Here is a 72,089-nt window from a genome sequence, read left to right as displayed (position 1 = left end):
TGTATTCTCCGCTCCAACGAGTGGAGGTGGAGCGTCGAGTCCAGGCGCGTTTGTGAATACGGGCGTTACTATTTTAGTGGGACGCAGGCTATTATAAGGTGATCATATAATCAACACAGAAGGCATGATTTAAAACTCTTCTTAAAATATTTGCACTATGTTCGTATTTATTGCATGTGTAGGTAATATCAGCATCTACATATTTGACGGACAGGAGATATCTTCATAAACATTCAGTCTCAATTATCATACTCACATAAACGTAAGGAAAAATCCATGAGTGTTCACTGCAGTAAGTTTAATACCATGAGCGCCTTCTGAAGCGTGGCTTCTATTCTTACCCTCACATAACAGGGCATACCTAAAACCAGTTTGCTGAGCAAATAAAGATCTTTTCATAAGAACACGCCAGATTTATTATCAGAAATTTAGCATTATCATAAGATATTCATGTGATATTATATATTTATATACTAGTATACGAGGTGTTTCCCAAATGCGTTGATTATTTTTTAATTCAACAACAATTAAAGATAGGCCAGTGTGGTCTATGCATGCAGACAATGTTGGTATGATGGAACGGAATAAGAGGGCATGATTTACCAAAACAAAAATTGTCAACAATTTCTTGGCATGTTGTTGGCCCCATGGTTTTGCGAAATAGAAAGGCCTCCATCAATAATGTATGTAAAGCTTATTATAACATGTTTTATTCATCAATTTGCTTCGCTGTCTGTAAACTAAAAAATACTCTCACTATAGCAAGCTATCATGGTTTAGTGTTACTGAGCATTGCTAAAGTGGCATCCCTTCGCGTTGGATTCTCAAGGGGGCCACGATAAACACCTTAATAAACAAGGACGTGCACGGCTTCTGTATCCAACTGCAGCTGTGTCTTGGTTTTGAGAGTTCACGTATGTAGATTTCGACTGTGTGTTTTTTTTAGTTTGAAATCACGAACCAAAATGCTAGCGCTCAAATAAAGAATGCCACACGTTTGATATCTACAGACTGCAACTTTGTGAATTAATGACATGGCTTAGAGGAAATTGTAAAAAACTGCTTGACATAAGTTAGGTAATTAATCGTCAATATGCTGTATTCTGGAGCACAAACTTCACCATCTTTGGAGCAAAACAAACTTGTAGGCACCACACTGAAATATGTTGAACCGATTCTCACTGAGTAACTTCATATACCAAGTGCACTTACTTTATAATATCTTTGCCTGGAAGTGTAATAGAGATTATGAACCAAGCTGTATATATAGCTATAAAACAGGCAAGGCAATAATGTACGCATATAGGCTGAGCATTTACGTCATTTTGACGTCAAGGCGGGCGAGGATGTTAAAGACGTAAGCATTGGATGGAGGGTGAAGCGATGAAGACAGCTACAACTCAGAATAGACAGAAGAAAAACTGAAAGCAGGAAGCAAAATAAAAAGCAGGAAACTCCCAATTTCACACCTAATGCTAGAATCGCATACTTTATGAAAATCACGCCGCCACTTTTAGGGATATATGGGCAAATATTGGATAATTTGTTTTTCATTTCATGCCGACCTTTGAGAATGCCAGCAATAATTGGAAATTGAATAGCAGTTTAGTGCAGAAGAGCCTTTTCGAAATATTTTTATGATATCGATGCCACCCGGCCGTGGTGCCAGGATCTAGCGTAGGAAATATCGGCGCGCGCAAAACCCGGTCTTTTCAGAGTTATGTTGTAAAATATACCGTAAAATATTGTTTATGAGTATGGTCACGTAGATATCTCTATAATAGCGAGAGGCGTCATTTTATCAGTGGCCAGGGACAGCTTTACCATTATGTCAATGAAACATTCCGATCGTTAACCCGACTATAAAGATACGGCAGAAGTAGTTTTGCAGGACAGTCGTTCGAATAATCTAAAAGCAGATCTCGCCGGATTAGAACCACGTATACAGCCATATGACGCGTTATTTAACGGATGTCGCTTAGCAAATATGAGTAAAATGTTCTATTCTAAAATGATGGCTTAGAATCACAACTCTTTTAAAAGCATTCCCTAACGCGCGGCATGTATGAGGCCATATTCCAAAGAAAAGAAGGACCCGTGAAATTTGATTACAAGCGAGCATTAATGTCTTTCTTTTTTCTACTTTTGGTTAATGTTCTATGCCTTCAGTGAACCTGAAATCAGTTTGTTGCGTAAGGATACTGTAAGTTCGGAAAGAAGGAGTCCAAAATACCTTTATTGTGCCAGCAATAAATTCATTAGGTACATTAGTACTGACTAGTTAAAAGGGCACGAGGCTCGGTTTAAGGATACGAGGGCACAACGTGCAATAAACTTTTGCCTACGTTGTTCCCTGTCCAATTTTGCGGATTTAAGGCAAATTAGGGGAGCGAAAATAAATTCAGTTGACTTCAAGAAACAGCTATGAGCGTAGTGAAAAGCGCAAAAATACAATAGAAGAAACTCACAAGCTAAGCCGTTCATACACCTTTTTCTTTATTCGTCCTGGTTTTTATGCCATTCAATATTCTAAAGAATCATCACCTTTCAACGATTCATTTAGCACTTAAGAGCCAAATAAACTAATCGCGGTTTAACAATAGAGTCGAACGATAAGTTAGTTGGTCACACATCTCTTGGAAGAAGGCAGCAGAGCAGGTAACACCAACACAAAGCACAAGCAGCGTAGTCCTTGTGTGCGTGTGTGTGCCTCTTGTGCTTTGTGTTGGTGTTACCTGCTCTGCTGCCTTCTTCCAAGAGAGTAATCGCGGTTGTTTCTAGTAAACGAGATTTGACACGGCTGCGACATATTTTTTTTTAATTGTTTTCAAGGGCATAAGCATTAAAGCTACTACAGCGGCCCAAATCTTTACACAGGAGCTGACTTGCCAAAAAGTTCAAGTATAAGGCCTGGCTTAATCGACTTTCCGACACTTTCTGCCTCAGCAGCTCAGGAACGGCGGCCGTTACGCACGCCAATTAAAGATTTGGCCACCTGAACGTGTGCTTTCAATTTAAGATATCACCAATTTTAACTTCGTTCCCAAGTGACGACAACCTTTTACTGCTTTGTTTTCACTCTTGTCGGTTGCAAGCGGCAGACATGGACTTAATTCTCGCTTTCGCAACCACTTCAAACTAGACCTTACTTTCTGAACAGCATGTAGGCTGAGTCGCAGTTTTAATTCCGCTTGTGTATTTTGCTAAGCATCATACTATTGTTTCATTCAGAAAGCCACTAGCACACGGATTTCATTCAAAATAAAGCCGGGATTATATGCAATTACTCAAGCAGCCACGATGGAATTAACCACAATTGACTTTGAAGTTGGGGATAACTGCGCTTTGCCCGAAAGAGCGAAGAATGTCTTAAAAGGCGTGTAAGCATACTTAGGCTCAAGAAGTTCTCAAACAATCGAGTAGCCATGACATGTTTCATAAAAGCCAAAGGAGAGCTTTGATTGAACCTTAACTCTCCTAAAGCATTGTTTTCGTCCTAGAAAAGGTATAGAGTCTATTAAAGACTAACATGAGTAAGCTTTGTTGGTCTGTCTTACTAGGTGATAGACAGCTACTGCGATGATGATCAACATCGATTGTATCAAGGATCCAATGTATATTATTTGAAGAGCACTTCCAGTTCGTGTTTTGTTCTGTCATGTTCTCGCATTTACTCATGTTTCAATGTGATCCTGTCAAACAACATTCTTCATAGCATTGTGTCAATCAAGGCGGCTATTATTAGCGTTGAAGGCGTTTTGGACCTACTGTTACAACATGATCCTAATAAGTCATGTCGCTTAGACATCGCTTGCATTTTTCGCACGTCAGTTGCTCCCTCTTCAGTTCGCCTTCCCTGGAAAATACCCAAGTTCTCCCTTTATTAAACAGTGGCGACAAGGAATATGCGTAAAATTATCAGTCTCATAGTTCCTCATGCAAGAAAAATTTGTAAGACAATTTTTATATGCCCATTATTCAGCTCAGTTTATTTTATTTCAAGTGGAAGTGGAATATGGGGAAAAAGGCGTGTATTCTGACAAGGGCTCGTCTCTCAGTGAAGGTCGCAACCGACAACATATTCAGATGCATAGAAAGATAATTCTTCCCATCAACAATACAGCCGGTGAATATATATAATATAAATATATAAAAAACATATCAACACACAACGCCAATTGCAGATTAATACCACTTTGCGGTGAAACAAACAAATGATAGAATATGTGACAGCACAAAGATGAGAAAAAAAAACAAAATCAACTCCTAGGAGTACGACACTATTCTTTTAAAATTACAAAGCAGTCCAATAATTAAATACGTGTCCGCAATCTTGAACCCAAATAATCAGCGCAAAATTAACCAACCGAGGCAGACGGGAAGAAAGCCATATCTTTATTATGCCACAAGTTCTCGCAGAAATGTCTCGCCTTTGACATCGCTCTGAGCACTAGGCTTGCAATCGCTTTCGGCTCGCCTAAAGAATGATTGTTTAAAGTTTATGCATTCCATTATAAAGGCCTATTGCCGAAATTCTTCCGATGATTGCCTAATTCCCGCGATACAATATCAAACAAGAAATCTTCACAGGATAAATATGGCGACTTATTTTACCCGCACGCCCAAATTTGTTATTTGTTTTTGTTATTACGGTTTGTATCCTGCACTCCCCTCTGTAATGTCTCCGGCCTTGAGGGTAAAAAGAAATGTACAGTTCCTTTTCACGTGTAGTCGAGCTCTTGTCACTGCCTGTTGATGTTCGTTCTCTTCCCCTTATTGTTCTTTTTAGCGGCTGTTCATTAGTTTTGCCGCTTTTGCTTGCCTTTAAAGAACCATCTAATTTACCTCTAAGGTCAGAGGAAATAATGTGGTCGGAAACATTGTTTACTTCATTTTATTCATGGTATTCTTTATTATGTGGCATCAAAATCGTATGTAGAGCTTGCGCCTATAAAGGCGCACATTCATTTGCTTTGAATTGCATTGGTCCTCAGCATAAAAGTACAAATCGACCTCGAGATGGCATGGAATGTTGCCCTTTTAAACGTCGTGGCACTAAAGGAACTTTATGCTTCAGAGGACTCGCATGTGATAACAGCAGTTTAAAAGCATTTTTTCGCGTGTTTCAACTCGCTGAAAGATACGAAATAAAGAAATATCACGTATTTAAAATATTATAAGGCAAATCATTATTTTTATGATCTGCTGTGCAATACAGGCAAACAAGCATGTCGGAAGCTGTTTTCCCGCAATTTTCTACGTAGCATGCCGGATAGTGCAGGTGCACTGAGCCTGAATGTACCTGAAGATAAAACATGGACCTTGCGGTAATAGGAACATAACACGACTATTCAGTAATTAGGGTAACAACAGATTGTTGCAAGAACTAGAATATATCACCGAACTGAACATAATGTAATATTGTCATTTGCATCTCATGGTTTCCAGGGCACCAGAGGTCCAAGTACAAACTGTAATAATAGAAAATGATTTGGTAAGCGGCGAACTTTAAATTTGTAATCACTGCTAACTGGAAAGTCTTCTACGTAGAAAAAAAAAAGAATGGGCAACATGAGACATTTGTGTGATGAACACTTTATCTTGAGAAAGGATTATTTTCATAGCGTGTAAATATTGACTATCACGTTTGTGGTGCAGCCCTTTTACTACAGCAAACGGTTTGCAAGGTCGACAGAGGACAAACGTCAAAACGTTTCACAGGAAGTTTCCCCGCCGTATTGTTTAGTGGTTAAGGCACTCGCCTGTTAATAATGATCAATTGGGTCGGATTTCATCCACGGCAGTCGCTTTTCATGGAGACAAAAAAGCGACTGATCACTGTAATTTGCCATTGCCTGGTAAAACATCCCCGTGGTTTCGAAATTGACGTCGCTCATAGTCTAAGTGTGTTTGCAACTTAGCCCATAAACAACTTTTGAAAAGTAATAGGAATATGCTTCCTGATAAACAGGATACACCTATATGGCTTTGAGAGCTGTGTTTTATTTTATTTCGTAGCATTAGTTATCTGACACGTGGCGTGTGTAGAGTGTCCATTACTCCTGTGCACCTTATGTCGAGCATGCTAGTAACTATTGCATCGGTTATACTATATAAATCAATACTGAACTGTACTAATCATAAAAGTTGATTATTTATCATATTTAATTATCTAATGGCGATTAAAATCTGTACTTTACGCTATGCATCAAGTCATATAAGGTAGGTAGCTTATGCCAAGCACGATCGCGCTACCCTAATTGTAGATCTTTTGGAAAACCATAACTTAGTTTATTATGAATAACAATTAAATTTAGCCTACAACCTCAAGCTCGTAGTCATTGAAATGGCCTCTCTGAGTGGAATAAGAAAATCAAAGCTAAATAAGATAGATTCATTGAACATTCGAGTTATCTCTTGTCTCCTTGGCTAAAAACATGAAGCAGAGGCAAAAGAGGGACAATTAGTGCTTGCTTGTTCATTGCTCCAAGAAGACGTAAAAGATTCAAGTAATATTTAAAGCTTTGTTACCAAGCAGTCTACCGAAAAGTGAGAACAAATCAGGTAACAAAATCTAAGCTGAATATGGTCACTTATAAGTTATATATTAGAGAATGATTTTTAAACAAATTTGAGAAGAGAGGGTAGCAGTGCGCGTGCGGCTGCGTTTGTTCAGTCCCAGTTGAAGCGCTACTTCAAAAACAGGCTTGGCTAATAAAGTACATTCACAGAGCGTTTAAAAGCGTCCAAAGATGTCTCCGAAATAGTTAGCCAAAGGTTTAGCCTCACTCAACCTCAGTAACCAAATCAAAAACTTCTCAGGTAAGGCTGGTAAAGCATCGCTGGACATGGTTGTTGCTTCATCATAATGACTGACGTTTAGTCTTGCATCGTCAATGCTACATTTGGCGAGACAGGTCATCACGTTCTTCCGAGGTTTCGGCGGCTTGTTTCGCTTGAGCGTCTCGGTCTTTGTGCAGAAGCATCTCGGCCAGCTACGTCGACTGGATAATCGGATCCGGCCTGTCGTCTCGGAACCTCTGATACGCAGAAAGTTCACTACGCGTCTCACCTTAATCATCCTTAAGTACGTCTGCCGTTAAATTGTAGTGATAGGTTGCGATTCATTAACACCGAATTGGAGGCAGTGGAGGCTGTCTATAGACAGAGCGAGTGTCATGGCTCCAGTGTAAGTGCGGTTGAATGACGACTTGGTTTCACGTAACCAGGCAGCGGTGCCTGCGTGAAGTGATGCCAGGTGCCTTCTCCTCGGTTCAAGGAAAAACACGCGCTCACTACGAAGAAGCTTTGCAGGATAACAGTCAAAGCTTTTGCTTTAAAATAGCAGTGAATTATACTGTCACGTACTTTAGGCTCTCTCAGGAGAGCGCAAGAACAAGGTAGTGAACTAGGGAAGAGGCAGGAGTTCGTGGGCTTTGAGGAAAATCATGTTGCCACTCAGTAATTTTATTGATTCTACAGCTTTTATTTCCAACAAACCAAGCGCGACTTCTCGCGTACCTCGCTATGCGATTATTTCCGCTCGCTGATGCATTATTCATCATCATCATCATCATCATCATCATCACCAGCCTGATTATACCCACTGCAGGGCGAAGGCCTCTCCCATATTTCTCCACTTAACCCGGTTCTGTGCTAGTTGCATCCACTTGACCCCTGCGAACTTCTTAATCTCATCCGCCCACCTAACTTTCTGCCGCCCCCTGCTACGCTTTCCTTCCCTTGGAATCCAGTTTGTTACCCTCAGCGACCATCGGTTATCCTCTCTTCGCACTACATGTCCTGCCCATGTCCATTTCTTCTTCTTAATTTCTACTAGAATGTCGGTAACTTGAGTTATTTCTCTGACCCACTCTGCACGCTTTCTATCTCTTAATGTTACCCCTACCATTTTTCGTTCCATAGCCCTCTGGGTTGTCCTCAACTTAAGTAGAACTCTCTTGGTTAGCCTCCACGTTTCAGTCCCATAGGTGAGTACAGGCAAGATGCAACTGTTGTATACTTTCCTCTTGAGCGATACCGGTAAGCTGCTAGTCATAATCTGCGAGTGCTTGCCAAATGTGCTCCATCCCAATCGTATTCTTCTTGTTATTTCCTTTTCGTGGTCCGGATCTGCGGTTACTACCTGTCCTAAGTAGGCATATTCGCCTACTACTTCCAGTATTTCGCTACCTAATGTAAACTGCTGTTCCTTCCCGAGGCTGTTGAACATTACCTTAGTCTTCTGCATATTGATTTTCAAGCCTACCTTTCTACTTTTCCTGTCTAGGTCATCAATCATTATTTGCAGTTCATCCCCCGAGTTGCTTAGCAAGGCAATGTCATCAGCAAATCGCAGATTACTGAGGTATTCTCCGTCTACCCTTATCCCTAACTGCTCCCATTCCAAGCCTTTGAATACTTCCTCTAAACAAGCTGTGAATAGTACTGGGGAGATTGTGTCTCCTTGCCTAACACCTTTCTTTATGGGAATTTTGTTACTTTCTTTATGCAGAACTATGGTAGCTGTGCAGCCACTATATATATCTTCTAGCACTTTCACGTACGGCTCGTCTACCCCCTGATTTCGCAATGCCTGCATCACCGCCGAGGTCTCAACTGAGTCAAATGCTTTTTCGTAATCAATTAATGCTATGTATAAGGGTTGGTTATATTCCGAGCATTTTTCTATCACCTGATTGATGGTATGGATATGATCGATAGTAGAGTACCGTTTCCGAAACCCTGCTTGATCCTTTGCTTGATTGCAGTCTAAGGTTGTCCTGATTCTATTAGCGATTACCTTAGTAAATACCTTATACGTAACAGATAGTAAGCTGATTGGTCTGTAATTTTTAAGGTCCTTAGAGTCCCCTTTCTTGTGAATGAGGATAATGTTTGCATTCTTCCATGGTTCCGGTACCGTCGATGCATTATTGGCTGTGGCGAATTCTCCCGTCTCTGTCCACAACCGAGTGCCGAATTTTGATTTATCTACTGTCTAAACATGCGTCCGTTTTCAATTTGTCCCGTGACCAGCCGCCAGCGAATTCAACTTCTCGTATTCATCATTCGACTGATATCGGGTGAACGACTGATACGCGCTCACCCGATAAAAAAGGAGCCTTACCGAGTGCCATAAACAGAACGTTAGCTAATAAACGAACAAATTAACGACATGCTTAAACGCGGCGACATCCCGGATTCTTCAAGTACTTGAGCGGCTCCTGTTACCATGGTAAAAAAGAAAGGCAATACATGGCGATTCGGTGTTGATTATTGTTGACCTTATGCTGTGACAAAAAAGACGTGCATCCTTTTCCACGTATAGACGATACCATATACTGTTATCACGCAGCTTCATACCTTTCGGTTGGTTTGAGACCAGACTACCGGTAGATACCAATGCACCGGATAGACCAAGAAAAGAGAATTTGTGACACCCGAAGGTTCTTATGAGTTTAACGTAGTGCCATTGTGGCTATGGAACGCGACTGCCGCATTTGAACGTTTCATAGAAACCATTCTGCGTGGACTAAAGTGGCAAATCAGTTCAGCATTGATGTAATATTCGACGAGACATTTCACGAGTATAACAACCACCTCACCAGCGTTCTTGATTTTATTGAAAAAGCCATCCTCGTACTCAACGAATGCCGTTGACCACTTGGTAGACAAGAATTGGGTTCAGCCGGATCCCCAGAAGATCGAGACTGTAACCAGCTTGATAGCACCGAAATCGGTGAAAAAGCTTCGGGGCTTTTTAGGACTGTGTTCCTAATTTCGCCGTTTTATCTCCATGTTGGTGGACATCGCCTATAACCCTTACTTACCTTTTGCACGAGGATACACAATTCGACTAGGCCGCTGACTTTTACTCTGCCTTCCGCCATCTGAAATTTCTTCTGATATAGGGCTCTGCGCTCTGCCACTTCTGCCTTTCTGCTCCCATCGAAGTTCACACCGACGCTAGTGGTGTCGGCGTTGGCCCAGTGCTCATATAGCGATACGGTGACAATGTGTAATAGCTTTTGCCAGTCGTTCGCTAAGCTAGTTGGAACGCTATTACAGAGTGTCTAAACAAGAGTGTCTTGTAGTATTTGTATTTTCTGTGCAAATATTTTATTCCTATCTCTATCTAGATTATTTTGCTATCGTTACTTATCATCATTCGCTGTGTTTGTAAACCTCCCTGATTCCTGCGGTCGTCTCGCGCGAGGGGCTTTGCGCTCGAAGATTTCAACTTCACTGTGCTGTACAAGGGCGGCCGTCAGAACGCCGACGCTTACTGCCATCGCGTTTACTGCTCCCGACCACTGGTTGCGATGATGAGAGCTTTGAAGTCTACCTCGCTCCTATATCACCAGTTTCCTGACCTTCACCACATTCGAAACAAACAGTCCAACGCCATGACTTTGGGGACGCTCTTCGAAGGTGCTCGTAATTCACCAGATGGCCATTTCTGTATTGAGGGTGGTATATTTTACAAGCGGAATTTCAACCCCGGAGGTGTGCATTTTCTTCTCGTCGTTCCCAAAAACTTCCTAATTCCTTTCCTTGCAACGATGCACGATGACTCCATTTCTGGCCGCTTGGATTTGTGTCCGGACCCTTCATCGCGCACAGGAAAAATTGTATTGGCGAAAAATGCATCAAGCCATTCAATGCTATGTAGCCAGTTGTGGGCAGTGCCTGCTTTACAAGCTACCTACATCACGCCTGTCAGAGCCGCTGAACCAGTCTCAACTCCGACCGTTCTTTTCGAGCAAGTTGGCGTCAACCTCTTGGGCGCTTTCCTCCACTGTCTTGCAACATTAACCGATTGGTCATTGTGTGCGTCAACCATCTTACCCGATACTCAAAGAAAACTGCATTACTGTCAGCCACAGCTTTCGAGGTGTCCAAACATCTTCTGTGGTTTCTCGTTTTCGACATGGTTCGCCTCGTATTCTAATCAGTGATCGTGGACGAGTTTGCTGCTGATGTTATTGAAGAACTTCTTCGCCTCTGTGCGTCTTATTTCCGTCATTCAAAGCCATACCATCCCGAAGCGAACTGCCTCGTTGAACGCACCAACCGTACTCTCACCACTATGCTGGTAATGCTTGTCAATTGCCGCCAGCAAAACTGGCATGACAACCCCCCTTTCATCACGTACTCTAATACAGCGCAAATGAGGCACCTGGATAGTGTCCGTTCTATCTCATCTACGGTCACGTTCTCCGCAGCTGTCTACGTACCCTCCTAACATTCACCCTACGCGACGACCCTTCATCCATAATCTAAGCAGCGCGAACAAAGAAGACAAGAAGAAGAAGAAGAAGGCTGTTTAAATTAATAATTAATGTGTACCAACTCGCCCAACAAAGTATCATGACGACCCTTCTATCGCCGCGACTCTCGAAGCGGTGAAGGCGGCGAAGAGGCTCGCCGCCATGCTCGCCTCCGCCTTACTGACACACAGGTTCTCTCCAAGGAGCTCTAGCATAACCGACGCCCGCGTGTCTGCTATGCATATGGCGATTTTGTGTGGCTGTGAACGCCACCGCGAAATTGTGGGTTATCCCAGAAACTCATGTGCCACTATATCGTTCCTTTGCTATCTTGGAGAGTCTGAGTGACTTAACATGTCTCATATCGCGCTCCGCTCAAAGCGGTCGATGCTCACGGAAGACGTAAGTGGTTCATGTCGATGGCCTCAAAACTTTTAATACCATGCAGCCTGTTTCAACTCGCGCTGGTGGCTTCGTCCGCGAGGGAGGAGTGTCATCTTCTAATGATCGGAAGCGAAGAGGAGAAGAAAAAGTGGCAATAAAAGGGAAGAAGCGGAAGCTGTTCAGCCTTTGAGTGTCGGTTACTGCAACTGAAAATAAACGCCTCGTTACGTACTCCGTTCGCAACCAATTATAATGAAATATACGGTCCAAACTTTGGTGATGACATTTCCTTTATAACTCTGACGCAACGGCGCTCTTGACGGTTTCCGCTCATTAAGAATTCAGGTGTTTCCGAAGACGGGGCGCAATCTATCTCTATACCACCATAAATAGAAAAGACCAAATGCTTTGTGCTTCTAATTGACTCATTTAATCATTTCTTGGAAACCATACGAAAGTAAACAAGGCAATATACGAGGCAGATAATAGAACATATATAAAGGTCAAATTTTCCGTCCTCATTTGTCCACAATTGACATCTGTCATTCCATGAACCTTTCATAACGAACCACTTTAGAATAAGTCTCTCCTAAGTGTGAACGCGGTGGCATGTTTTGATTCAATAAAACCCTAAATTCTTCAATATGTAGGTGCACTAAGAGTAATCTGAAGTTTCTTTTACGATATATGTGTGTTGAGACTCAAATATCCAAATGTGCTGGGCACCAAAAGAGACAAAAAATTACGTTAGTTTCATACATCAAAAGTGCGTACACATGGTACTGTAAACGAATATGCACAGGTTTCTACAACATATGACGTAGTGCTGAATACTTCACTCGCGTTTTATTTCTTTCATTCACGAACTTACTACATTTCAAATGCAATTGGGAAGTCATCTTAACAGTACGTATGTATACGTCCAATGCTTTTAAACTTGAATGATTTAATAACGAACATCGCTCTTGTTGCCGAATGTAATCAGAATTACTCTGAACCGTACCGTGGTTTTGCCCCGCCACTGTGGTTCATTGGCTAAGATGCCCGACTGCTGCGCCGGAGTACCTGGATTCGATTCCGGCCACCGGCGGCCGGGTTTTGATAGAGGCGAAACGAAGAAGCATCCGTGAGCTGTGCGATGCCAGTTGACCTTTTATAATTGCACGCAAAATATACAATATTTTCGCAAAGGCCGTCAGCCGTCTTTGACTGACGTATATTTTATTTTAAAGATTTCAAAATTTCGATATGCGGGAGCCAGTCGGGTCAGCACCCGACTGGCTCCCGCATATTGAAATTTTGAAATCTTTAAAATAAAATATACGTCAGTCAAAGACGGCTGACGGCCTTTGCGAAAATATTGTATATTTTGCGTGCAATTATAAAAGGTCAACTGGCATCGCACAGCTCACGGATGCTTCTTCGCTGGGTCAACAAGTTTCATGAGTTCACAATATCTAACGTAACTTTTCTTAAAGTATTCTCTAACCGGTTGTGCGTTAATATCTGCATGACGCCCTGGCACCCTGCTTCTCCATATACTGTGTAGGCCCAACGAAATTACAAGTTTATATGGAATGTCGTCTTCGTTTTTAATCGGGAGATACCTGATTTCGTGAGGGTCAAGCAGAAAATCTTTTCTAAGAGTTCTTTGGAGGACGTTTCAGAAGAAAACTGCATCGATGAAGTCCAAGAAAAAAGGATCTATATGGTTTCATTTTTTTATATAAAAAAACAGCGGACTCCTAATGGGACAAAAATTCCTTTTTCTTGCGACGACGGCTTAATCGACATATCCCTGCTGTGTGGGCGAAACAATAAAGTTTTGGCTGCAGGAGTAACGCCCTTCTTTAACACTTTTAATGACGTCTTGAATAGGGCCCGCACTGTACATGATCCTATACAATGATGGATTGAACAGTCAGTCACATATATTTCTGTTGAGTTTCTTCAGTATCACATGACTAAACTAATCCGATGAAAACTCTGTAAAAAGAAAATCCCGATCTTCAAAAAAGGTGACCGCACAAATCCTTCCAACTACCGCCCTATTTCTTTAACTAGCATCCCTTCCAAATTACTTGAACATGTTATATCATCCAGCTTAATGAGCCACCTTGATTCCATAAACTTCTTTTATCCCCATCAACACGGATTTCGAAAACACTACTCCTGCGAAACTCAACTGGCTGAATTCACTCATGACATCCTGCACTTTATGGACGAAAACTTTCAAATTGACGCCATATTTTTAGATTTCTCCAAGGCCTTCGACCGTGTTCCGCACTCATACTTGCTCGCAAAACTTTCCTCTCTAGGTATCCCTGACAACATAATAACCTGGATCAATCAATTTCTTCTTGGACGCAGACAATTCACATCAAGCAATGGCTACCGCTCATCCCTTTCTGACGTTACATCAGGTGTCCCCCAGGGCGCCGGCTTATCCCCGCTACTCTTCCTCATTTACATCAATGATCTCCCAGCTAATATAGATAATAAACTAAGACTATTTGCGGACGACTGTGTCATCTACAGTCCCATTCGTCACCTCACCGATAGTCACCTACTACAAAAAGACATTGATGCAATAGCCACATGGTGTGACACTTGGCTCATGCCTTTGAACCTGGACAAATGCCAACTCTTGTCGTTCTCTCGCAAACGAACAGTAATTCAGCATTCATACACCATCAACGCTACCCTGGTTGCCGAAACATCATCCTACAAGTACCTTGGATTGCATCTTTCATCTTCGTTATCTTGGATCAATCACGTCCAAACAATATGCTCTGATGCCTCACGTGTTCTAGGTTACTTACGGCGAAACCTCAAATCAGCATCCCCGGAAGTGAAAAAACTGGCTTATCAAACTTTCGTCCGTCCCAAACTAGAATTTGCATCATCAATCTGGCACCCATCTCAAGCCTACCTCACCGCCGAACTCGAAGCCATCCAAAATCGTGCAACCCGCTTCATCACTTCTGAATACTCCAAAGAAATCAGCATTACTGCACTTAAACGCTCTATCTCCCTGCCCACTCTAAAGTCGCGCCGCATCATCTCCCGTCTTTGCCTACTGCACAGCTTCTTTTACCACCCTGCTTCCAGACACCCTTTGCTGCAACCACCGCTCAGAACATCCAATCGCCTAAGCCACAGCCTCCCCATAGCAGGTATCAGGAGCGGCACTTCAGCTATGAACAGTTCTTTTTTCCCCAACGCGATTACTCTCTGGAATGCCCTACCTAACGACATAGTTACATGCGACGATCGCAAATCATTTCGCACAAAACTCGCTAGTCATTTCCAAGATGTGTAAGCATTTCATCTGTGTTACCATCAATCATTCATTGGCTTTCAACTTTACTTGCCGCCGCACGTGCATTTGTTGCTTTTCTGCATGATCCCACGGATACCTTGATGCATTATATTTATTTTACTTTTCCTGCCTTTTACAATTTGTAGTGTTTGTGTTAACTGTGCCTGCATTCATCAAGATTGTATTTACCCCAACTGTAGCCCCTCCTTATGTAATGCCCTCGGGCCCTTAAGGACGAAATAAATGAAATGAAATGAAATGGAAAAGCTTGAACAAGTTCTTTCAAACATCTGGGAATAGATTCTTGAACACAATGGGATGAAAAAACGAAATCGGGCAGAACTCAGCCCAGTCTCAACTGAATAGGAGCACTTAAAAAGGGGTCCTTGGTATCCCTAAAGAAAATAAAACGGTTAACTACATCACAAATACATTACATAAACTAAGGCCTCCAGCTCATACCCTCCGGAACAGGTTGGTTCGACTGGTCCTTTCTAAAGAGGAACGCCACTCCATAGTCTCAACTAGTCGCTTCTAATCATTTTACCAGCTATTGAACACTTCATGTATAATTCTCATCCTGTAAAAGCTTTATATTTAATTTCCACAATTCTCAGTTAAAAAGTTTCGACTTTTGCTTGACTACGTAATCTGAAGGCTATTGTGCAATGATCACAGAACAAAACTGGTGTTATGTTGTAATCCACACATATTGCTAGAACTTCTATGGAAACGTAAGCCCTGAAAGTGTGTGTAAACACTTTCACGTTTGTTATTGACGTCCTCAACGTCTTCTAGGTCAAATTATTTCTAACTACAGTGGCACAGCGTCCATGAATGGCGTGTTTGTGTGCACGTTATAGATTCCCAGGTTGTGGAAATTACTTCGCAGCTCTCCACTACGGCACCGCTTTCCCCCTTTTGAGTTCACTCCCACCTTTCTCCCTTCCCTTACGGCGCGGGTCAGGTGTCCGCGGAACATTTGTGACAGATACTGTGCCTTTCACTTTCTTGTGAACCAATTATTACTTTGGGTTTGTCGAAGCAAACCTTCTATTTCATATTTTATTCCCTGTTCTTTCCTGGTGTTAACACATTGTGAAGCCGCTAGCGCGCCCTATCTTTGAGGATTCATAATTTCTTCATTACTAACTGAAATTGCAATAGAATCAAGACATCTACAGATTTACAACAACCGAAGGGAAAGGCATGAGTTTATAGCTGCTCGACAACAGACCTTACCCATGTTATTAAATCACATATGAAAATTAAAATAACGGTGCTGGTGGTTCGTGACTTAGATGGTTTGGAGAATCTCAAGTTATCGACTAGTGCTTTTAGCGCACTGCCCTGAAGCAAAGCCGCTTCCAACAAGAGGTGTCAAATCTACGATATTGTAGAGAAATTAAAAAAAAAAAAAGGAACTCAAGAAATGTTACGAATACGTTGCCCTTAAGTCCAGGCCAGCAGTTAATCTTCGCGGCCGCAGCCCTGCAATCAATAAATGAAGCAGGTCTGCCATTGTCGGTATCTGATATTGTGGAGTCTGCTGCCTCATCGTTTCAACAGTGCTGTGCTTCGAACACGCTATCTTCGCTCGAAAAGAAGCTTAGTCAAACGGTCTGTAAGTGCTCTTCGTTGATCTTTTCGGAACACTATTGTCAATTACGGTACCGTTTCTTGCACCATTATAAGCGCTTCGGTGTTTCTTCCCGTGGCCATTTTACAAAGTCCGCACGATTGGTGAATGCCTTTCTTTCCAGAGCACCCCAACCTCCTTCGCTGATCTTTTCGGAACACTATTGTCAATTACGGTACCGTTTCTTGCACCATCATAAGCGCTTCGGTGTTTCTTCCCGTGGCCATTTTACAAAGTCCGCACGATTGGTGAATGCCTTTCTTTCCAGAGCACCCCAACATCGGCAGACGTCCACTGACGGCCGCTTCTTTCCTCCATTGACTGTGGAATGGCAACTGAGGGAAAAAAGGGCACGTCTTAAGATATTTTATTGAAGTGTATTTCTATAAGCTACTTGATAAATGCCTGTACTAATGTCATAGGTTATTTATCCTCGATGTGGTCCGAAATATCAAATAAAGAATGCTTAAATGAGCATGAAATCTACTGATTCTAGTAATAGGTAGGGTGGGAAAGCATTCGCATTCTTAATATGTGATTTTGAATATTGTTACCAGAAGGCAGTTAATGAAAGAGAAATATTGTTGAAGAAATTAAGAGGGAACTGCATGCCCTCCCGGCGCTCACATCAAGCGGAAAAGCGCTCATCTTAGCTTTCTTCTCGTCGGCTGAGCAGGTGATCGTGTAAGACGGCTGCAGCTCATAGCATTTAGAGAACATGAAACCCAATGCCGTGCGAAAATGCACGGTCGCGTATTTGTTTCATCAAATAATCATTCGAAGCGGCTGCTATAACTCCTCTTTTGGCAACAAATTATACATGACCGTGTAGCTTGCACGCCTCACAGTCGTCACCTAACAATTACGAGCCTGGCCATCCGTTAGCATTAAAATTTCGCGTTGTCCCTGATAATTAAAATTCCGCGCAGTTCACTTGTTAAGCAAAACACCTTGGGGAACATAAGCAGCCACTTTGAAGGACTAGAAATGTTCTACTAAACTTTACATTATTTGGTAAGATGGCCGATTGGGTTGCAGTGCATTGTAAACAATTCTTTATCTTTCAGTTGGCATAAATATGAAAGAAAGGGGACACCATGGCAATAGTATAGTGCCTAGAATATACTGGCTGGTGTGCCAAGGGCGCGTGCTGACGTGTTTGCCATGGTGATGCTTCCCGCAGCCGCCTAACGGCGCGCTCAAGGACACTAAGGTGCTACCATGTCACGTTCGCGACCAACATATGACTATTCCTGCCGCATGCTTTTATTTCTGAAGCCTTTCTTTCGCCGTTTACACCGCTTTCAGAGCACTTTTTGTCTAAAATATGTCTTGGCGGAAGACAAACATACCCGCCTCTGTAGGAAATCCTTAAAGTATTTTTACAGTTTACCGCTTACACCTTCCAAGAGAGCGAAGAACACGGAAACGTGCGAGGCAGAAGCTGTAATAATCGCCGCTACCGGTCGGACTTGAAACAATAGCTAGTGACTGATGACTGACTGCAATATGACAGGCTATGACAAGCTAAAGAAATTATTATAATTGTTTGATTATTTGATGATTAAGTAAATGAAAAATAGAAAAACGTAGTTCACGGGTGTCCAATGATCAAAATGAAATGAAATGCTTGATAGTACTAACAAAGAACATAGAGTGCGTTTAATCAACAAAATAATTGAAACACGTCAAAATTAAAATAAAAGTGCCATCTTGTCAAACTGCAATGCTTGTTGATGCAAAATTTCGGTGTAGAAATAAAAATAAAAAAAAAATATCGCCCGTGTGTGTGAAACGCTGTCTAGCGCGTCATACTCCCAGAAGCGGAGCATTCTTTTTCCATCGCTCCCGCATCTTGCACAGGTGATTTCTGCTTCATGTGCGTACACGTGAGTCCGTTACTATTTATATATACCGCATCACAAGAACATCGAAAAGGTTAACGCATACTACCAAATGCAAAATCCCAATTGTTTATATTTTGTTCGTCGGGCTCTATTCTTAAAGAAATGAAGCAGAATAGCCAGTTGAATGCGCCCAACCTTGTCTCATTTGGAGAAGTAATTTGAACTAAATGATCTTATTCGATCCGGATTCGTTGCTGCTACATCAGACAGCTACATGTCCTTTGTCCATCGAATTGTTTATTTTGATTAACATGTAGCAAACGACACAGATTCTAACTCCTGTAGAACGCTGCCGGTATTCGCATACAAGCTGTTTAGGTAAGGGAGGGTAATATAGTTTAGATAATATGGTCATCTTTTTTCTTTCGTTTTCTCTAATATAAAGCTTCCATTTCCTCATTGTCTAGGTTTGGTTTGGTTTGGTTTGTGGGGTTTAACATCCCAAAGCAACTCAGGCTATGAGAGACGCCGTAGTGAAGGACCCCGGAAATTTCGACCGCCTGGGGTTCTTTAACGTGCGCTGACATCGCACAGCACACGGGCGCCTTGCTTTTCGTCTCCACCGAAAAGCTGCCGCCGAGGCCGGCATTCGATCCCGCGTCCTTGGGAACAGGGATCGAGCGCCGCAACCACTGAGCCACCCCGCGGGGTTCCTCATTGTCCACCTCTATGGATTTAGGACAAAATCATGCGGGCGCATCAAACTCAAGCCGTCCAAGAGCAATTCACTTTTGTGTTGCTAATCCTTGCCCAGCCAGTACGTGCCCGGAGCCACACTCTTGTAGCCACAGCAGACGTCTTTATACAATGTGCAAAGTGATGTTTTTTAAATATTTTTTGGCAACCATGGATAAAAATAATGCATTTCTATATCAATGCCTCTTTTTTGTAAACACTTTTGATTTCTTTCCAGCATTGCTCGAACATATAGAACTGATACGTACCTTGTTGTAAATCCAACAATTACCGTAGTTGCTAGCTTAAGCATCAAGCATAAGCATCAAGAAAGGTAAAATGCAAGAACGGCATTTTATTGTACCACCTCTGATTGAAATCTCATAAAGTAGTTGCATTTAGCTTTGTAACTTGCATATCATGTGGCGTTGCTAGGCCTTGATTTTTTTGCATTTCTGGTTGTGGAGTTTTGTTCGTATTGCTAATCGTAGGGATCATTTGGCTTTTCAGTCGTTTCATACGATAAACTGCTGCTATTATAATCGATTTCATTGCTATCATCCTCAATATCATAAGACTCTAATGCATCCCAGTACTTTTGATCAGCCTCTTCTTCAATCGCCTTGCAAAGATCTTCCAATTCTGTAGCGTTTCTCTCCTCTGAAAACAAAAAGAAATTGTCATATGAACAAAGCTATGTCGCGAACGATTTAAAATCTTCTAATCCAGTCCCACGATCCAGTCATGTGGATGTAATTGGCAAATGAATTCAACTGCAGCGCGTAGGACGGCCAGTTCAGTAACAAAGAAGGTGGAAGATATGTTGTTTTCACCTTTGTAATAAATGACTTGGCCGGTATTACTACAGACGCTGCCAGCTGTTCCGGTTCGATTAACTGAGCCATCTGTGTAGACATGTATGTGATTTGGATGTTTGAAGGGCCGGTATTTCAATGTCAATTGCTTAATAGCAGGTGATGACGTCATCTTTCTACGTAATTACAGGAATATAGATTTGTATCCGTGGTTCATGTAAACTTCATATGGGGCATCATGGTCTTATGGCAGGTTATGGTGCAGCGAAATAATATAGGTGCGATGAGCTTCTATAACTTTGGTGAATGCAGTGCTGGGCCTAATTACTGGAAGGATTGCTAGACAATGTCTAGGGACCTTTGTTAGGTGCCGAATATTTGTTCTCATCGTGTCGGCAGCAATATATGCAGTAACAAGATGTTCCCGGGCGACAAGGACAGTCGCTGCTGGTGAGGCACATTTAGAGAGTCGAAATCATATACGAAGAGCTTGAGCTTGCAGATTTTTAAGGGTCCTGAGGTTCATTTTTCATATGTCACTAAATGTGATAAGCGGTACCGTATGTAGCCCAGAAACAGCGACCGGTACAGTTGAGCCATCGAGTGCACTGGTGCGCCACGGAACGTTCCTCCGAGGAAGGAGGGAACTTCGACAATCGCTACAGGTCTGCCTCTCACTTGTCTGATATGGGGTGCTGTGCCTGGCCAAAGCCGCCCAGAAATTCAGCCAAACGCCTCCTTCACAAACTCTGGATACTTCTCTGCAAAGCACCAGTGCACTGGAGGCGAGCCGTACCAAAGGGACAGAAGCGACGTGTTTCAACATGCGCTGAACGTCCAGACAGCACGGCGCGCCGTGGCCCTGACGGTGAACCCCTTCTCGCCCCGCGGCATATTTGAAGCGAGAGCGCAGCAAGCTCTCCCATTGGCCCTGCGAAAGTGCTGCCGTCGGATTGGACCATTTTGAGCGTCAACGGTTCTCGGCAACGGAGTCTCAAGTGCTTCCGTTCGAGACTCCGAGTGTGAGTTCGTCACTAGCGTCCGTCGGGAGCAGTTCGCCCCCTGACAGTGCGGACGCGGCGGAGTCTCCCCGGCCGTCGCTGCGCGAGAACAGTCGCGTATGGCTATGTTAGCTTTCGGCCCCAGAGCCAATCTTGTTGTGTAAATACATGTAAATAGTGTATAAAGCCTTTTCTTCATCTCACCAACGCCGACTCGGATTCATCGCTACCGCCCAGGGAGCTGACAGCCCTCGTTCACGAAACGGGTGACGAGCGCTGCATTACCAACTCCTTGGCACAACCCTGTTGACGGTGGGCTACTGTGTGATAACCCCACCGGCACAACATTGGTGGCAGTTGCGGGATCCACTGGCACAACCCTGTTGACGGTGGGCTACTGTGTGATAACCCCACCGGCACAACATTGGTGGCAGCGGTGGGATCCACTGGCACAACCCTGTTGACGGTGGGCTACTGTGTGATAATCCCACCGTCACAACATTGGATGGCAGCTGCGGGATTGACCGGCGTCAGGCACCTCGGCGCGGTGAGTACCTGAAGTTTCCCTCAAACGCCAGACTTCTCTAACACACAGGGTAGCTTAGAGAAAGGCTGAGCGTAGCATTGTGTTAACCTTGCGTGTTTCAAGCCTACAGGAAGTGTTTTGAAACCCAGGGGATGCTGAGAAGGGAATCAGTGTGAGAAAGGCTTGCGCATCTCTTGCTAGGAGCGAGATAGCGAACGTATAGTACACTATTCTAAAAAGGCAAACAACAAGAGGCCGGTGTAAAAGATGGAGAGTTACAAGGTCCGAGAACTTCTCCAAATTTGTGATGAGTTGGGCATTGATTTGGGCTCAACAAAAAGAAAAAAGGAAATTCTTGAGATCATGCAGGCAGAAGAAGTGACGGTTGAGGAAGCCGCAGAGGCCTGCGATGATATTCAAGAGAGAAAAGGGAAGGAAGAAGCCAAAAGGCTAGAACTGCTAGAACGCCAAGAGCGCGATGAACGTAGAGAATGTCGCGAGAAAGAGGATCGTGAACGTAGGGAACGTCACGAGAAAGAGGACGCCCGCGTAAGGCAACTGATGCAGCTGGAGATTTCAGCCCATAGAATGAGCGTGGAAAAGATTAAAGCTTTTAATGTCATTCATTGTAACGGTTCAATACCGCGAGACTGTCCACCACCGTTCCTCATCGCCGAGGATATGGCAAAGTATTTGGAAGATTTCGAGCGTGTCTGCAAAAGTAAGCGCTTCGAGCGAGATACTTGGGCACAAACATTGGTAGCTATTCTCTCCGCTGAGGCGTCGGAAGAAATCAAGCGCGTGATAGACGTTGACTTGAAAAGCTACGATTACCTGAAAGAATCTTTACTGAAAAGACATCGGCTGTCGCCAATGGAACTTAGGGACAGGTATCAACGAGAGAAAAACTGTACCAAAACGCACTTTGATTTGGCGTATCAGTTGAAAGCCGATATAACCGAATGGCTAGACAGTCAGGAAGTCTCGGAGCAAATTGTACTTGCACCAGAGAATGAGACACAGCTGGGGGAAGCGGCCGAGCTACGCGATAGCAGCAGCGAGCTGATCGAGTCTCAAACAGAAGTGTCTAGGGTTACCTTGGTCGAACCATTGGCAGCTGAGACGGTTGGAGCCGACTCCATCGGCGAGAAATCCGCAGTGACACCGTCCTGCACGCATTCCCACGTAGCTGTAAGCATTCCACCAATCGAGAGTGGGGAACTGGCAGTAAATCAACCGCCTGACAACTCAGAAGCAGAAGTTGTAAACTGTGGCGGAAATGTAGTCAGGCTAGGAGACGACAAATTGGCAATTTCCGAAGTCAGAGTCGACGTAGATAATGACACACAGAAAAACGAAGTTGCGCTCATGGAAATTGCGCAGCTCACAAGTGTTGAACAGCTAAGGCAGGCCCATGACGCGGACGCTGTCGAGAACCACACCTGTGAAGTCGACGGCGAGCGACTAGACTGGAGCCATGGGTCTTCCTGTCCTGACGCGCTCAATTGTATTGGCGAAAACAACCTTGGTGCGAACATGGACCTCACGCGATCCGAAGCGCCGCAGCTGTCGGACGAACGTGATCGCGCGCCGGTTAGCGCTGAGCGATGCGGCACACCGGCAGATCAGTGTAACTTGAGAGGCGAGCCCGCAGAGGATATGCCTAGCTCGAGGGCTGGCGTGAGCGAGCCTTGTCCTTGTTCGGACGCGACTGGCAGTGAGTCATGCGCTGCTGGCCGCGATGCAGGCGCGGCGCCGCACTCCGACGATGTCGGCGCCGTACTAGCTCCGGTTACCGGGAGCTTGAAAGAGCTAGCAACAAAAGAAAGAAAGAAAGCATTCAAGTGCTGCCACCAAAAAGAGCGGAAAGGCAGGTGCATGAAAGAATGCTCTCATCGAAAGGTGAGAAAACGCAAACGATCGCGAAAGAAAAAGAAGCGGCGATCCCAGCGGCACAAATGCACTCGTGCTGAGAAAATGCGCGATTGGTGCGCAAAGCGTAAGGAACGAGACAGATCGTTCAACAAAGCTAGCAACTTGTGCACGTCTGTTCTTTCACGCACAAAGTGGAAAGAAAGGTCTCGTAGAGAAATGGACAGCGGAAGCTGTAGCGGAGGGAGGAGAGCCAAACCGCCCGAATACTGCTACGCATTCTGCCACTTGAAGAGAGCAGCACCATGCGAACTCGGATGCTTTCAGTCATGCATTCGAGACATAGCTACCTTCAACGAGCGTTTCGTCGCTAATGGTAACTTTGTAGGCAGACTGGGAAAAATTAAAGGACCTCCTTGCTTCCTCAGTCATGGTCTACGGTCCAAGTGATTTCAAGGAGACTCTTTTCTATTACTGATTATTAATCTTTTTTTGCTATTTAATGTATCCTTAATGCGCAAAATTGTTGTTTGAACCTTGTGTACTGCATCGTATACACTTGTCTCTTGTTGTAGTGGGAGCAAAAAGGGGACAACAATTTAGCTAATTGAATTTGAAATTTTGCCTCTGTCTGGTGTTTGACGGGTGACCGAGGGTACTTGGTTGAGTTGGGTGTTGCCTGTTGTCGGTCGGTTTTGCAAGCCGCAGAAAAGTCTACCGTTACCAGTGGCGAGTGGCAAGGGCATCAGAGCGACCCGAGCGAAGTTGATCGGCGTGCCTCGGCAACAAGGCTGTCGGCAGAGATCCTGACCTGGCGAGTGGAACCCGAGGCACGTGAGGTTAACTGGCGCCCGGACACTGGACGTGAACTTGGAGGAACCTGGCGAACGAGCGCGCCCGGCATCCGAGTCACATGCGAGCAGCTCGTATTCCCGGCGCATTGTCTGATGGCGGGGGTGCTGTTGTGCCTGGCCAAAGCCGCCCAGAAATTCAGCCAAACGCCTCCTTCACAAACTCTGGATACTTCTCTGCAAAGCACCAGTGCACTGGAGGCGAGCCGTACCAAAGGGACAGAAGCGACGTGTTTCAACATGCGCTGAACGTCCAGACAGCACGGCGCGCCGTGGCCCTGACGGTGAACCCCTTCTCGCCCCGCGGCATATTTGAAGCGAGAGCGCAGCAAGCTCTCCCATTGGCCCTGCGAAAGTGCTGCCGTCGGATTGGACCATTTTGAGCGTCAACGGTTCTCGGCAACGGAGTCTCAAGTGCTTCCGTTCGAGACTCCGAGTGTGAGTTCGTCACTAGCGTCCGTCGGGAGCAGTTCGCCCCCTGACAGTGCGGACGCGGCGGAATCTCCCCGGCCGTCGCTGCGCGAGAACAGTCGCGTATGGCTATGTTAGCTTTCGGCCCCAGAGCCAATCTTGTTGTGTAAATACATGTAAATAGTGTATAAAGCCTTTTCTTCATCTCACCAACGCCGACTCGGATTCATCGCTACCGCCCAGGGAGCTGACAGCCCTCGTTCACGAAACGGGTGACGAGCGCTGCATTACCAACTCCTTGGCACAACCCTGTTGACGGTGGGCTACTGTGTGATAACCCCACCGGCACAACATTGGTGGCAGTTGCGGGATCCACTGGCACAACCCTGTTGACGGTGGGCTACTGTGTGATAACCCCACCGGCACAACAGGGGTTAGTAAGAAATAATTCTATCGTTGACAATTGTAATACACAAATGGCGTTTCTCATAGAGACTTAATTGGCCATTGATCCATATTGAGTAACATCACATTTTTTATGTGCGAATGAATGTTTAGTGCGTGCATGATGAGTAGGCCAATCAAAACGCAAAGTATGACCTGTGTTATTAGACACAAGCAGGCCTAGGTACCGCGTCGCGAGGGCGTGATGTGGATTATTTCATTGTCCTGTACAGGGGTATTATGGGCAGATGAGCAGATGTATCAATTGATGCGCGCCTATTGAGCGAAAAAGCAAAGTTCGCAATGCATTTCCCATGTATTCAGCGATGACGGTATTATAGGAGGATACACATCTATAATATTAGCTCCATCAGCTCACGACAAACATTTTTGAAGCTTCTGCGATTCTGAGAATGAAAGCGTAATGCGTCAGTGGGCTGTGTATAAATAAGAAATATAAACTTGAATTTTTAATGTGAATTGCTGTCTGTGTATAGGGGCTGCATACGTGCTGTGTTCCAAATTAAAGTTCTTTCTTTTGCTCATATCGGAAATGTATATATGAGTTCCACGTAAATAAAAAAGAAACGAAAGATAAATTGATAGTTCGCGTTCGCGCTGTGTGGCATCGCTTCAAATAAAGGCGCAGGAAGGTAAGGTGCCACTTTATGGTCCTATATCAATACAGGTTAGAGATTGGAAAGTGGTTTAAATATTAATAGCAACCCCTGTATAATCCTTTATAGTCAATATAGATTTTGGAAACTCAAAATATAAAAACATATTCGCTGCTTACTATTCAAGCATTCCTAGAAGCAGCTGCGCCTGTTGGTAAGTTAGCATAATGAGGTTAGGCTGTTGGAACAAGAAGAACAGATTTGGCTTGTTGGTGATTCATTATAAGTTAACATCGCAAACAACGTAACAGGAACACGACACAAGAGAATGGCACAACGTGCGCTCGTTATATAGTCCTGTTGTATCACGTTTTCGGTTTGTTTGCGCGTCAAACAAGCCGTGGTGGCAGAAAGGAGATGCAATGAGCGTAGGATAATAGAACGCCCGTTGGTATTCACCAGTCTTACTGCCTTTGCATTTGCTTGGCATCCGGCGCTGACCATCGGTACTTACGAAGCTTCAACCTTGTGTTAGACAAAACGTGGTTATGATATAACATTTCTGTTGCATGGTTATGTAGACATTGGTAAGTTATCCTCAAGCATTGAACACCGTGGCAGCTTGGCATCATATGTCGTCAAGTTTTTAATGTAGGATATTCTAGCAAAATTAAGCAAGGGTTGCATTTTCCTTGGAATGAGCTTCAAAAACATTCATCTTTTCAATAAAGAATTTAGTTCACATGCGTGCTTGCCGCTTTCTTGTCGCGAAGTCTGCAAAGGGGTGATGTGCCAAGTACTTCATTTTCTTGTACTCAGCCCTCGTACGGCTTCACGTTTATATACTATTTGCCATCCGAAACCTGTGAAAGTATTACCAATAACAGAGTCTAGCCAAAAGAAAAAATATATTTGCCGGGTTCGGCTCGTGCAATTAGGCCCGTTCACTGCATCTTTCGATTTCCAGTAAATATTCTCAATATCTGAACTTCTCTCTGCAGAAACAATATAAATTTTAAAGATTCTGCTATAATACTTTATAGAGAGTAGAAAAAGGATGTAAGTACTTTAATGACGGTGATAAACCGGCATCAGATCATGACGAATTATTTGGAAAAATTGATAACATTTACATAGGCAACAAGCGCACTTGTAAAAGCAACTGTGTGTTGCACTCACCTTCGCAGCTGCATTTTTGCATACACACTGTGCAGTTTGGGAAGTTGTTCTCGTTTCCCCTACAACCTCCCCAGTAGAACATATCACACATTTCAGTAGTCTTGTTATAAAACCACCTTTCGACGAGGCCTCTGCAGGGACCAGACTCGGGTTCTGGGGCACAATCAACAGATTTGAACCTTTCGCCACCTGCAAAAAATATATAAGCAGGAAATGCAAATAACCACACAGCATCTCTGTGCAAAGAGTATTTACCTTTTAAAGATCACAAGATTTACTCCAAGTTTCTGCGTTGGTCTGAGTATTAATCGAGAGGCAGACACCGAAGTTGTTATTGTTGTTGTACACAATGTATTACGCTCGCAATATTACAGTTCAATTATTATATACAATGCGTTTTTTTTTTTCAAGTGGCCAAAATTTTAGGACACAGTTAACTGGCTTTACATTTATTTTAGCGAATCCAATCTTTGCACTTACATGACCTGGAAGTAAGGGAGGTTTGCAAAAATTTTGTAGTGCCTGATAAAAAGGGGAATATTTTCTACCATCCACTAATTCGCCATGCCGGCTACAATGGCCGTTGTTCTACTGTGAGCGCGCGGCTGTCCTTGGCGTAACATTCTTGCTGAAATAGGGCTTGCTGTATGTGTACAATGCATTAACACTGCCCATTAGGCCATGGAACGCGCCCATAGATCGTATAGAGGTATATCAGTTGTTGCCTTTTTGGAAATTATAAATAAGACTTTTCTTTGTCGACCACAATTTCTGCTACCCATTTGTCTGAACACCGAGATGTTAATCGTGGCATCGCTGTATTTCATTTGCATGTATAGATGTTTTGAGTGCGGAGCACGTTCAGTAACCAGACCTTTTACTCTGACAAGTACTGCCCCTGCGCACCCCTCATATATTCTTTAAGCCCTAGCAGGGAAACCTTAAAACCAATTCGTATTATTGGTTATTGGAGATACTTATATCAATAAAACATTGTCAGACCCTATGCGCCTACAATCTAACATGTTTACGAAATTGTATATACCAAGAACAATCATTCTACAATGTGCATTTTGATGCCTTATTAAGTGGACTCAGCGACCATCTAACACTTTCATGTTTAATGGGTCTTCAAAATAAGGGGGCCATTTAGGATCACTGATTCAACGAAAGGTTGTCAACAAGGCATGAAGCATAGAGTACAGTGAACGTAGGGCTTCCCTGCCCATTATGCATGGACATTTTGGTTGTGAAACATTTTAGGAAAACATTCCGTTCTTTACCAAACAGCATTGAATTCCTTCTTTTAGGAACTAAAGGCATCTAGAACCATGCGAAACCGATTTAGCTTGCCTTGCCTCAAACACCCTGCACTCAAAATTTCTCAAATGCAAATCGAATTACGAACAGGGACATTCTCAAGCCGTCGTAACTCCCCCATTAGGAAAACATTGCTCTTTAGCGAAGCACAAACATTTCCAACTCCTCATTTTAATTATGTTTACTGCGGTCGCAGTTAAGGTTATTTGTAGCGACCAAAGAAGAAAAACTCAGCAAATTTACTTCAGGCAAAATGGGCATAATAAAAAAGGTATTATGTGTATTTCTCGTGCCTCTCACGGTGCCTCGTGAGGCTCCTTGCGTTCAGCGCGCTATAGTAGAAGAATACTAGAGTTTTCAGCCATCTGCAGACCAGTGACGTTTTATTTATTATGTATAAAAAGGAGCTTTATACGGCTGCTTGTAAAGTCATTTAGAGGATTTTCGTTTGCTAAAATTCATTCTTTTGGACCTATGGTTAAAAAATGATTATGCATTTAATCCAGACGTTTACAGGAAGGGATCCTTATGCGCACTTAAGGCACACGTGAATTTCAATCAATTAAATGTGGCTACCATTGATGTCGTACCATCTATTCCACAGCGCCATCTCTCCCTTTTCCTACGCAACGCATCAGTTAGATCTCCAGCAAACGCACTTGCAGTTCTCAGCTGGATCATAGCTTTAGCATGCCTTTCCTCCCATCTTCATAACAACATGGCTTCCTTAAGGTTCCATATGCTAAAGGATCATGTTTAAAAAAAAATTAGCTGGGGCTTATGTTTAGTTAAGTCCGGTAGGTTGTGAAAAAAATAACAGCATGGCTACGCTATAGTTCAGCTCGTAGTGTAGCCAATTGTGGTGTACCATGTTGACCGTACGATTAACACGGGACACAAATTGGAGTTTACTATTTGAACACGTCGACAAAGAGTGTTCACTGCTCAAAACGTCCATTACATTCCATTCGGAGTCGTCACCGGTTGAGGACGATTGAAGAGAAGCGTGACGCGCTCGTCTAGGTGCGGTTTGAGCGCGCCGTCGAGCGAGACGCTGTTCCCGTTCTTATCTATCTCTGCAGCCCGCTGTCGTTTCCTGGTTTCATCGAGACGGCGTGACTTTTCTTTCTGTTTATCAGGATGCATAGCGAGTGCTTCATCTGAGCAAGCGCGAGCATTTATATACCCACTTTTTTCCTCCTCCTCTGAACTGCGAGAGTAGAGCGGACAGCAGCGCCTCCACTCGGTAGCGTAGCGGCTCCAGCTGCAGCGCGTCGTGCCTACCGACCGCGCGCGCCCGACGACTCGATTCGGCAGCCCTTATCTCTCGCAGCTGGTATGACGTCACGATGACGTCATCATCTCATCCGCGGCGCGCCGTGCTTGCCGACCGCCACGACCCGACGACTCGACTTGGTAGCCCGTCTCTCGCAGCTGGTATGACGTCACAACCATCTGGCGTCATTAAAGGTCAAACGTGCCTACCGACCGTGGCTACGCAAGGGCTGAAAATGGGAGTAGCATTGCTTTCACAATAAGAGAGCCGGTTATCTTCGCCATTGTAAGCAGCAGAGAAATGCAAATAGTATCAAAACAGTGCGAGATAGCCCAGTAGTGTCATCGCCGCAAAAGTAGCGCAGTGGTTATATTCTTGCTCCCTAATCTTTAACTTATTATTGGTAAGAGCAATCGAAATCTTCGGTAATATTTGGCATATTTATTCTATTCCAGCCGTTTTCATCAAAACAAAGTAAAAATATTTTCAAAAGTACAGGATAAGTACTGCTTTGTGAATGTCTGGATGAAGAGCAGGCAGCGATGTTATCACGAGTGTGCAAGAACGGCTATTCGGAGTAAACATTCAAGTACTCACCAATTTTAGAAGCCAACACCAGACACGTTGTCAGTCTAAGGGACCAGGAAAAGGATCTCATTGCGCAAAATAGGTTGTTCAATTCTAAAAGAGAAAACATGTTCCTGTTACATTTATGTTTGAGCATGGTATTTGAAAGCGCGTGGCGAAGAACACAATAGGTGAATTTTTGTCCTGTCGTGGGGGTGCGGCTGTTAAGAATCCCGGCTACTGTGGCCGTGTACCCGGGTTCCATACCGACCGCCGGCAGCTGCGTTTTGATGGAGGCAGAACGAGAGGCGTCCGTGTGCTGTACGATGTCAGTGCACGTTAAAGATCGCCAGGTGGCCGAAATTACTCCGTACCCTTCCACTACGGCTCCTCTTGCTGTAAAATCTGTTCCCAAATGACAACGACGTCAGCAGCTGTTAATACGGCTTCTAACTACCGTATAATAATTAAAGGCAACTTCACCTGAGATACTATCGTTGTAATTTACCTGCTTGAATGTTCCGCCTGCCAGCTGCAGTATATAAGGCAAACTGCGATGTCCTTCATAATCACGTTTTAGCAATCACAAGGCGCAGAGCAGAAGCCTGCCCTACCTACTACTGTGCAAGCATGTAAGCATTCAAGGTCATTCATTTGATTAAATATAGATCACTATTTTGGAATCTGGGTTTCGATCACCCCACGACCGTGAAGTCACAGAATCATTTTAGTTTCCAGGTTTAAGGCTTTGTTGCCAGGTATTAACCAAAACGCATGAAAGCTAAGTTGTCTAAGTAACACATTTTCTGCAGCTTCGAAAGGTCAGCAGGGAGATGATCGGCATCTTTATTACTCCTTTTTCTTTTTTATATGTGACCACCTGATTGTCCACAGTTTAGCCACATGCCTTCGTGCGCTTGCTATTTCGATGAGTGGTGATGCGCCTTTGCGCATGCCTGGGCTCCGCGCGATTGTCGATAATGGCGCGCCACTGCGTGTTATTATTTTTTTGTTTTTATAAACCAAGTATATACTGCATCATAATGCATGTGTGACTGCAAGAGTGTTGCCTATTTAGTTTTGTTTTATTATTAGATGGTTTCCGTCAGCAGTACTCATGCTACTAGATCTAGCGAATAGATATAGGACACTGTCTGTAACCTAGTTTTTTCTGACGAAGGCCGGTCCTGCGCCCGAAACGCCAAATATCTTGTCTTTTGCTTCACCACATCCAATTTTTCTCGAACGTGTTCTCAAACAAGCCCAAGTAATCCCATTTTTTTTCCTATATATTTATAAACACAAAATATTTCAGCTGATGGGTATCACGTCTCATAATTTGTTTTCCACAGAAGGCTTCATGCACCGTTATTGCACAGTTCTGGCTAATAACAACATTTCATTTTCGGATAATCATGCCTGCGCCACATCGCTATGGTCTGTTTCCGTGCAGATATACCTGCAATCTGCGTCTATGTTCAAATGAAGTATTTGCGGTGAAAGCTCTTATTCACTTTTTTGTTTGATGCGATGTTTTTGAAGCTACGTCTAGCTAACGTATACCGTTTATGTTAAGCTTATAATGAAGAAGTTCTTTTGTCTTCGAATTGTAACAACGCCCAAGAGTATTTGAATTATATTCTCGTCATTCTTATGATATTTCGCTTTTCGAACGTCCTTTCACTAATGAGCCTCTGAATTGCATTGGTTTTGCAACAGATGCTGGCAGAATTTAAAAACATGTCACTTATTTCAATCTGCTAAGAGGATGAAGGATCCACAAACGTCACGCTGTTGCAGAAAATGCAGCGCCAGAGCTTTGATTATCTTTGTTTCTAGAAACTGCAGGCAGTCGAACCAGACGAGCAAAATTTTCTCGGCACCATGCACTGGCTGCTCGTAATAGGGCGAAAACGGCGTCTCCACGTGGCCTTATAAAGTTCAGTAGGAAGAAAAATAATTCTGTATAATAATGTATAGTAACTAGCTATTTGCACAGACTGTTCAGTTTAGCTCGTTACTTGCACGTAAGTGTGCCTTAAAACTAGATTATCCTGTTTAGATAAACCTGCACGAAGCAATATGAACAGGTTATATATATATATATATATATATATATATATATATTCTATCAATATGACTGAATAGTTTACTAGCATCTTCCAAACACCTTGTAAGCATCTTAAAAGTCTGTCTCAGTAATCTTAAGCATGCTTTATATAACATTCCCATCTGACCTCCAAAAATGTTGATATATGAAGCAATATTCATTATCTATATATTAGAGCAGGAACGTTTAAAGGATGTGCGACGAATACAGCGACTTGTTCAGACATAGTTTATTTAATATTCTTTACGTACGCGTGAAGTCTTGAGCTGTACTACTCCCAAAACGTATAGCAAAATATGGGGTGCAAATTTATAAATTTATTTTGTTTATCTCAAGGCAGCCCAAAAGTAACAGACAATATATAGCTCTTCTCCTAGTTTTGCCGCAGCACACATTTGGCAGTTTCGAGTGAAGGGTCTCAATTAATTTTAATATCATCATTAGAAGGCATCATTACAGGTATTCATCTTCAGTTAAATTCATTGCCAGATTCTTTTGAATAAAACATGAGGCATATGAAGTCGTACGTAAGACGCATGTTGTAATATAGACTAATGCACTAGGAGTTTTTCTTCGACATTTCGTTTTTTACATCAAAAAGAGTTTCATGAACTTCACGCCTAAAAGAGAAACAGTTCTTATTGCCTCCTCTTATTCAAATTAGGGTTAGGTACGTTATGGTTGAGTACCTTCTATCTTTCACCTATCTTATCTTCGGAACCTTGCTGTTGTTCACTCATTGTATAGCGGCTACAGAACCTTAGGTTAGTTGCCTCGATATCACCTCCGTTGCTGATAGAGCCAATAATATAACGTGATATTTATTTGACATATAATCGAAGGGAAAACGTAAATTCATAAAGGCCACTTCACGCTACATTTTATTTACAAGCTAAAAATAGGTACTTCAGAATTATGTATATTAACTAAGACTTCTAATTGTAGCCTTGCTATAATCATTGAGATCACTTGAATAAGGCCAAATCTGTACTTTATTAGCAATTAAGATATCAAGATCTGGAAGAGCTGTATTGTATACCTTAAAATATTTGCAGTGACTGCAGTTGCACTGCAGTATTATCTAAAAAGCAGACAAAACCTAACAATGAATGGCGCCAGGCAAGAGGGTGCACGTTCAACATTGCTAATTTGTCGCTAGTTCAGAAGCACTTTTCAAAGACTTGTATCGGCAGCAGTTGGAGACGCTGGGGGGAGGGGGGGGGGGTTAAAGGGAGAAATGCAGAATAGATTGACTTATAAGTTCATTGCCTAGTTCAATTTGCCCCTCTGGAGAACAACAGCAAAGCATGGCAAATGATATAGGCAAATCACAATAGTCTGTAAAAAGAAATTATGCGAAGAACTTAGGTCTGTCCAATAGTTACAGAAGGGAATGAAACTTGTCAACAATACCATGAGAACCTGGCGCTAAACAGCACAATGCATCAGAAGCGCGCACACACATTTTCACCAGAGAATGTGTATGTGCGATTTCTGCCCCAGCGTCATGTGTGCCATTAAATCATAAGCCACCTCTCCAAAAATTTACGTTTCACTTTACGATAGGCACAAGGACGCAGAAAGAGGTACAAGAATACATATACCTAAGGCAAAGAGTCACCACGAATCCATACCACGGAGTTAAGCGAAGATAAGATAATGATAGACTGCGGACCTTGCTATATCTAAAATCTACAGCAGTAAAGGTAAAAAGCAATAATCGTGCATCGAGTCTTTGATATTAAGTGAGGGTTATATATACGAAATGTAAGTTAATGCTATCAAATGCAATTAGGCAGCAGAAGTAAAGCCAATATGCTATCAATGTGTGACGCAGATTTAATTCGATGAGACAAAAACTTTAGCACAGCCTGGATAGCGACAAAATTTATGCTAGCGGATGAAATTAGGACCTTTTTGGTAATAAGGTGGTCTCAGTAGGTGTTTGGGGGTTTGCGGAGATAAGGAGGTTGCAGCTGGCACAAAATTGAGGAAGTTCCAAGTTCTGGGTAAAATTAATTGGCTCCACATTCAGGCTGCCATGTTCGAATTGCTTTCAAGATAAGGCAGCGATGTTAAAGTTAGTGAAGTGTCGCAAAAAGAAAATAAAAAGACATCAGGAGCCAGTGTGTCCGCGATCATGTAGATCAAATGATTGCGGAAGTAATTGAAATACCATCTAATCACCACTCAGTGAAAGCACGAGCCATGCTATTTTGCGCTTTAGTTGTTTCGATCTGACTGTGGGTTCTAATATTACTGTAATAATGGAGCTCACTTGATAACAGACGCGGCTTCGCGAAACAGAGGGCTTTGCTGGTTGACATGGATATGAGCATAATGCAGCACTAAAGTGGGTCGTGACATGTTATTTGACTGCCTAGTCCTTCTGTTGCAAAGCGCTCCTTGCTTACGAATGTCTTGCTCCACTACAACGTTTACCCCTAATCCAGGATTCCATTTTAGTTCAAGATAAAAAGAATCGATAACTGTTTGCCGAGTTTAGGTAGCTAAATTGTATTTGATCATAGAAAATACCAACGTTTTGAATTTCGAACTGTAAACAGGTGACAAGTAGAGATTACACTCTATCAAAGTTATTTGATTAGGAAATTTGCAAAGTATGAAAAGCAAGGTCATGACATCCACAACTGATAGGTAAGCACCGTTTGTTCACTTTGATGAGCACTTGAACCAGCTAATCTTTCACGGTCGATTATGATCATGCCTGTAAGACATAAACATGAAAGTATAGCACGCGCTTAAGGAATCAGATTTCTGAACTAGCTACTGCGTCAAATAATAGTAATTTCCTTCGGTGCCATCACATAAGAGAAAACGTAATGACGTGTCCCTCACTCTAGGCGCCGTTTGACCACACAAAACAACTAATATGTAGACAGTGCACACAGATTTAAAGCTCAACTTAGTGTTATGCGACCTTCTTGATTAACTCCCTGTGAATCTTTAGCGCGTTTGCACTATACATGCTGCACAGCCTCTATGCTGTGCATCGGCGACAGTCCTCTCTCTTTTGACGATTTGTGCAACATCCCGGGGCTGTGTGTCACCGCCCAAATGAGGGAGGTGTCAATACGTTAGCTGTTTTTCAGATGGCATATCTATCCACCGGAACCTATGCAGCTAAAATCAGAAAGGCTTATGGTTTGTAAAGCAGTCAGGCTCTCAGAGCTTGTCTAAAGCGGTGGTTCCTACCTAAGTGTCTTCAGCTGCCATGCATTTATAGAGCATGCAGAATATGGTATATCATCTATGACAATCCTGTTCGAATAACTCCATACTATGAAACGTAAAATTATATAAAGCAAATCGGGAGGTAAATAGGAATTCTCATCTTTTGCTTTTTAATTTACTGCAGGAGTTGGAGTCATATTACGCGTAATTTTCGCAAAGCACTCATGCTGAAAAATACGCCGACATGGCGTCTGCTTCAGTTTTGTCTGTACTGGTTGTCTCAGCTATGCATTGAAAAGGCCAAAAAGGATTATGTTTTCAGCAGTAATATTAGCGAACAATAAGCGAAACGACGCTGCGCAAAAATAAAACCAAAAGCAAACCATTTCTTGAAATAATGGGCTTCAGAGAATTTACACTATCCTTTGTGTTCCACATAAAACTGGTGCTGTTTAAAAACTAAGCCTTTATTTAATACGAGCGAGACGGTGGATGTTTCTTGCTTTATTCCTAACCAAGGGACGTCTTGGGGTACCAAACATGGCCCACACACATATGGTAGCGTCTTCAATCAATTTCGTTCTCTGGGCCTGCACGGAATGAAAGAGGACCTTGATGCCTACGGTAGACGAAGTCCTTATACGTGCAGTGAGAAGTGCGGCTCCTAACAATATTAGAGGTTTTCTCCAAACTTGACTCCAACTTGTGGCCATATGACTTGGAGCTGAGTTGTTACCTCATTGCTCTTATTTCCTTTCTTCCTCATTCCTTAACTATGACTGAGGCTTTCTACTAACATGTTAATTCATTTATTCTTGCTTATTGTGATAACTAGAAGATTGCCATTCTCTAGGAAATAATGCAAGCTGACTACACAGAATAACACAAGTCCCTGCCCATTTCTTCGACACTTGTACCGGAGTACATATAATGTTCAGGGTGTTCCGCAGTTCAGCTACGCTAGAGGTCCCAAGGGGTGTGTACAGTGGGGAAGAAGCACTTTAAGCACCCTTAAAAACCTACGTCTTTACCCTATCCTGCTCAACCAATTTCCAGATTCTTGTTGTTTTTATTGCCCAAAGCAATACTACTCCAGGGCCCGCTTGCACAAAACAATCTTATGACTGTCTTAGCTAAGTTCAGACTTAACTGGAGTCTAAAGAATAGGCCACTAGCATGGCCGCTTAAGACTGGAGTCAAGACTGGGCTTCAGTCCTGACTTGAATAAGTCGCTTGTATGATTACGACTCTAGTGCTGGCTTGGTTAAGACACAAGGACGCCAGGTGTCTAAGTAGAGAAATTAGGGAAATACAGGGATGCGCTGGCACTGTCCCTGCTGTAAGATGTACACATTGGGTCAATTTTGCGTTGTGTAAAATCCGTGCCATTGCTTTTGCGGCTTAAAATTCTGTTACGAGGAAAAATACCCCAAGTGGTTGCTGAGGCCGTTCTGGGAAGCCACTCTGGTGAACATGAACCCGAAGCGTTCGTAGTTCGGAACACGAGCCGTCTTAAATAAGCTTGGTCTTTCTAAAGACACCATTTAAGTCTGGACTTAGCTCGGACTTTATCGTGCAAGCCGGCCCAGGTTTCGAGCCTTCAGCGTAGTGCGGCCTGTAGCCACGTCTTACCCACGGGACGCTGTGACGTCACACCCCACGGGACACTAGGGTGAGAGCTGGGCTACCAACTCCAGCGTTCGGCAGGAGCTGCCAACTTGGGTTTCTCGTTTCACATGGGACGGTTATGTCAGAATCAGCCTGCTAGGACCATGGCATTGACATTACCCCTATAGGGACCGGGCGCCCGTTGTATGGCGCCACCGTCGCCTCGGTGGAACAGCGCCGCCCGCGGCGGAGTGCCGAAACAGCGGAATGGCGAGGCAGCTGAGCAGCGCAGTCGTTTCCGTTCTGCGAGGCGTTTTTGAGCCTGTCCATACCCATCGTTTTGCGGTGTGGCTTTGAGAGCTTTGAGCTACTTTGAGTAATCGCGAGGAGTATTTTTTGACGGGGAAATCTTGAAAAAGAAAAGGGCCGTTCTCGGCAGGGCGTGCGTTTCTTTTTTTTTTTTTTTTTTGAAACCACCCGGCGCATGGTGTTTCTGTTATATACTCGAAAATGCCGCGCGCGTGATTTCACCATGCGTTAGGAACACCTTCGTTATGCACTTGTTGAGGCGACTTCGAAGACGGGAATTGCGCCGGCACTGCGCGTCTATCTTATATTAGGTCTAGTCTGAATCTGCCTGAAGATCAAATACCGCCGAGCTGTGTAGCCGTGTAGTAGTGGTAGTTGTAATGGTCAGCGTTCATGTAAAATGAAAAAGATGCTGCACCTGTCTTTTTTGGTAATAGCTAGGCTCAAACGATTCAGAGCAGAATAATAGCAAATGACATTCCTGTTTCAACCTTGCAACGAGAGCTGTAAAAGGAGAAAAATAAACCAGCAAGACAAAAGTAGGATCCTATTTATGGTTGGAATTGTAAACACACATATACTACCAGGACTTCCTGCACAATTACGCTACAATATCTCACTGAACCCGGCCTTGAGACCATCAAACTTAATTATAATATAAGCCAAATGAGTAATACCACCTCAGCATCATTTTTACATATACGGCAATGCTCTTGTTGAACATCTCGGAGCTGCTACATATAATTGACTTAGAAAATATTACACTATGCATGCCTTTCTCCCGATATGCTGCGGAGGTTGCGAAAAAAAAAAATAAATTTCCTGCTAGTGTTCTCTCAGCGCAGGAAGTTCAATGCGATTGACCGCACCTGCCTTGAACATCTGAAGGCAATAGTCCAATACTGTCAAACTGTTAAATACAATCGAAAAAACAACAACAACAACACAGTGTGATGTGTTGTAAGATAAGCCACCGACAACTAAGAGAGCGTTCTATTGTTAAATGAATCCCTCTGATGGCTCGTTCGCTAAGGTGGTCTACTTTCTCAGCGTACCACGAACTTGCGGGGCCGATACCTAGCTGACCTCGATACCTGATGAGTATGAGGGGACACGACCGTGTATGTAGTTTTCTATTTGCACGTAAAGGAATCTGGATAACTGAAAGCCATTCCTTTTACAACTTTGTCACTGCAGCTTGCCGGACTGCTGCTAAATCTGTTTACATTGGCCATACCTAGAAGCAATTTCTGAGAGAGGTAAAACGGGTTTGTCATACTACGCCACAATCAGGAAATTTCCCGTTCACTAAAACGCCGATGAGAAACACATGTATTTAGGCGGGCCAGGAAATGGACACTGCTGAGAAAAATACGTACGTAAAGCCGTGTCAGGTGCAACGTGAATGCGAAAAAAAAAAAACTGCTACACGGCCTTCGAAATTAAAAAAAAAAAATGCTACGTTTATGCTCGTTTCCACAAATTAAATTGTATTTTTTTTTCTTGTTCGACTTTTATATGAAGCCGATAGCAGATTTTGTGACCATGCGATATTGATTGAGCTGTGAAATTAGTGATTTTATTAGGCGAAATGGACATGCCACAAGCAAATGTTAACAAATTCGAAGAGTATCAACGCAGAGCTCTCAGCGCATTTTCATTGGTTGACAAACGAAAAGAGGAAAAATGCAAGATCATGGCAATAGGAATTGTTCATGTCTCCTATCTGCTCTTTCTGTTAAGAGAAAAAAGTAAATTATCTTTGACTATGTCAGCGAAAGTATCCGCACAAACATTGTCTCTGTCCATCACTGAATATCGTAACGCAGCCCGAACGACGATGGTGGAGCTGCCTTTTCTTTTTCCGTGCTGGGGTTTTCTTGTACACAGGCGGGGAAATGCTAGCGTTGTAACTTACGCTGTTGGGTTACTTCGATTTCCAATTGTCAATAAATTAACTACAGATGAAGGAGTGCGGCTTCGGCTCCGAGACTCTCGTGCCGTCACTCCTGGAGAACAGAAGGCACGGAGCATCTGGTAGCAAGCGGAATTTTAAAAATTCGGCGCTTTCCATGACCACACAGTAACCAAATACGTAGATTCGTGCCTTTGCCTTGCAAAGAACCATGCTTAGGTCACCCGCCACTCATGCTTCTGTGGAAACCCGTAGAAATGAATCGACTTAAAAACGTCCGACGAGTTTGCGTAGCTGCCAGTGGAGCCAACAACGCACCGCGTTTCGCCAGCCTTGTTCGACCAGGCTTCATTTTACTGGACATATTCACACAGTTAACTAGCCCAACTTTCTGTTCTCTTGAGGATATATTCAGACACAACGTCATTTAAACCTTAGGATTTCCAATTTCCACACAAACCAACGACAAACAGTACCCTCCAATGCGCTGGCAATGCGCCGGCCGGGGCCGGCGCATTCCGACGATTGAGCGATGCGCCGAGAGGCGGCGCCACCCGTTCAGCTGTCCGGTCCCTATAGGCCACGGAGGCACGTTCATACGGCTTGGTTAAAGCGGGGCTTTATATGTGGGCTAAGGAAGAAGAAAAAGAGAAGAAGAAGAACGCTCGGTCACCTGCAGCTAATGCTTTCACTCAATATTTGGTTCAGCAGCGTTGAACCCATGTGATATTTTTTTTTGTTTTTTTTTTTACTTCCCCGCTTGTTAAGAAAAGGGTATAATTCATTTATCTCACAGCTTCAACCATTATCGTTCCTAACATTTCGAGTAAAATTACTCGGATGCTGTAGCCAATTCGCAGTGCTGGAAGTGAGTGACATTTTGGTCCTTTTATTGAATAGTTTATTTCATAATTTAATAATGCTGCAGCGACCTTTTGAGTCATATTTGCTCCAGATTCATTACACCTATTTTAGCCAATAACCTCATCCATCACTCACGCAATTTCGTTAACCAATTAAAGTTTAATCTCTCTTCTCTCATGCTTGTTAATTTTTTTAGTTCTGCTAGTTTTGTCGCCACTATGAGGCGGAAAGGTCTCTTGTTAGAGGTTTTTGGGTTGGACTAATCATGAGGTTTCAAACATTTTCATTACATGATTGAATCTTACCAATGAGGCTCTCTGTTAAAGGTACGTTGGTTATGGCTTCAGATCATAAGTTTTGCCGGTCCATCTGTTTTCAGGTTTCAGGTTTTTTATTTTCAGAACCTATCTTGCTTATATACTCCTGTCTTTAAAGTGTTTTTTTCAATATCCCGCTGATATAAGGTTATTACAAGATAGTCGCTGGAGAAAACATTACATGATCAAATTTAACAGCATTTTAAGATAGCCAATGGAAAACATTAACATTATTTTATTATAACATTTAGCAGCAAGATCAGGTATGCGCTTAAAAGCTAAAATGTTAAGGATTAGCATGATATTTCCGAGGTCAAATACCGATTTGACTTGCAAACGACTCAAGGGTGAAATAATGATTACGCTCTAACCAGCGTTGCGTGTTAATGGTGCATGTAAATGGTGCATGGTGTATGTAAATAGCAGTTTTCCACGTGAACAGGTGCAAGCTGGTACCTCCAAGGGGAACGTTTCTATGATCGTAAACATATATATATATTAATTTCCTTATGCAAGTACCCAGCCTGTAGCACGTTATTGTAGATGGCATCGGTAAAGATATTACAGCCTGGATGTTCGAAGTAGCGAAGCTGCCGTAAAACGCAGTAACAGACACCGAAGGTGCAGCGGTGGCGTAGCGGTAGAACATCCGCCTCGCATGCAAGAGGACCGGGGTTCAAATCCCGGTGCCGCGCAATTCTCCACCGGATGAAAAAAAAAAAAATCCGCGTGTCGATGGAATTGCATATACAGGTTTGGGGTGCGACCTGATGCCGGTGAACACCTCCGGCAACGCACTCCCTCACCAGAACAGGAGTTGGCCACCCTGGTGCAGTAATTGGCCACAACCTCCTATGATAAGCTCCATAAAACCTCGGCCCTCAGTCACCAGCGGCTGCGGAACAACTGACCACGGCGGCGGTCAGACCTGTGACGCAGCAGGAGGTGCTAAGAAAGCCTGGCTCCGCTGGACAGGCCGCCATTGGAAACTGACCCTGGCAACGTTTAATGCTAGAACCCTAGCTAGTGAAGCTAGTTTAGCAGTGCTGTTAGAGGAACTAGACGGCATGAAATGGGATGTCATAGGGCTTAGTGAGGTTAGGAGGCCGAATGAGGCATATACTGTACTGAAGGATGGGCATGTACTGTGTTATCGAGGTTTACCAGAGAGGCGACAACTAGGAGTAGGTTTCCTTGTCAATAAGTATATAGCGGGTAATATAGATGAATTCTATAGTATTAATGAGAGGGTTGCAGGCATCGTAATTAGGCTTAATATGCGGTATAAACTGAAGGTTGTACAGGCCTATGCACCTACATGTAGTTATGATGACCAGGCAGTTTAAAGCTTCTATGAAGATGTAGAATCGGCAATGCGAAAAGTAAAGACGCAGTATACTGTACTAATGGGCGACTTCAATGCCAAGGTAGGGAAAAAACAGGCAGGAGGCAAGGCAGTAGGTGACTATGGAATTGGTTCTAGGAATAGCAGGGGGGAGTTACTAGTTGAGTTTGCAGAGCGCAATAACTTACGAATCATGAATACCTTCTTCAGCAAACGGAAGAACCGAAAATGGACATGGAAAAGTCCTAACGGAGAGACTAAAAATGAAATCGACTTCATAATGTGTTCAACCCCCGCCATTGTGCAGGATGTAGAGGTAATCGGGAAAGTTCGATGTAGTGACCACAGGATGGTGAGGTCCCGAATTAGCCTAAATCTGAAGAAGGAACGCAATAGATTAGTAAGAAAGAAACCCATCAACGAATTAGCGGTGAGGGGGAGGGCAGAAGAGTTCAGGATCTCGCTACAGAATAGGTATTCAGCTCTAACTGAGGATGGCGACATTACCCTAGAGGCAAGGAACAATAATTTAAGAGATATCATTACTGAGTGCGCGGTAGAAGTAGGCGGTAGGATAGTTAGAGAGGATACCGGTAAGCTGTCTAAGGAGACGAAAGATTTGATTAAGAAACGGCAGAGTATGAAAGTTTCCAATCCAACAGACCAGATCGAATTGGCCGAGATATCAAAGCTAATCAATAAGCGCAAGGTGGCCGATATAAGGAAGTATAACATGGAGAAAATTGAGCATGCTGTAAAGAACGGGGGAAGCCTTAAAGCGGTAAAGAAGAAATTGGCCATAGGCAAAAACCAGATGTATGCGATAAGGGACAAGGCGGGCAACGTCATCACTAATATGGACAAGATAGTCAAAGTAGCCGAGGAGTTCTATACAGATCTCTACAGTAGCCAAAGTAGTCAGGACCGTAATGAGATTGGCGTCAGGGAAAAACAGTCAGACGTTCCACCAGTGACGAAGGACGAGGTCAAGAAAGCACTAGAAACTATGAAAAGGGGGAAATCAGCTGGAGAGGATCAGATAACTACAGATTTGCTGAAGGACGGGGGGGATATCGTGCTAGAAAAACTGGCCACCCTGTATACGCAGTGCCTGGTGTCATCGACGGTACCGGAAGCATGGAAGAATGCAAACATTATCCTCATTCACAAGAAAGGGGACTCTAAGGACCTTAAAAATTACAGACCAATCAGCTTACTGTCTGTTACGTATAAGGTATTTACTAAGGTAATCGCTAATAGAATCAGGACAACCTTAGACTGCAATCAAGCAAAGGATCAAGCAGGGTTTCGGAAACGATACTCTACTATCGATCATATCCATACCATCAATCAGGTGATAGAAAAATGTGCGGAATATAACCAGCCCTTATACATAGCATTCATTGATTACGAAAAAGCATTTGACTCAGTTGAAACCTCGGCGGTGATGCAGGCATTGCGAAATCAGGGGGTAGACGAGCCGTACGTGAAAGTGCTGGAAGATATATATAGTGGCTGCACAGCAACCATTGTTCTGCATAAAGAAAGTAACAAAATTCCCATAAAGAGAGGTGTTAGGCAAGGAGACACAATCTCCCCAGTACTATTCACAGCTTGTTTAGAGGAAGTATTCAGAGACTTGGAATGGGAGCAGTTAAGGATAAGGCTAGATGGAGAATACCTCAGTAATCTGCGATTTGCTGATGACATTGCCTTGCTAAGCAACTCGGGAGATGAACTGCAAATAATGATTGATGACTTAGACAGGAAAAGTAGAAAGGTAGGCTTGAAAATCAATATGCAGAAGACTAAGGTAATGTTCAACAGCCTCGGGAAGGAACAGCAGTTTACATTAGGTAGCGAAATACTGGAAGTAGTAGGCGAATATGCCTACTTAGGACAGGTAGTAACCGCAGATCCGGACCACGAAAAGGAAATAACAAGAAGAATACGATTGGGATGGAGCACATTTGGCAAGCACTCGCAGATTATGACTAGCAGCTTACCGGTATCGCTCAAGAGGAAAGTATACAACAGTTGCATCTTGCCTGTACTCACCTATGGGACTGAAACGTGGAGGCTAACCAAGAGAGTTCTACTTAAGTTGAGGACAACCCAGAGGGCTATGGAACGAAAAATGGTAGGGGTAACATTAAGAGATAGAAAGCGTGCAGAGTGGGTCAGAGAAATAACTCAAGTTAACGACATTCTAGTGGAAATTAAGAAGAAGAAATGGACATGGGCAGGACATGTAGTGCGAAGAGAGGATAACCGATGGTCGCTGAGGGTAACAAACTGGATTCCAAGGAAGGAAAGCGTAGCAGGGGGCGGCAGAAAGTTAGGTGGGCGGATGAGATTAAGAAGTTCGCAGGGGTCAAGTGGATGCAGCTAGCACAGAACCGGGTTAAGTGGAGAGATATGGGAGAGGCCTTCGCCCTGCAGTGGGTATAATCAGGCTGATGATGATGATGAACAGACATTAACCCTAAAAACCTATGTTTAGCATCAGGAAGAAAAAAAAAAGCAGAAAAGGAATTGAAGAAAAAGTTGCTATGCAGAATCATATTAATAGTGCGCTCTGCTGTAGGATGCATGCGCTGAGAGCGGGGCATTCTATTTATCTGTCACTCAAAGATACCTTTTTGCGTAAGGTTTTGAAATCGCCTATCCATCAAAATGCAATAGGTTGGACGAAATCTAGGGTAATCAAAGGGCGTCACAGATGGTTTTTAATTCGCAATAAAAGAGAGTTATTAAAAAAAGAACATCCAAGAAGCCATCGAATATGAGTAGGTATCCCAGGCCGTGTGTCGACTGCCTGTGTTTTGACTATCACTATTTTTTGGTGCCATTAAAGTCACCACCTGGAGCATATCAACATCTTCGGGAGAGGCCACATGTTAATAATATTTTCATTGATTTGGCGATCTAAGCTTATAAAAAGAGTACGAGTTTCAATAACCTTGTAAAAGTTCGACCAGAAAAGCTGCTAATGACTTTTTATGGGCACATGTACTAAACTTAAGTGCACGCTGTTATGTGTGCAATTCCCTTCTATTTTACTGTCGACCCCTACTCTCAGACCTATTTACAAGCCTCTATTATTTTGTTGGGGTAGTTTCTGAGGTGCTTCTTTGCAGGTCATTTTAACCTTCTGCACTTGGAACACACTTTGTTTCTTCGGTGCACTAATTGTTGTGAGTAGCTTAAAAACAAGTAATGCACACACAAGGACCGCTTAGTGGTTTCACGTGCACTTTGGAGCGAAGCCGCGTATTCCCAAATTAATCTCTAACAATACCTTGCAATAGAGCAAAGAAGACTGTAGTACCTATGCTTCAGTAGATATCCTGTCGGTAGCGAAAGCAGTTTCTGACAAGCGTGGGGTAATTCCACGGTTCTCGGCGTTGACATCAGGCCTGGAAGTTAGCTACAAAAAAGTGATTACTCACGGGGCACTCAAGAACTTCAGGAACCGCTTGAATGCAGGAACGCCGAGAAAGTTACTTTGCAACAAATCCTGACTGAAAGTTAGGGTGCTGTGCGCCGTTCTTTTTTTTTTCTGATTGTATTTGTTATATTACAACCATAACTCTTTACACAGCTGTGTAGTTTTCTAAAGAATGTGTGCATTTATATTTACGACCAGATGCTTGAACTCAGTTCAGTCACCTTGCGTTCTCAAGTAGTTTCTTAAAGAGTTACCATAGGCTACCTTACAGTTATGTCGCAACGTACCGAAAGACGCACTATTTAAGTTTATTCTTGGACTATCATCGCGACAAGAACTCACGGGGGCAAAATACTGCGCGACATTACCCTATGCAGGATGTCTAAGAAGTGAAGTTGCCTCGATACGTTCCACGCTATGGCAAGCAGGCTGTTGCATCCACTGCCCTGTAGCTTCAGCACGTGTCCTCAGCTACTCGGGCGTTGTCATAACGAGCATATATATGCTTAACCAAATAGTACCTGTAACTGGAAAAAATATAATATCGACATTTTATAAAATAGTCCTGTTGACTATTTTCTCCTAAATTTCATGGTATTGTGAAAAGTCATTTTAAGTAAAATAAATCCTACATCTGCTTCACTCAGAGCAGAAACTTCAGAATTTTTCTAGAAAAAAAAAGAAATGTAAAAATAGCGATAACGTAAACGGAAGCTTCTTGCTTCGAGCTAAATGTAAAACAACGTGCAAGGGATGACATGAGACCCATAACTTCCAAAGGAATGAGATATCGCGCACGACATTGCCGGTCGCAAGACACAAAATTCCTCAATGGTATGTCAGTAACATGTTGAAAACATCCAGTGTCTACATCAGTTAAACCATGTCGTATAAGCAGAGAAATAGTAGATACCATGGCAGCACTATGTTCTTCCCAGCGGAGCAGTTTCCTTGGTGTTGCAAAACGCTCACTCTGTTCGATAAAAGAAGCTTTCTGGTGTTGCAAAACGCTAACTCTGATCGAAAAAAGAAACTTTCTGGAAGGTAATCTACAAAAAATTGTCTAGATGTCAGTCGGCAAACGTTTCTAAGGTTCACAATGAATTTTCTGCTGCACATGCATGTGAGAAAGTTGCTAGACAGCACCACTTCTGAGGTTAGCTCTGACAGAAACCCACCTTCTCTGATTTTAAAAGATAAATTAGGTGCTTACAAGAACGATGTTTCATACGGTAGTGGTAATACTTATTTAGTCTAATGATAAATTATAGCGTTCGTAGATCACTTTATTATTATCACATGATAATGGTATCATGCGTGCAGAATCACAATGATACTTTCTTGCAAATAGCTTTGAATCAAATGAAGGGGTTTAGCTGCCCGATGGCTGTTTTTCTAAAAAGATAAATTAGGCACAAAAATTTTTAGATACAAAAAGCAGACACAAAATGCGGAAAAAATCCAATCCAAATAACAAAGCAAAGCAAAAATGTGAAAATGTTGTGGGGATGAAATGTCACGCCTTCTTGTAAATTTATTATTTGCCGTATGCATGGATCTGAATGACGGCCGAGTTTTAAACGTGGTTCTGATAATACGGTGATTATTTGGGTTATGCAGAGAAGGGAACTCTAAAATGGACCACGATAACCCATGGAGGCCAGTTGAAAAGAAGTAGCCATTGCTTTTGAAGACATGGAGCTGGCTGCTCAGAGGAATGCACAGCACACAATCTCAGTGGAAATGACCCGGCGACTTCCTACACTGAAGATGTAGTGCCTGGTATGGCAAACTAGGGCTACGAGTTTTAACATGTGAGTCATGTCAAGCTATGAGTAGATGAAACTCATGTCATATCCTTGTCAAAAAGAGAGATGATTTATGTCAGAGATCAAAAAAAAACCATAGTACTTTTGTGATATTTCCATTACTGCTGGAGACTGCCCTGATTTGCTTTCCGGCTTACTACACAATGGGCTCTTTCTTATGATATCTGCACAGGAATAGAAGGGGACATCCTCTCGTCATTGGTAACTAAGAAGTGAAATCTGGGTTGCCGTATTCCTCATGAAGAACACGAGTGGGATCATACAGCCTCTCAACATAACACCAAACACCAAGAGAATGATATAAAGCTTAATTTACACCAAAACGTGTGCATCAAGAAAGGCGACTATCATATTATCCCGAGTCGTCTCGCACCTTTACGCCACCTCAAATTCACAAAAATGTGGGGTATTCGCTATTTTGGGTACCCAACAAAAATTGCAGATAACCTAAAACATATGCGTTTTCTCGCTTGCATCTAGTGTGGTTTTAAACGAAATCGAATGAACTGCAATAATGAGATGCTGCGTTTCTCGAAAGCCTCACAATGAAATTGATTGAATGTCCTTTATTGAATGGGAAGGCTCATGGCCATGGATGGGGATAAAGGGGAGTAGACATAATCTTCATTGTTTAGGTCGTCACTCGAATCACATTGCTCTAACCAGGCCACTAAGCGAGCCATACTTGGCAATTATCATCTGTGTGTTAGCATCAGTTTCTAGAAGGGAACGGTAGTTCAGGCGGTAGGGTTCGATCTCGGGGCGTCCAGTAGAAAGAGCATGGCAATCCCAAAGTAAATGAGATATGCCGCCGCAGGTTAGAGTCGTACAGTGGGGGCACGTAATCATTTTCTCCGTATACTGACGCCAGCGGGCCATAATACGTGGCGTGTAAGCCGCATGGGCGATGAGCTTATTCAAAAATACTTCTTGACTTCGGGTGAGGTGGGTTCTTCTCGTAAAAGGTGGGTTTGGTGTGGCCACCTGCATGCGATGCTGACTGAGGCTACGAAGACTGGTCCGAGTATAGTGCATAAGGGCAAGAGAAGGGGTGAGTTGCCCGCCCAAGGTCGAATAAGGATGAAGCAAGGGGGGTGGGGAAGTAAATGTGGACATCCCACCTGCCAAGGCAGCCGCGGCATGTGCCGCCGCATTGCCCCCTTATTCGTCCGAGTGACCTGGGGTCCAGTGAATAGCGACAGTTCTGGTCGCGAGTTGGTGGCGTTTAAGGAGGCGCTGTATAGCCGTTGCTGTTGCATCTTGTGTACCCGGAGTAGCGATTTCCTTGTAAGCTTCAAAGGAATCAGTAAGAATACGTATTGACCCAGTTCCGGTGCAAGGCACTCCTGACAAGGCTCCCCAAATCGCGAAGAGTTCAGCGTGAAGAGGGGTGCCTTGAGGTAGATGGCAGGCATAAGCGCCTGAAAGGGAAGGGTTGTCATCGCATACCCAGGCCATAGATGCGAATTCGCTTGTAATCGATGTGTCGGTGTATATGTCAGTTGTATCAGGGATTTGCTCTTGTCGGTGATGGGCAGCGAGGAGCTCCCGGGGAATGACAAAATCGCGGTTTATAGGTCGGTGATGGACGCGTGTGACTACTGGCATCTCCCAAGGGGGAAGTGATGCATATAGGGCTGGTGTTTTGTCGTTACGCTCTTCATCCCAGGCCAGCAGGCGACGCCCCTGGACAGTGTTCTCTAGACGTATTCGATGACGCGTCTGTGACTCGGTAACGATGGTAGTGAGCGGTGGAAGAGCGGCCAAACGCTCAAGTTCGGCTATAGGAGTGTGCTTAGGTAGACCGGTAATAGTGCGTAGTGTTGCGCGATGAAGGCTTTCGACCTTAGCGAAGTCAGTCTTCGACAGTTGGAGGACGGGTGTGCCATAGACGATTTTTCCGACCGCCGCTGCTCTGGCCATCGCACGGCAGGAATGCTGCCGCGCACCGCCGTGCCGGTTGGACAGGCGACGAATAGTATGTAGCAGTGCTGGCCAAAGGCGTTGTAACTGATGAACCCATTTATGGGGGCTGTTGCAGCTTGATATGGGCAGGCCAAGAATGCGGATTTGCCCATTTGAGGAGAGAGAGAGAGAGATATTTTAATGGCAACAGGAGATGTCTGCCTGGTGGTAGGCCTAGCATGCTACTCCCGATGAGGGTTGAGGGATGAAGGTGACAGAGTGTGGGAGGGGAAGGGGAAATAAACGAGAAAAAAAGAGAATCGGTGCCGCACACTTTCACACGCACATAAGCACACACAGATGAGTTTTAAAGGGTATTGATCAACCCTGTGTCCTTAAGAAAAGTTAACTTTCACACGCACATAATCACACACAGATGAGTTTTAAAGGGTATTAATCAACCCTGTGTCCTTCAGAAAAGTTAGTAAGGCCTTGGTAGCTCACGCAGCAGACGATCCGTCGCACCAAGGACCCAGGACATGTTCAAGGCGCAAGGTTGTTTCTTTAGGTAAGCTTAAATTATTGCGCAGTGTCCTGCGATGTGCAGTAAACCGTTGACAGGAGGTTACCAAATGTTCAAAATTTTCACACACATCACATGTAGAGCACAGAGGCCTGCTCGCTATGCCTATTTTATGTAGGAAGTAGTTTGTGTATGACACATTCAAGCGGATTCTGTGTAGACAGTTTCGATGCCACCTGTTCAAATTGTGAGGAATTCGAAAGACGCAAGTGGAATCTATTCGGTGTAGAGGTCGATATTGATGGTTCGGGTCACACCACAGAGAGCGTTGCAATCGCCATGATTCAGTTGCTACAAGTCTTGCTGCATCTCTTCGTGAGAATGGTATTGAAATTGTCCTTGTGGAATCTTTCAGTTCTTTTGCAGCGGCGTCTGCGAGGTCGTTGCCCGCGATGCCGCAGTGAGCAGGTAACCACTGTAGCACAATGCTGTGACTCAGGTCATAGGCCTCTGTGTGTAGCTTATTTATGTCAATGACGAGCTCTTCCTGAATTCTTGACGATTTAAGCAATTGTAGTGCAGCGCGACAATCGCTGAAGATAACCCATTCTGCAGGGCGTTGTTGTAGAATATATATAATTGCTTCTCTTAGAGCTGTTAACTCAGTAGCCACAGCTGAAGTGCGATGAGTGAGTGTTGCCGAGATTGTGGTGTGCATTGATGGTATCCACACGCCGATGGATGAAGAAATAGCTGTGACAGAGCCATCAGTATAAATGTGGCAATGATGACTGTAGCGTGCACAGATGTGCTCAAGGGCGAAGTATTTAAGTGCGGGTCCTGGAGTGTGGGCTTTTCTTTTGATGCCAGGTATAGTTGTGCAAATTTGCCATGAAGCAAACCTCCATGGTGGGAAAGATGACGGTACTGCGCGTTGATATTGCGCAGGCAGTAGATTGGAGAGTGATGTCATACTTTGCTCTGAAAACGGGTGGGTAGGTTCACGTGCAAAGCGCAGCTGGGCGCGAAGCAGCTCCTGCGGTATCAGCACGGTTACAGATAGACGTCTGCTCTCCGCCAGAGTGCCCACTGTGGAAGTGTTTTTTGGAAGACCAAGGCACACTCTCAAAGCTTTGGCCTGCATGGCTTCAAGTAGTTTAATGCTTGACTGCGAGAGGCCTTGAAGAACAGGGAGGCTATAACGCAGAAGACCTTCACAAAGTGCTCCATAAAGCCGTAATAAGGAATCGGTAGAGCAGCCTCTTCTGGTCGTTGAGAGCATACGGAATATAAATACGTATGAAGAGAGTTTGGTCTTAAGTTGTTGAACGTGTGGTGACCATGAAAGAGACTTATCAAATGTCACACCTAGAAATTTTTGATTGTTGACATACGGTATAGGAGTGCCAGCAACTTTCAGTACATAACGGGAGAGATCACGTCGTGAAAATGAAATTGCTGCGCACTTTTCTGGAGATATAACAAGACCTCGCTTGTTTAAAAATAATGCAATGCCAACTATTGCTTTTTGTAGCCGAGCATGCACAATGCGCCTGTTTCTTCCGGAGCACTATATGCAGATGTCATATGCGTGCACAATGCGCCTGTTTCTTCCGGAGCACTATATGCAGATGTCATATGCGTCGAGGGAGATTTCAACAGTAGGTGGCAAGGACCTGTCCAAACCAAGAAGAGATATATTGAAGAGGGTTGGACTTAAAATCCCTCCCTGAGGAACGCCACGAGACACATGATGTAAGGACGTGTCACCTTGATCCGTTGACATGTAAATGGTCCTATCACGAAGATAATCAGAAAGCCAGTTATACATTCGTCCAGCAATGCGAATTGAACGCAAGGCTGAATGAATCGCCTCGTGCGTGACATTATCAAATGCTTCTTTAACGTCAAGAAAAACGGCAATAATTAGAGACCGCTCAGCTTTGCTGCGCCTGACACAGTTGGCAAGAGCAATAACATTATCAATACTACTTCGGCCTTTTCGGAAGCCAGACATTGATGGAGGGTAAATTCCCCTATTCGTCAAGTCCCAGGTAAGGCGTGAATGAACCATTTTTTCCATCAATTTCCCAACACAGCTTAGCAGTGCAATAGGACGATAAGCGTTTAGATCAATTGATGGCTTACCAGGTTTAAGAACGGGTATTACGCGCGCAGTCTTCCAGCTCTCTACAAGGCTGCCAGCTATCCAAGAGTTGTTATAGATGGTAAGCAGCTGAGTTTGGGCTTTTCTTCTAAGACGCGACAGCGAAGTGTAGCTAACATGGTCAGGCCCTGGGCAAGATCTTTTGTTGGTAACTGCTAGCGCAGCTTGAAGTTCTTCCATAGTGAACAATTCGTCTAGGAAAGAAGTGTTGGGCGACGGGACAAAGGTGGGGAGCACATTTTGCAGTGAAGGAGCTGCTAATGGAGCAATCATCTTTGAACAGAAAGTCTCTGCTACATGAAGACAAGTAGTATTGGCATTTAGAGCCACGCACTCGAAAGGATGTAGTTGTGAAGGCTGACTTCTTAAGCTTCGTACAATACTCCATACTTTAGACAGTGGCTTTCTAGGATCTAATTTTGCACGAAAAGATGTCCATTTCCTTCTTTCTAGCTTGTCCAAATGGCGTTGAACATGTTTTTGTGCTCGCCTAGAAGTCCGGATATCGTCTCTAGAAAGTGTCTTGCGCGCTCGTCTTTCTGCTCTGCGACGTACTGCTCGAAGTTTTTCATATTCGGCGTCAACAGCTGAGTACACCTTTGGCAGGTGGAGGACTCTCGTGTGCAATGTTCGAGCATGTGCTACTGCAGCAATGAAGGAGTCATAATTTAAGTTTGACAGATCCTGCTTTTCTATGGCATCAGCGAAAGCTTCCCAGTTCGTGTAGCGAACTTTATGCCGCTGAGAGGCGAGAGAAAAGCCACAAACCTCAATATATGTAGGTAGGTGATCGCTGCCATGAGTCTCGATGTCCACAGACCAGATTGTTGAAGCTGACAGATCAGAAGAGATCATGGAGATATCAAGAGCACTGGACCGTGCTCATTGATAGTAAGTTGGTTGACCGTCGTTGAGAAATAATAAATTGTTGGAAAGTGCAAAGTCGAATAGCTGCCGGCCTCTGGCTGTCGATCTGACGCCTCCCCAAGCAGGATGATGTGCGTTGAAATCTCGCGTTATAATGTGTGGCACAGGGGTACTTCGCATGATATCTTGTAGGCGTTCAATATTGAAATTAGCACGAGGTGGTATGTAGGCAGCAATTACTGTAAACTGCATGTTCATGCACTTTAAAGTGGCTGCAACGTACTCATTATGTGGATCAGTTGGTATGGGATGCTGGATGAAGTTGACGTCTTTCCGGATAACCAGAAGAACTTTACTGAGGTCTGTACCAGTTGTTGATTGCAGTACTGTGTAGCCTGAGAGACCCATTTGAGGAGGTGATGGTGTTGCCTCCAATGTGAAGGTGGATCAGCATACTGGGGTTGATTTTATGTTTTCCGTCGATACTAATCAATTCTGTTTTATGTGGTGCGAATTCGAGGGCAATTTTGATTAGTGTATCTTCAAGACAAAGAAGGGCCGCCTGAAGTTCAGTCTCCATAGAATATTTGTCTACGTAATCCGCTGCCTCAGTCCAGACGGTAATATCATCGGCATATATAGCGAATCTTGCGCTTGTGCTGATTTCCAGATTCTCGGCGACGCGTGTCATGGCCAAGTTGAACAATATGGGTCCGAGAATGGAGCCCTGAGGTACACCCCTATCCAAGTAATAGGTTTTGGGCACCCATCCCGGAGCTTTGCCATGTAGCTGAATGGGTCTAGATGTCAAAAAATTGCGGATCCAGTACTAGGAAAGCGTTTGGCGAGTTCCTCCAGGATAACCTCATGGCGAACATTGTCAAAAGCTTTGTGTATATCGACAGCCAGGAGATAGTCAGGCAGCATTTTACGATGAGCTCTATTCAGAACTCTTCGCAAAAGCCAAAGGCACAATGAAATAGCTTACAGTATCCGCAGTCCATTGCTTACGTGCACGAGCGCAGTTCTAAAATAGCACAATTCGATCCATTACAGCCATCAGCATGTGGCCAAATGCGAGCGCTGTACAAAAAACAAACCAACCGTAACGTAGAAGAACAGCGATATATAAAGAATAGGAAAATAAGCAAGCGCGAAAAATACGAAGGTTAGACTGCTCATCAGTTAGAGGAGTGCATTGACGCGTTTTTCAAAGCTAACGCAGAAAAAGAGACGAAAAAAAGAGCCAGCAAATAAAATTAGATGGGGTAAAAGCGGAAAGCAGGCATGTGAACAAAATGTATATTTTCAGACTGATTTTTTGTTTTGTTCTTTTTGCAGTCAAAACATTCCGGAGGGTATTTTTCTCAGACTACTTGGGCACCAGCTTTGCATTTGGTAGGGGGGGGGGAATGAGAGATTGTTTTCGATATAATCGTCCATATGAAGATAAATAAAAGTAATCTTCTTATTTACCTGTGCTATCATTTGCCCCCAACAACACCGAGCGCCTTAAAATATTGATCTGGGATTCATGAAAGGCTCGCTGCAAGTTCACGGAGACGAATGCAACCTGTTTCTGGTGTCAAAAGTTAGGACATAAGGCTGATGTTATCACCCTAAATCAATGCGACAAGTGGTATATATTGACACCCATGGCATCAAAGCCTGTGCAGCAGCGCGTTTCGCGCCCAGTGTGGCGGTGAAGACAAACAGAAATTTTGCGGCTGCCTCGTTCGCGTCAGTACCGTGCATCTCCGAAAATCATTCCCTACTAGTCCTAAAATAGAATCTATACGCGATAATTACGCACAATAAAGACAAAGTTCATCCATTAGAGTCAGGATTCGATTCTATTCTAAGAAAAATGTCGATGTTTGTGAGAGACCAGATCCAAGCCAAACAGCCGAGGGCGTTGATGTGCAATTTTATGACTACAGTCTCTGTCAAGGTGGTGGTTATTGCGACGTGCAGCCAGATCTTTCAAACGTGGGCTGTTCGGATGTTGATAAGCGTTACTATGCTCGAACTGACAAGGTTATGTTTTCCTTTTTCGCTCGTACATTATCAGACTGGAATAATGGTTTAGAGATGGTTATGCAGTGTGACTAAAATTGTATAATTACTATCATATATTCTTCGTTTCTTTCTTCGCTCTTGTTTGTATGAGCCTCTATGTATTTCGCCTTCGTGCATAGGCAATTATCATATTGCCTGAAAACATGGCGCAGTGTATATAAAACATATCTATATTGCGTTTCTCGTCTTCAAAAACGAGCTATCCGTATAATCACTTCCTCAAACAGTGCCTAACCTAGTAAACCACTTTTTTATCAGCTTCGCATCCCAGCAATATCAATGGCATATAAAAGAAGATAGCTGAAATGGATCACTGCCTTGTCGTGGCGGAGGGGCTTGCGAAACTCGATGAAGTCGTGAGCTCTGCTGTGTAGGGCCACCCAAGATAGACAGGTCACGGCAGAGAGTTGTGACAAAATGTGATTCACTGGAGAAGGTAATGGCAACCCACTCCAGTATTTCCTGCCAAGAAAACCCTATGGCCAGTCACAATACCATTAATGATATGGCGCCGGAAGATGAGCCCAGCAGGTTGGAAGGCGTCCCACATGTTACTGGGGATGAACAAAGGGCGATTCCTAGTAGCTCCAGGACGAATGAAGCGGCTGGGCTAAAGCCAAAAGGACGCTCAGTTGTGGATGTGTCGGGAAGCGACCGGAAAGTCCGATGTTGCAAGGAGATATATCACATAGCAACATGGAATGTAAGATCTATAATGCAAGATAAACTGGATGTCGTTAAGGAGAAATGAACCGATTGAACATTGATATCTTGGGTATCAGCGAGCTCAAGTGGACCGGAATGGGAGAATTTAACTCCGGCGACCATTATGTCTTTTATTGTGGGCACGAATCCAAGAGAAGGAATGGGGTCGCTCTCATAGTAAACAGAAGAATGGGTAAAGCAGTGCTAGGGTACAACCCCAAAAACGACCGAATGATTTCACTTCGGATCCAAGGTCATCCTCTCAACATAACAGTTATCCAAGTCTATGCACCGACCACTACTGCTGAAGAAGCTGACGTTGAGAGATTTTATGCGGACCTACAATGCCTTTTAGACCGCACCCCATCATCAGACGTCGTTTTTCTCGTAGGAGACTGGAATGCTAAGGTCGGGAGTGAAGAAATATCCGGAATTGTAGGCAAGTTCGGTCTTGGCGAGTCGAATGAAGCTGGACGGAGGCTAGTAGAGTTTTGTCAAGAAAACAACCTGACCATAGCGAATACTCATTTTCAACAGCACAAGAGGCGCCTGTACACATGGACTTCACCGGACGGTCTGTACAGGAATCAGATCGATTATATTCTTTGCCGGCAGAGATGGAGAAGCGCTATACAAGCAGTAAAAACAAGGCCTGGGGCCGATTGTGGCACCGATCATCAGCTTCTTGTTGCCAAAATTAAGCTTCGATTGAGGAAAACTCAGAAAACTAGAAGGCCTTTCAGGTATGATCTGGATCAAATTCCATTAGAATATGCTGTGGAAGTGAGCAATCGATTTCAAGAATTAGATCTAGAAGACAGAGAGCCCGAAGAGATGTGGACTGATGTTCGTGATATAATACAAGAAGTTGCTACTAAGGTAGTTCCAAAGCAAAAGAAATGCAAGAAAGCAAACTGGTTATCTGAAGAGGCTTTGCAAATAGCTGAGGAAAGGAGGATGGCAAAAGTTATGGGGGAAAGAGAAAGATACAAGGTTCTCAATGCGGATTTTCAGAAAATCGCAAGCAGAGATAAGAATGCCTTCCTGAACATACAGTGCCAAGCAGTTGAGGACAACAGCCAATTAAGGAACACAAGAGCTCTGTACAAGACAATCAAAGATATCAAAGGAAGCTTCTGTGCTAAGCTGGGCGTGATAAAGGACAAACGAGGCAAGGACCTGACTGAAGCCTCAGAGATAAAGAAGAGGTGGCAGGAATACACAGAAGAACTGTACAAGAAGGACCCGAATGTACAAACCCAACATAAGACGGTTGTGATTACTGATCTCGAGCCGGGCATCCTGAAGAGTGAAGTTGAATGGGCCTTAGCCAGTCTTGCTAAAAAGAAAGCCAGCGGAAGTGATGGCATGCCAGCTGAGTTGCTTCATAACCTCAACCATGACGCTATTAGCATTCTGCATACATTATGTCAGAACATTTGGACAACTCTGCAGTGGCCACAGGATTGGAGGAGGTCAGTTTACATCCCCATTCCAAAGAAAAGCGGTGCCAAAGATTGTTCCAACTACCGCACGATCGCACTTATTTCGCATGCTAGCAAGGGGATGTTGAAAATCCTCCAAGGTAGGCTGCAGCAGTATGTGGATCGGGAGCTTCCGGACGTGCAAGCTGGGTTTCGCAAGGGCAGAGGAACTAGAGATCAAATTGCCAACCTCCGCTGGATCATGGAAAAAGCAAGAGAGTTCCAGAAACCCATCTACTTCTGCTTTATTGATTATGCGAAAGCGTTTGACTGCGTAGATCACAGCAGATTGTGGCAAGCTCTCCAAGAGATGGCAGTTCCAATTCACCTCATCTGTCTCCTCAGGAACCTGTATGAAGGACAAGAGGCCACAGTCAGAACTGGGCATGGTCTTACCGATTGGTTTCCGATTGAGAAAGGAGTGAGGCAAGGCTGCATACTGTCGCCCTGCCTATTTAACCTATATGCAGAGTGCATCATGAGGAAGGCCGGTCTGGACGAGTCTTCATATGGAGTGAAGATTGCTGGAAAACGTATCAACAACCTTAGATATGCGTATGATACCACTTTAATGGCAGAAAGTGAAGTGGAACTCAGGAGACTTCTGATGCGCGTACAAGAAGAGAGTGAGAAGTTTGGGCTTAAACTGAACATCAAAAAGACAAAGATCATGGCGTCTTGCCCTATCAAGTCCTGGAGCATCAATGGACAAGAAGTGGAAGCTGTGACAGATTTTCTCTTCTTGGGCTCCAAGATTGCCTCGGAAGGAGACTGCAGCCATGAAATTAGGAGACGCCTGCTTCTGGGAAAGAGAGCAATGGTTAGCCTTGACCGCCTAGTAAAGAGCAGAGACATTAGTCTGCCAACCAAGATCCGTATAACTCGTGCTATGGTCGTTCCAGTTGTGATGTATGGATGCGAGAGTTGGACTGTGAAAAAGGCTGACCGCCGAAGAATTGACGCGTTTGAATTGTGGTGCTGGCGAAGACTCTTGAGAGTTCCTTGGACTGCCAGAAGATCAAATCAGTCGATATTGTCGACCATAAACCCTGACTGCTCATTGGAGGGTCAAAATCTAAAGTTAAAACTCAGCTACTTTTGTCATCTGATGAGAAGAGAGGAGTCGCTGGAGAAAGATTTGATGTTGGGAAAGGTTGACGGTCGCCGGAGAAGGGGTAGGCAGCGAACGCGATGGTTAGATGGCATCCTCGAGGCACTGCAGATGAAGTTATGTGATGTTAGGAAGATAGTGAGAGACCGGAAAGCGTGGCGTGAAATGGTCCATAGGGTCACGAAGAGTCGGATACGACTGAACGACTGAACCGATTATAAGATCTAACAATCCCCTGCCCCTAAGTTTATCTAGATTGCCAATGAAGCAAACAAGAGCTGCAACCAGCAATTTATTTAATTTACCACCTTGTTACAACACTTACGGCAAGAAGCTCTTCGATTAAACGGAGCTCCTGTGCGGAATGAAGTGCCAAATGGAGTAAAAGAAAAAAAAAATTTAGGCATCCTTGAACATGCTGTACTAATTTCCGTGGAAATGTAGGAATGAAGTTGGTGCGCGTTATTTATAATAGTTTGTTTACAACTGAGTGTGTTGGAAGTAAACAAAACATGCTCCGTATATTTTAGTACAGCTTTCCTACATTTTGTTGTGTACATTAGTGAAGTGTGCTGTGAGTGATTGTGTCCTGCAGGTAAAAAAGGCGCAAAATCTCAGCCTGTTTTTTGGGCGCAAGGGTCTGCAGTAGGCATTGAATAAATAAATAAATTTAGGACAAGCCAGTTTCGAACAGAAACCGACTTCTGCTGTCGGTAAGATAACTAAAGCAGCTTTGAACTCTTAAATTAACGTGCAATAATGAAGTTTGCATCGAATTTTCATTCCATGGATAAATAAAACTTGCTCAGTGAAAATTTACCGGCGCTGTAATGAAAACACAGTTAGAGAAAGCGTAATAAAAAGATTATGCTTGAATTTTGTGTAGTAATATATACTTACTCTATTAGACCTTTGCGGAGAAGTCTGACCAGATGGATTCAACGAAGAGACATTTATACCCACAAAGCAGTTGGAGCCCTCACTGTACAAACGAGCTGAGTATTTGGCATTTTTGTGGGGTCACCGCACGCAAGGTTTATTGAAGGCGAGCGTGAAACCAGTAGAATGAGTCGTCAGAAGCTCATGATAGACAAAGGAACAGGAGCACATAAATATGCTAAAAATAAAAAAGTGTGATTTTGAAATTATTTTCCACTTTTCATTCAAGCAGTAAGCTTTTTGATATTACATATAATAAATTATAGGCGAAAATATTGTATCTATGCTTGACGTTTTGATAAGGTATGACCCAGTTTAACATTGAGATGTACTAAATTGCGCAAGTAGCTAGTCACGATTATCGTGAAGTCGCAGAACCACTAACGGTTTTCGTATGAGTAATGAGTGATTACTCCACTATTGAAAATATACTGCATGTTAATGAATTGCCCAAAACGTAGAACTGAGAGCCTCCATTTTTTTTCAACTATACGACTTTAAACTTTTCATCAGAGACCTTATAAGCACTATAGAGACAATCTGCTATGGTTTATAAGTCAATAATAATGTGACTGCGCAATCATTGCAGCTAGTTCTCTGCAAGTATGGGCAATATCCCAGCATTTTGCGCGAAATTAGAGTATATAAAACAGAGGGCGCTTCTACATATGTGATTCATTTGTTGATAAACTGCCTTCATCATCAATACCATTTCGAAGCTTCGGATCCGTGATTGTTTCTTTTTATCAAATTTTGCGTCCCAAGAAAAGGAGGCTAGTTCCTTCTTATCACTCTCATTTTGTGCAACTGAGGCGCATTAAGAAGTTTGGTAAAACCACAAGTATGAATCTGAACACTGATGCGGAAAAAACCACAGCGTCTAGTGTGAATTCCAGCAAGCCGGATATAAAATACAGTTGTAAAATAGCAAACAAAACAACAACCGACTCTGTCAGCGACCCTAGGAATGCTTTTCAGTTGTAAGCTATTTTACAAAGGCGAAGCGGTTGATACATTCTTCGCGCAGCGTCATTATGTTTATGTATATTCTCAAACCACGCATGTCGCTAGTGAAGGCGCTAGTGAAGGAACATGGAGTAAGGTTATCCGGAATTAGTGCAGCACTTCGCAGCTCCATCTACGCTTTTCGAGGAGGAGTGGCTGGTTTTAACGCCTTAGTTTACACTTCTTCATCAGCTTTAAAATTATCGCCGTGGAGAGCAACAGTTTTTGTGCCCTTCGAAGACCAAGGAATAGATTTGTTATTGCTGGGATACGCCGCTTGTTCGTTGGTTCTGAAAACAAGCAACCGCCATAAAAGAAAGGCTCGTCGCGGTTACAGCTCAGCCTGCTTGTGTCTTACCCCGTCCATCGTCACCAACATGCTACGTACAATCTGGTTGAGCTTCCACATCGTAACAATGATGCCTGCCTTTACACAGCACAAACCACCTTCCGATAGAAGGTCGATGACTGGAGTGAGTGAGGGAATAAGATTTATAATAAATGGAGCTGATACGAAGACCTATTCAAGGGACAGAGATATAAGGGTCTGAATGGTCACATTTTGGAGTCAATGGCTGCCTCACGTGCAAACTCCCGGAGGGATAGCATTTGGAGTAAACTTAGGGCTACGTGAAGTAACTTTATCTTGAGCGCCGAATATTCCATGAGGAGGAATAAGGGAGAGGAAACTTTCTACAGTCGAAAAATATTGTTTATAGATGAGCGCTTCATTTATGATGCTGATAATTAACGATTGCGGTTGTTATGCCCTTCTATGTTCATCACTGTATTTTCGCATCCAAGAATTTGACCCTGAGAAGCACACCAAATGCATATTTTCCCAGAAATAAATGGCACTCGACTAAGAAAGCGCAACGTGCGTTAGATGCAGCTGATCTATCTTTTTATTGAAGACGAACTGCAAAAGACGAACATGATTCCTTATTTCAGTGCCACTTCTACCTTTCTTTTCCTCATATCTACTCCCTCTTCTCAACGCCTACGCTAGAACGTTATCTGCGATACAACAGATGACTATAAGAGGCCTGCAACTTGCACAAAGGTTGAAAAGAGCACATTGAATTACTCTACATTTCCTAGCGTACAGGAATGCTGATGCCGTACTTTTCCGCTAACGCCGCTACCTCTTATCTCTGAACCAGGAGTAACGCAAATCTGTTGTAGACATTGCACGATCTCCTTCCTCAGTCTCTCATGTGAGAGCTGTAATCGCGGCGTATTCGGGGCATGGACCGCGCTGTTACCAGGCATCTTTGAAACTTCGCGGGCTCTTTTTCCTGCTCAGTCAAAAGGGCTGCGGTATGGCTGCCAAGTCAAATACAGCTGATTTGTACTGTTGTCGTGGCGCTATACAGCTTTCGTAATCAGATCGGAACGCTTAAAGCAATATTTAAGAGTTAGTTAGGTAATGGCGTATAATTATTGAAATAGGCGAGGGACAATCTACCAGTGGATATGATACATGGCTCCTAAAAGCACTCACTAGATTAAAGCGGGAAACAATGCCCCAATTATATTAACGTGCTACGCCATCTTAGCTGGGACACCCTAGCAAAAGCAAGCCGGAGTGGAGGAAAATATTCTCTAAACACGTTCATTGAGCCATCATCTGTTGCCAGTTTCTAGCCGGTTGTACATTCGCACGCTTCATGCATAGCAGTGCTGCTTTACTCCTCCGTGTTTGGCCGTTTCAAAAGCTTTAATACCTCTATTAGTGGTGTTCTAGGAAGTAAGGGCATAGGGATAGCAATGCGTGATCGTGGATGGCACAAGCAACGAAAGAAAATTTCAGCCTTCATTCCGTATTCATATGAATTTTCTAACCTGTCAAAGTGATAAAAGGCTCTCACTCAAGCAATTATAAGGACTATTAATGGGATTAGTGGTGATGTGGTGATCGGATGATATCTGAAGTTAACTGAAATATGGGGTGCACCATTTTTACACATATACTGCTTCTCCAAGCAAATTTGATATTCAGTTCAGTCGTTCAGTCGTGTCCGACTCTTCGTGACCCTATGGACCATGTCACGCCACGCTTTCCGGTCTCTCACTACCTTCCTAACATCACATAACTTCATCTGCAGTGCCTCGAGGATGCCATCTAACCATCGCGTTCGCTGCCTACCCCTTCTCCGGCGACCCTCAACCTTTCCCAACATCAAATCTTTCTCCAGCGACTCCTCTCTTCTCATCAGATGACCAAAGTAGCTGAGCTTTAACTTTAGAATTTGACCCTCCAATGAGCAGTCAGGGTTTATGGTCGACAATATCGACTGATTTGATCTCCTGGCAGTCCAAGGAACTCTCAAGAGTCTTCGCCAGCACCACAATTCAAACGCGTCAATTCTTCGGCGGTCAGCCTTTTTCACAGCATCCATACATCACAACTGGCAAGACCATAGTACGAGTTATACGGATCTTGGTTGGCAGACTAATGTCTCTGCTCTTTACTAGGCGGTCAAGGCTAACCATTGCTCTCTTTCCCAGAAGCAGGCGTCTCCTAATTTCATAGCTGCAGTCTCCTTCCGAGGTAATCTTGGAGCCCAAGAAGAGAAAATCTGTCACAGCTTCCACTTCTTGTCCATTGATGCTCCAGGACTTGATAGGGCAAGACGCTATGATCTTTGTCTTTTTAATGTTCAGTTTAAGCCCCAACGTCTCACTCTCTGCTTGTGCGCGCATCAGAGGCTTCTTTTAAAAAACTAATAATGAAGGACAAGTTGACAAGGGCATTTTCACCTAAAACCAATGCTGGATGGGAAGGAAAGTGTTCGTTGTAAAGACTTTTGTTATTGAGCGGTCAATTGTTACGGCAATGATATGTTGCGCATAACGTTCTCATACCATGTGAATCGAGCATAGATTACAGCTCTCGTGTCAATGAAGCGAAATTGTGCACGGGGCTTCCAACTCAGAGCTAATCTTGAATAGGGACAGGATTCGGTAATGTTATTTTTTTTTTTTGCATTGCACACCCTCATGCAGTGTTTACGTTTGGTAGTCGGCGAGTGTGGTTAAAACAAAACAAGTTTAAAAAATAGTTAAACCTGTTATAACTTGACGGGGCGTGTTTTCTCTTGAATGTTTATTCAGCAGCTGGTGCACCACGTGCAACGACAGCTGTGACTTTGAGAGGAAAGGCAGTGGAGATAGGCTTGGTGACATGTGCGAGATGTGATATAAAGCCAAAAGGATGTTAACCTTGTTAGATGCCTGCATAATTGAGCTGGACGAAAGGCAATAAAGTTCGGATTGATATTTAAGATGCCCTGTAAACTATACTTCATTGGAACAAAAAACTGTCTAGGGCCGGCTTCTTTTTCATTGAATTATTCCAGTTTTTAGATTGTGCTCTTTACCTGTCGTTTAATGTTTTTTTTTATTTCTCAGTCTCACCTTCCTAAATACTTACTGGTTACTCTTCTGGTCCTTTTACGACAGGTATCGAAAGCTGACAGCCGAGAGCGTATGTGGAAGACATGCAGTGACAGTCCCGAGTGAGGATTCCTGTGTTTTCGCGTCACCGCTTTCCAGTAGATCCTGATTTAAATCTCCAATCAGCGCTTCGGGTAAAACATACGGACTTCATACCAACGACGGACTCTCAGTTATGGTAACCATCCCACGGGGCAGTGCGGAGGAAGCTGGATTCCCATGGCACCCAGGCGAGGATGAAGTGCACAGTAGCGCACAGGAAACCGCTCATCGACTGCGACACGGCTGTGGTATATTCCATCCCGCTTTCATGTGGAAAATCTTACATTGGTCAGCAGGCCGTTGTATTAATGAGTGCTTCTTTGAACACCGCAGATCAGTAAAAGGAGCTGTGTCATCCAACCTTGCCGCTCATTGCCGGGAGTGTAAAGATTGTTACCCCCATTTGAACAGGACCAATATCTTGTTCAGTCACCCTGATCGGATATGCAGAGAGCTGGTCGAGACGTTTCTGATAAATAAAGAGTTTGACGCGTGCGTAGCTACACCTTCTGTTAATCTTGAAGAAAAAGAGATTCACGCCCTCGGTGAATATTTAGCGATGAGGTGTTAGCGGGAGTTTGTAATGTGGGAGGTTGATAGGTTTGTTACTTGTGTTGAAGTGTTCAGTCCTCACTTTGCGCATGCGCACTGTTTCTAAAAGGGCACCGCGGTGGTTTTCAAGTGTCTCGTCTTGATTTTATCTGGGTTGCTTCCTATATAACTACACCTTTCTACAAATAAAAATTCAGTTGTTAGAAAGCGCTTGTGTCGTCTCCTGTTCCTTTTAGTCTTGTGTTTTCGCGCTGCTTTAAGATAAATCCAATCCAACACACCCAGTTTTCTATACTTGTGAACCACATCCTTACCGACGTAAACATCGCAAGACGTGCTACCGGCAGCCCCGCGCCAGTCATGCGGAAAACGTTCGTGCCAGCTAGGGCGTAGATCACTATGAGAGCACTGTCTTCCGCCACGACAGCGGGCGGCTCCACTTGGTAAGCTCAAGGCATCCGCTGTTGTAAGCGTTGCGAACTTGTCGTTTACTTCAATGGCGCAACTGAGAGTGGCTTCGCATTTTTAGACGTTCAGCTCAACAACACGGCAGAAAAATTATGTTGCAAAGATGGTACGGACTGCGCTGTTGCCTCGCCGTCTTAGATACTGAAAGGATGAATAAAAACAGCGTCGGACGGTTCTCTAGAGAGAGTTTCTTTTATGTGCTGTTCTTGAAAAGTGGTTATTAGTAAAAAGTAAGTTGTTGAAGCAGCACGATTTGATCATACGCTTTTCGCCCTCGGGAGCTGGGGAGCCACAGACGCCTGTATATCCCTTCGTATCTTCTCGCCTGTAGCTCCACGCTCGGTGTAGAACGTTAAAGTCGCCTACGACGATCAGAGCAAGTTTGATAGCAATTTTTAGCCTTTTAAAAAGTTGGCGTATTTGGCCTTTCTCTCACACGGAGGGCTACATACGTTCAGGATAGAAAGGCTTCCTTCTGTCTTCTTGTTTGTTTTGAGTTCGACGAGGACGTTGTCAACGTTTTTAACTTCCGTTGCATGTGTGATTGCGGTTATGTCTCTCTTAATAGTGTAATCACCTGCTATTTCTCCCCTTCCGTACAGAAATCTCGATACTCAGTTCGCTTTACTTGCATTTCTACCTCTTTTAATGCGATTGCTTTCGGACTGTCCTTGTCACTAAGAAGTTGCTGCACCATCGGCATCTATACGGCGGTAAACGCGACAAATTCACTGCCAAATAGAACGCCTGAGATAGATGCGCACTGGATGCAGAAAGTAAGCCAAGAAGCGGAAACATAGTTAATCATGGCCATCAAGATGCCTAAGGGTAAAAAGTTTAAACTTAATCTAATTACCTACATTACGTCTCTTAGAACACGGAATATTTAGACATATATTTCATATACGTGCTGCAGCGTGCGATAACCACATTTTTCGTGCATGATCTTGCGCATAATTATTATGTGAGTAGATTCTGATAGATTAAAGGTCCAAGCACTCATCACATTCTTTCAGTCACACTCGACAACTGGAAACCCTCGACATTCTTTCAAGTCTAATGACCGTTTTTTCATTAGCAATGCAAAGCGTAACTTGGTCTTTGTGACCAGGCGCCGGCATTGATATATTATTCAAGAAAAACGTTATCTAGAAGCGAGAAGCGAAGAGGTGTAACATGGCCATCAATCAAATAAAGAAAATATGTATTCTCAATATAGGCATTCGCGTTATTGAGTGGTTAATTAAATTAAAGCGCCATTTTAGCCACAGTAACCAAGCCTTCCATTTCTCAGAAGCCTACACCATTTTCCTAACTGTCGACGGCACTTTAGAGATAAAGTAAGCCTACGGCAAATATTACAGATGTGCAAAAGGCTTTCTTGAAGGCCCCAGTACTGATCACGAGGTGTCGGGATCAAATGCGCTCGCGGCGGCCGCTTTTCGGTGGAGGCAATGAGCAAGGCTCCCGTGTGTTGTGCGACATCAGTGCAAGTTGAAAAACAGCAGGCGGTTGAAATTTCTCGAACCCTCCACTGCGGCGTCTCTCATAGCTTGAGTCGCATCGGGACGTTAAACCCTATTAACCAAGCCAAATCAAAGACAGAATTTGAAATACGCTATAGTTGTAATGCCTAGAATCGACACGATATCATTCAGTATAGTGCGTGTTGAACGCATTCGCTTATTTTGGCGAAGCCTGAAGTGCAAAAAAGACGGGTACGTGTAGAGAGACCTGGCAAAATGATACCTTGCAACTGGATTTTATAAAGAACACTAAATCATTCCTCCGTACTCAATATAATGTCGCTCAAAGATGAAGATATTGCGCAGGGCTGAATTTCCGGCATAATAAACAACGGCGATGAACTATGCTACCACGTTGCGCCATCCTACATTTCAAGTAGATCCAACAAGCTCTCCTAGATGGAAACAAGCTGTTCATGCACGCCGCCCGCTTTATCCTGCCTGCCAAGCGCACAAAAGCGATCTTCAAGTGCCGGGTATTAAGACGCCTAGAGAACTTGGAACAACCGACAACTGTGTTCAACTGCAGTAAGTCAGGTCACATGCCTCGTCACTGTACAGACGAATCGGCCTGTGCGTATTTGCCATTGCCGCTCCAAAACACCGTCTTGGCGGGCGCTCACAGTAAATCTATGATTCTACGTAGGGGACATAACTGCCCATTCCAGCCCTCTGTCCCGCTCCCCTCAGCCGTACACTACCTACTTTGCGTCGTACTCCCGTAAGTACGATGTGGACCCAAAACGTGTAGAAAGCCCCGCAGTAAAAGGCATATACGTAAGCTGTTAAAGACAAAATAGTTATACGTAATGAAATTCCCAAGGTGTTCAAATAGTAGTCTCACTGCATAACCTTTTTAACGTACGTATATATCACGTTCAGTTCACGTGACATATCATAAAAAAACAAGATGTTCTGATCTCCCTCCTATACGTTACAGGTCAGACGGCAACCTTGGCCTGTTGCAGCGCTTGGACTAGGTGGGAAGGGTTGAGGAAATTGTTTTACTGAAACAGTTGGTTGTTGCCAGGCTCTATACGACGTTGGCATAACACTGTTTTTGTGTGGCAGTCGCACCGGTTTCTGGTAACCGAGCCATGCGTTGTTGTACCCTTGTGTCTCAATGAGAGTATTTTCGATTTAATGGAAAATTGCGCGTCCTCGGAATTCAAACCATGGTCCTATTCATGTGAGTCGAATTCTGTACCTCCGCGTCACTGCTGCTCAATCATGAACTTCATACCAGTACTGCCAAACAATAGGACATTGAAAAACGAAACAAAATCTCTTTTTAACGGCGCCAAGAAAAGTGCAATGTACTAAAAGGCCCCACGTTAAAGCACTCGACAGAAATAAATAAAGAAAATTCCTATGATTGAACGTGTGCCAAAAAATGTTCCAATGCTTGTTGCAGCATGAGTGCCGACATATAAATAATTAGAGCTGTCTTTGCATGACTATCATTAACATTGCTTACCGGTCAATGACACACAAAGCCATCAAGTTTTAATTGTGACATCTAAAGTACTGCGGATCTGTATCTATGGCCTATACTTGAAACGAAACACAAAGAAAACAGCGTTATGTAGACACCTAATAAGTAAAAAGACGCTAATGTGGCTGCTAGGCCATTTTTGTTTTTTTTTTTTTTTTAGCTGTGGCGAAAGCCCACCAAAACGCGATACAAGAAGGATTGCAGCTCGAGGCGCTATATTTCCTTTCGAGTGCGCACACTCTACCCATGCCGTTTAAAATAACTGATCAGGTTCCAGAAACCAATCTGCGGCTTAACACCGTATCAATATTTCAATTACTTTGTTAAATCCTAAATACCTACACAAGAATAGGTCTTGTTCACGCTTAGACGGTCTACAATGCCAAAGATATGGATTCAGTGTCTATATTTCTGTAGAACGGTAAATAGTTACTTGACTACAGCTCTTGGGGTGACTTGAGATCAAACGCAAGAGGCAAGATTCTTTTGTACCTACAAAGCTAGAGGTACAATCAACTTGCCAGAATTAGCCGAAGACTGGCATTCTTACGAGATCAAACGACGAAACAATTCGAAGATGTAGCGCCTGAATCTAGAGGAAACACATGTGAGCAATTATTGACAGAAGTATTGAGGATCTGGATGACAGAGCTGGTGAAATGCACATAACATGCTCACTTTTGTCTCATTTACACCATCCCCTCTTTAACTCCACATAATGATACGGCGGGCACTGTGATAAACAAATAAATAAAAAATTCATTGAGACGACACGTGTTCTACTCCCTACAAAAGAATAGAGGGCTTCTATGGCAAGAGCGCATGAAAATGGGGGAACGGCGCGTTAGCAGCTTTAACATATATAATAAATGAGAATTTGTAAATATGCTAAGCAGCGGAGGCAATGCTATGCGGTCAAAAAAACTCGCACTTTTCCAAAGAAGCCGGCAACATATTTCATAGTTTATTTTCAGTGGTGTTGAAAACGAGAATATATAACCAGGGTTTTTCTGTAAACAATAAGTTGATTTTGAATTTAATTTTAGTAGTTTTACTAATATTAGCTCCGAACTTAGGTGGATTGAAGGCACATTACGACCTATTTCCATGATTATCGTACAAATGTCCGGAGTCCTCCGCTACGGCGTCTCTCATAGCCTGAGTCGAATTTGGGACGTTAAGCCCTACAAACCAAACCAAACTTTATATCAAGAACACTGTTAGACATTTGTGGTCTAATTAGTTAGGAGAGAACCTGATCGCCATTTCGCAATTCTTCTGATGGGACAAACATCCAACGTGCTTTGGGACAACAAGCCGGCACGCTGCTGAAAACTACAGTACTGTGAAAGTATATTTGTATTTAACCACATTACCTCTATTTCAAATTGCTGATTTGACCCACCAGTGAGATAGTATGATATATCATCTCATATCATATTAATGTCAGGTTCATTTATAGAGTTGCCTGTATCAAGCTGCTTACCGATCCCGCATGGCAGAGGTGTCGTCTATTCTTATATATTATAGGGTTGACTGTTTTTGGGTAAAACATGATTTTGCACCATTTTTACTCCCCCAATATGTTCCAAGAAATTGGGTAAAACCTGATCTTTCTGGTTCATGGAACAACTGTGCCCACGGAACTGCTGTGCTCCCAGTTCACATGCAGGCGGCAAGCGGCCTAGCGGCCGACAGGTGGACAATCGTTGGCTGTAAGACCCGTGGCGTCATCTAATGTCGGAGTCCCGAAAAAGCAGCAAGCAGATCGCGCACACGTAGGACTGATATTTATAGGTTGCGCATTCGCAGCACTGCTAACAAGCGTTCAATATGAGAAGAAAACGACAGACTTTGGATAACTGGTGCAAATAACACGAAGGTTTAGAGATTGCAGCGAAAGACTGAAGGCAGCCTGGCGGTATTGTAGGCTCGCTTCGATGAAGGCTCGCTTCGCGAGGAGTTTACCCAGTATTTTCTGTAAGCAAGCCCCAAAAATGAGAGTGGTAAAATGATGGTAAAGACGCAACTGGGCGCTACCCTATGTTAGGAAATGCAGCGTTAAGATTGTTGTGTCTGCCTAAGCGGTAACATTGAGCGAACCTTCTCTAGATACCTCCAGAGACCAGACAGATCTCGCATGGAATCTGGAATGTTGCGCACGCAGATGATTATATATGTTAATAAAGACGTATAAAACGTCGATGACCAGTTCAATTGAATGAAATGTTTATGAATATAAAACTCTGACTGCTTCACGTCCCTTTTCTCTTCCCCTCTTTATTCACCTTATCCCTTCTCCCCACTGTATTCTAGCGAACCGGGAGCATTTCTGGCTAAAATCCCTGCCTTCGATTCTCCTTTCCATCATTTCTCCAAGAACTGACCATTGGACATCTCTACGAGTAATAATTACGACCGAAACGCCGAGATATGAAATACTTTCTTAAATGAGGCCCACAACATAGCTAAATTGTTACCCAAAGATTAGGGAAAATCGAAGAAATTATTAGTTTGTACATTTACCCAATAAAGTCCGACTTTCAGAGCTTTTCTACGAAAAGCCCGATATCTCCCTTATTATCAATTAGAAAACTAACTTTCAATTTGTACCCCCCTCACATCTGGAAAAAATATAAATCCCTGAAACAAATAAGCCTATGCATATCCTATGGAAGGCGATGACATCTCCAGTTCATTCTACTCATATTTTGTCATCGTGACGGTGGTATGCATTTTTATTCAGTGGAATTTGTATTTCTGAAAAGACGAAAAGAATCAGAGGCAGCAATGAAGCGAAATCTATCAAAACGTTCATACATTCAAAACATTCATTATGTGGGTTATCGAATAATAGCACCTACGGTCGCTTTGTTTGTGCATGAATGCAGCTTGGCAAAACGTACCCAAATTAATTTTTGGTACCACCTGTAAACACGATCTAAAATATTTATTTCTAGATATATTTCGCAAAATAAAGAAAAATAAAAATGAACAGACATATATTTGCCACTATCGCCTTTTCTGTCAAATATGGACCTGCTCAGGGGAGGATTAACATAAACTTAACATTTTAAAACTATTTTCCACTGACAGTTCATGGTTAGTACAGGCTATCTCAGCAAACTGTCGAGTACCGGTCTAAATAAGCAATCCGTACTCCGTAATCGGATGTGTAATTTGTACTCTGGTCTTCACTCTATACTTCTTTCTGACACCCTGCGCTTGCTGTGTGGCAATTTTACAGGAGTCATGCTTTTGCTTTCTTAATTTATGTCCTTCCATGTATAGCAATGCTAACGGGAGGTGCGGATATTCTCAATAAATAAATAATGTATCCCTTACAAAATGTAACAACTGTATATTATAACGGTGTGAAAGTCAAACGTTTGTCCTGTAAATTGTCATTGCTTTCCGCGCAAAAAACCTTACATTTTACGCAGTATTATTAGTGTTTGGCCCTGGAGATCAAAATTTCTGCGTGGAACGTAGAGGAGTTTAGCAACCGCCGTCTCAGGGCACTGGATCCTGAACTGCGCCTCCACCTTGTCCATAAGATTGCTCGTCAAGAAGCAACGTTGCTGTGCCGTTTATGGCTCGATGTTGCGTTCACCAACAAGTATACTTTCAGGACTGGAACGGCAGACAGCCCTGCCTGTGAAAATTGTGGCTGTAAAGCTTATAATCGAGCATCTCTTATGTGAATGCCGTGCATTTGTGAGTGAGACATAAGCTGCGTTGTGCGCTGGACCGCCTCGATCCTCGCCCTTTAACGGCTGATAAGATGCTTGGTCCGTGGCCACAACAGTCGACCGCCTTTAAGGAATACAGAGCACTGTTCAGTTTCCTAACAGCCACCGGCTTGTGTGACAAACTGTGGCAGCTCCACGTTCCTTTTCTCTTCCCCTCTTTTTCCACCTATCCCTTTTCCCCAATGTAGGGAAGCCAAGCAGAGGCCTTTCTGGTTAACATCCCTGCCTTCCAACCTCATCCTTATCTATCTATTAATGTTAAAATCAAGGCGGTCTGCATTTATTGTAGCATCTGCGTATTGGCCTAGTATCTTCATCGTGTAGTTTTGATGATTTTCAATACTTTCTAAAGCGACCGTCAAAATTCTGCGGCTCCACCTTCAAGCTTGTTCTTTTGAACCGTCAGACGCGAGTTGTGTCTTCCGTTACATTCCGCTGCACAGTCGACCAATGGAGCCACTGCATTGACACTAGGTGGCCTGTATTTACAAAGCAACCCAATTTTATCGTTATATTTTAGGCGAGGCAAATTCCACCCAGGCCTCTACTTTGCTGCCATGGTGAACCATATTGTGTGTTTCGTAGAAGTGTTAGGTGTCGAGCTGCTTGCCCTTTCGTAATTGATTTGCTGGCCACTACATGGTGCCAGTACTTTTCATGATATAGCCTACCGCCCTTTGCACTCTCCCACTTGTTTCCTAACCAGAGATGATGTTGCCGGGCTGGTTCATACTTTTTTTTAAACGTTTCGGTTCGGCCGCCAGAGTGCAGAAGGTGTATAATGGGCAGAAAAAGATCAGGTTATCACAAGGGGCTTAAACTGCACATTAGCGTTACCAACTAGCTTACCGCACTGATAGTACTGAACGCTTAAAGCAGACCTCGCTCTGTGCGCGGCGACATTATTATGTAGATGACCACAATACCAGCATAAAGATCATTACGGCATCTATCAGCAAGCAGGAGGATGAATTTTGTTTTCCGGGAA

The 72,089-nt window shown here is 43.6% G+C and overlaps 1 protein-coding gene across 2 annotated transcripts; it reads right to left on the bottom strand.

The window, feature by feature from the left end:
• Positions 1-19,537: 19,537 nt before the first annotated feature.
• On the bottom strand, positions 19,538-58,853 carry LOC146175945 (kunitz-type anticoagulant protein Ir-CPI-like). 2 transcript variants are annotated; one of them, XM_084582310.1, is made up of 5 exons: positions 58,764-58,788; positions 45,767-45,861; positions 30,110-30,193; positions 26,917-27,105; positions 19,538-19,860 (listed from the first exon to the last, which is right to left on the bottom strand). In XM_084582310.1, exons 3-5 carry the CDS (start codon positions 30,168-30,170, stop codon positions 19,682-19,684), a joined length of 429 nt encoding a protein of 142 aa, XP_084438436.1. In that variant the 5' UTR covers positions 30,171-30,193; positions 45,767-45,861; positions 58,764-58,788; the 3' UTR covers positions 19,538-19,681. The 2 variants fall into 2 exon arrangements, with proteins under 2 accessions (XP_084438436.1, XP_084438435.1); XM_084582309.1 differs by lacking the exon at positions 45,767-45,861 and having other exon boundaries at positions 58,764-58,853.
• Positions 58,854-72,089: the final 13,236 nt, after the last annotated feature.

The sequence above is a fragment of the Amblyomma maculatum genome, chromosome 10, assembly GCF_055883805.1.
Source record: "Amblyomma maculatum isolate TAMU_Amacu chromosome 10, ASM5588380v1, whole genome shotgun sequence".
NCBI lineage: Eukaryota > Metazoa > Arthropoda > Arachnida > Ixodida > Ixodidae > Amblyomma > Amblyomma maculatum.
Note: the sequence above shows the minus strand (reverse complement) of the source record. Positions and strands in the feature narration are given on the sequence as shown.

Bases quoted from the DNA above. Each gene is read 5' to 3' on its own strand.
- LOC146175945 (XM_084582309.1), bottom strand. From the start codon at position 30,170: ATGAGATCCTTTTCCTGGTCCCTTAGACTGACAACGTGTCTGGTGTTG. The intron at 27,106-30,109 runs GTGAGTACTTGA...TATTTTTTGCAG, and splicing joins GGTGTTGGCTTCTAAAATTG to GTGGCGAAAGGTTCAAATCT. The intron at 19,861-26,916 runs GTGAGTGCAACA...TTTTGTTTTCAG, and splicing joins GCAAAAATGCAGCTGCGAAG to AGGAGAGAAACGCTACAGAA.